A 59,850-nucleotide genomic window follows, 5' to 3' on the forward strand; every position below is an offset into this window, starting at 1 on the left:
TAGGGTGTGAATGTGTGGGGTCTCTGAGTGTGTGGTTTCTATAAATGTGTGTCTGTGAGTATGCGTAGTGTCTCTTTGTTTCTGTAAATGCATGCCTGTGAATATGTGTGTTGGTGTGTGTCTGTGAGTGTGTGGTGTCTGTCAGTGTGTAGTTGTTTATTTGTAAGTGTATGTGTGGGTATGTCTGTCAGTGTGTGTAGTGTCTATTTGAGTATTAATGATGATAGTGTTACTGATAGTTTTAGTATTAATGCTAGTATTCATGTTAATATTAGTGATAATTATACTGTTAGAGTCAGAGTACTCATCATGTTAGTTTTCATGACAGTATTACTGTTATTATAAGTATTATTAGTCTAGTAGTAGTTTGTGTCAGTGTTAGTAACCATGATAGTGTATGTTTTGGTGATAGTGTTACTGTTGCAATATTAGCAGTATCTGCATTAGTGTTAGTTGTAGTGTATCTATACCTAAGAGTGTATGCGGTGTCTATGTGTGTATATAGTGTCTACGTGTGTGTCTGTGAATGTTTGTGAGTGTATATCTTTGAGTGTGTGAGTGTCTGATTGTGTGTATAAATGTGTGTTGTGTCTGTGAGTGTGTGTAGTGTCTGTGAGTATAAATGTGTGTGAGTGTGTAGGTGTATATCTGTCAGTGTGTGTGAATGTGTGTGTAGGTGGGCTTGGGCTCCACTGGTGTGTCTGACAGAAGTGACCCATCAACAGGTGTTGAGGTCCAGAGCCGCTTGCGAATAGAAACACTTTCTAGAGTCCAGACCAACATCCAGAGAGCTGTGAGTGCTCTGTTTTTATCACAATTAGTAGTAATGACAGTAGTAATTCCCACACGAATCATTATTAACCGAAATAATCATCAGAAAATATTGCCTTTGCAATGATGTCATTCCTCTTGACATTGAATTCTTCATGAATTTTCTTTACTGACAGGACATATCTGTGTCTGAGTGCCTGCTGCGATAAGTACGACAAGCCATTGATCTCCAATATTTTCTGGTGTGGTTATTTATTGCATACGAAACATTATTCTCATTAAGAATATTTTACCTGCAAAGTCACAGTGAAACTGCTACGGCAAATGAACTTTTTATGGGTGGAAAACGTTCAAAAGACTTAATGGCTACAGGGGAGGCTTGAACACACAACCTCAGTATAACTCCACTGTGCACAACTGTATATGTACCACACACTGACCAATTGCACCACTTGACCTCTGTAAGCCAGGCTCCTACACAGATTGTAAAATTTCCACAAACGTAGGGTGAAACAGGGTTTTTTGGCTGTGGATACATCTCCACATGGGGGAAAGGGACAGTAAAATAGTAAGAAAAAAACAAGAGAAGAAACTGAAAGATATGTGCTCACTGTAATGTGGGAAGAGGTGGTCAGACAAGCAAAACAGCTTTGCGGATAATGTGAAGTGACATTGTTTTGTGTCAATCAGCTCACGGATTCAGCTTCATGTGTATGGTTGTTGAGCGAGATTGGTTTCTTCACAAGCCCAGTCAATTGCCAGTGGAGAGCTTTCCGACGCACACCTTCATGAATACTCTCGTTAAGATGATCACACCTTTCATTGTCAAGTCACCTCCTTTATATACAATAGTTGCACCAACACTAAGAGAAATGGCTTTTATCAAGCGATTGCAGTGTTTGTTGAGGATCCTTTTTTGCTGAACTGGCCTCTGGAGAAGTGTTGTAGAGGTGCAGTAAAAGAGAATGTTTGTGTCACTCAAGACTGTAATAGAACACTACAATTACAATACTTTTATAAGAGTAAATATTACTGGTGCATCACAGTTCTTATAATGGTGAAAACAGGAGCACCTTCTCAACATTTTTGACTGATGTTCTACTCTGATGAAACAGTGTATAGAATTAGGTGACAATATCGGAATTCATTCAAACGCACAAGATTAATTTTCAGCAACAAAATGCGCTCGAAAATATTTTACAAGAAAGAAACCTTACATTCACCTAAATAAACATTCACCCTCTATGTTAGCAGAGAACAGTAGGACAGATAGTTAGTGTCACTGGACACTGCATCACAGAGGCCAATCTCTTCTCCCTCATTATGCCGGCTTACTCTCTCATAATAAACTGTCCTCCAACGATAGTCAGCTGCCATCACCGACTCAGACATGACGTTCATGTACATATTATACCTTAATATGGCACTGCATTACAATAATTTGATCAAAACAACTGGTGAAAAAATAATAATCAAATATTTCTTTTCTTCTTTTAGTAGATAAAGACTTTGTCCAAAAAAGAAGCATTTATTCCTTTCGTCTCCTACCAGCCTTTACAAGTCACCTAGTTTTCTGTGAGCCAGTGTGAGGTATGAGGCAGTCGAGGCTAATGCAGCCGAGCGCTCTAAAGAGGTGGATTAAAGCTCCAGTCTCTTTGGGGGTGTGAGTTGGAATCCCACTGCTGCCAAATATCTCCAACTATCTCTGTGTTAAGAAGCACTTCTTTTTTTGTTGTTATTTCCCTGCAGTTTAAACCAATTTCAGACCAATTAATTTAAACAACCACGCTGTTCTTATGGCATGGCATTGTCTGGCAAAAAAATAACATGACACTTCCTTTAAAACACACATTTTCTGTGGAGGGAACAGGAGAACTTGTGCCATTCAACCGTATAGCATGATGTCATTTTCTCATGCTCATTTTTAGATGCTTGTCATCGAATCTATGATCCTTATGAGTACAGTCACCCTCCATTCAGGTAGCACAGATATAATGTGCCACGTTTTCAGAGAATCACATCAAATACAGGTCAGAAGAAGACGACAAAATGTCCACTAGGCAGTTTCCCAGTTGATTTTTTTTTCTTGTTTTGTAAGACAAGGAGACCGGCTGTTCAAAAAGTTACCTCACACTGGAGCCACTCTTTTCTTTCCAAAGGCTCAGAGAGAGATAATACCGCAGGTAACACCAAGTGAGAAACATCATGAGCATTTGTAAAAGCTCTCTACCTGCCCACTCCCCACACTGACATGTGTCAGAGCAGAGCATTTCTAAAACAGGAATTACACATTTCGGAATGTGCCCTCCTTTATACATTAAATAAAAGGTCTGAAGCCTGCTCCAAAGAAGAACTATATTCAGAGCTGCCAAAGAAGTAGAGATTTCACCAAGTGACAGGAAGCATCTCAGAAAACGATGGTACAGTCGTTTCCACACGTCGGACAAGAAGAGCTGAAGCCACCCGGCGTTCTCCGACCAAGTAATGTGAGGATGGAGGGTCTCATCAATGGTAGTGTGGCTGAGTGGTGCGTTTTAGGCTCCAGTCTCTTCAGAGGTGTGGGTTTGAATCCTACCACTACCAGGTCTTTCTGTGTTAAAGCCTTGCTCACTGAGCTAGGTTTTTCACGATTGTCTTTGTAAGCTTAATGTCAAGGCAGAAAAAAGCTTTAGTTTTCTTCTCAACAGAAATGCTCATTGGATTGCTCATTATGCAGGGAACAACTTTTGAGTCCGTGCGAATCGTAGTGTGCCGTCAATTCCATTTAATAGTGCTTTTGTGTGGCTTTTCTGTGGTAGCGTTTTTGTCAGTGAAACTTGAACGCTCTGCTTTTTCACGCTCAATTGTCGGTAGGAGTACAGTTTATTTAATCTTTGCGCACAGTGCTCCATCAGAAATACTTTGTCCAAATTTAGAAGAGATTGGGATTTAGTGCATGTGTTTACAACGCATACCTCAAACAACAACACCATTTAATGGGAAATTGATTCGCTTCTTGCTGTTGTTCCTGTGGTTGCGGTAGTTAGAAAGTTGAACGCTCTTTGATGTTCTGCTATACTACTCACTGGGTCGGCTTTATCAATTGGCTCAGAAAGGTCAACTGTGATTTGGCTCTGTAAAAATCATTAGCAGTGTCGTTATTTTTTTCTGTGTGTATGGGTGTACTTTTAAAGCATGTGAAAACACGAGGTTGTGGATTTCTCCAAATAGCAACGGCAAGTTTTAAACCTGTGATAAACATTCTTCCAGTTGAATAGTTTTACTCCAAGGAAAAGGCAGCGCAAAATAGAGAGTCGATATTCAAAGACTTCAGTGTCTGTACTGGACTGCTTGTATGCGGACATCACTCAAAATCCCTAATATGTTTCTTCCGAATTCAGTTTTGCAGTGCTTTAGTGCTTTACTGTTTTCAGAGGGTCTTTTACTGATGCTGCTGTAGTAGAGAAGTGACAATCTTCTGTCCATTGCAGTTGAGAACGGATTTAATACGGAGCTGCGGAGAAATGTCTGCGGCAAATATCGCTGCAGAACTTGCCTGTGCACAACACCGAAGAGAAAAAGAAATACCACAGGGTTGCCCATAAGAGTGAAAAATAGACATCCATTGTTCAAAGAATTACAACACTCTTCCTCTTACAGTGGTCTCATGTTATTTTTCTTGCAATAAGAACAGTGGGATTGTTCGACTGTGTTGTTCCCCAACTGGTTGAATAATAATAACAATAATAATAGTGGTGGTAGCTGATCATTCTTGTCCGTGGCCGAGTGACCTGTGCAAGTATGTAGGTTGAATTCTAACCATTCGGTGCTTATTTCAACTAATGCCACGTTCCTTTTTCTAGGTCTTCAAATAATTCACAATGTAGAGGTATCTTTAGTAATAAGAAAAAAGGTGCACCTCGGAGATCCATCTCACAAAAGCAAAGACTTCTTAAAGTGCACTTCTGAGCTTTAGAACCCGAAGGAGTTATCTCTCCTAGTTATTAAATGTGCAGATAATGAAATCTGTAATTTCGATTTCCAGCACAGTTCTCTCCAAGGTTCTGCAACCTTCCAGTAAGCGCGGTACTTATACAGCAGTACACGGCGGAGTAATGCCGAGCTTGTGAGTTCAAGACTCACATGGAGCAGTTTTGCCTGTGTTTTCAGCTGCAGAAACTTAACATCCATTGCCCTAAGATTGTCAAAAAGCAATTCCTTCTCTTTCATTTGAAGTCAGATGAAGAGGAGTCCCAACAAAAGCAGCTAGCAGCAGTGGGATTTGAACTCACACCCCAAAACAGACTTACGCCTCGACCCAGTGTCTTAGACCACTCAGCCATGCTACCTGTCATAGTAGGCCTCTTTGTCTCATTACTTGCTCGGAGAAAGCCGGGTGGCTTTTGCTCTTGTCACCCGACTTAGTGGCATTATGACCGTGGAAACGACTGCACCTGCTTTTTTCTGAGATGCTTCCCCTCTCATGGGGAGATCTTGACTTCTTTAACACTTCTGGATAAAGTTCTTCTGTGGAGCAGGCTTCAGACCTCTGCGTACAGCACCTTTGATGCCATTTTATTTTTACAGCAGCCACATCTGAAAAGTTATGTTTTTTAATTTTTATTTGAACAACAAAATTAAATTCAATACAAACAAGAACACATATAACATATTAAGAAAATCGTCAGGGGCACATGCTATAATACAATTACACTTTATGAAAAACGATTACACAAGGTAAATAAAGATAAGGTACGCACAGCTTGTTCTTACATTTCAAAAGAGTCCGTAAATACTCCTTTACGTCTATTTTGAACTGTTCAAACGTAGGACTCTTCCCAGACCATTTCACTTTATACCACATTCCTAAACGAGGATACATCTCCTGTTTTAGAACTATTTTGGGCGATATGGCTTATACAACACACCCACAGTATTCTAATGGTGGACTGCAGATCTGTGCTATAGTTCAGTCGAATTCGAAGGATCCAGCAATCGTACTGGATTTGACTGGGATTCTGAAATGTCTCTTGCAAAAGTATTCGGGTGTAGTGTGCTCTCTGAAGGCACCAGTTCTGTAGGGTTTGGGCATTTACTGGGACAATTATTAATTGTAGCAGTAAATCACAAAATGATTCTTTTAATGGCTTTAGAATCCAACCATGCGATATAACTCAAACAACGCACACACACAGGTACTAATACAGGAGGATACATTTATTAATACATAGAATATGCATGTAAACCCTAACAGATCTTATCGAGAGGGTTATCAGAATCCAAAAGGTATATATTCAATGAGTTACGAAGAGTTACATATATCAAGAGGACATACGTTCAGTATATCATTCATTTAGAACGTTTCGTAAATGAACTTGGTTATAACATCTACATTGGATACTCAAAACAAGTACATAACTCTTAGGAATTAAATCGATATCAATTGGTTGGGATAACAATTGAATTCTCGAGCTGTAATGCATTGAAGTTGAATACTCATCCAATCTCTGGAGATTCAGATCTCCTGAGGGCTCTCTGGCTCCGTGCCAGGCTGTGCTGTGCGGCTTGCGACGGTGCGCTGCTGACGCTCATTGACCGGCTAGTTAGTGTTGGCTTTAACTAGCAAAGTTTGTGCACAGGAGAAAAGATTACTGTGGGTCCCAGCAAGTCAGGAAGAGGACCGGTTCGTTCCTGATGAAGCGCTAGTTCTGAATAGTGATTCAGCTGTCCACAGTTCCGACCTGTTCACGAGGCTTGCTGCTGATGCTAACCTCGGGTGGATCCTCTGGTTACTCTCTGGCAACCTCCGCTCTAGACTCTTAGAGCAAAGGAAAGTTCTGGCACTCGGACACACTGGCCGTTCCGTGGTTGTCCGGGCTGAGTCTCAGGATGGTCAGGAGGCGCGCTGCGAGAATGCCTTTCCCTTGGGAGCCTTCTGCTCCTGGGCTGTCCTGCCCTGGAATTCTCCTTTGAATTGTCCGAAAAAGTTCACAGAATTCTCTCAGGCTCTCTGTGTTGCCTGTTGTTACCTGGAGGAACTTCAGCTCGTTCATTGGCTGAAAGTTCCATGGGCATCAGAGTCCCACGTGGGTTACTCGGCCCTACCAGTCCCTGATTGGTTGATCAAGGTGAGATATGAGTCACTTACTCCTGACACTTAGGAATGCAGTCCAGATGTCCATCTGGCACTCCCTAGACAGATAGGCGCCAATGGATGACCATTGATCATGATAGCCAGGCTTAGCTAAGTGCATCCCCCTTTGGGAGCTGTCCCTTATCAAAAGAAAACATCTTTAAATCAGCCTGCATGAATAGTTTCTCTGTGGCTGCACCACAGAGATGAACAGAGATTTGAGGCCTCATTTGGGAAAGCACCGCAATACTTAATTCTGTCTTCCTAACAAGCATTGCCGCTACACGGGTTTGCTTCAACCTTTGATAAAAAAAGTGATCTGATCTGAAACTACCCAGCTTACAATCTCTGAGGTAGTTGTCACTAAACTTGGACGTGGTGTGGCACACATGTGCCGTGTGCCTTTACTTTTGTAAAAAACTGGTATCGGGAAAAGTTTCTTAATATTTCTTTTGATTAGCATGGAAGAAAATGTGATCATTACCTATGGAATTTCCCGCCAGCGTGGAGCTTGAATTCACAACCTTGAGATTCAGTGTTCAAGAGTCACAGAAGAGGTCGGCCTGGTCTTCAGTTTGCCAACGATAAGCTCCGGCAGTGCTCCTCTGTAAAGCAGATTGTTCGGATCGGTTATGTGGGACGGCACTTCGATACTAAGATCGTTTTCAGCACACACATGGTTTCCCCCCTTCACGCAAAAAACATAGACGAAGGAAGCTCTCTTGTCTTGGGCTGCTGACTCCCGGATTTAAAGCGCTCTGGGTGCCAGCTAAGTCTCTAACAAGCACACTATAAAGACAGGAATTACACTTTGCTCACGTCACGCATGGAATGGCGAGGCTACTTGTTCCAATATTATCTAGTCTCACCTCATATGGTGCCGATTCCTGGTTTTCATTTAAGAAAGAGCACTGCAAACACCGTAAACAGTGCAAAACGTGTGATGAAAGAAGTCTTTTCCCCCCTTTGTCTAACGCAGAACACAGCGGAGTCATGCCGAGGGTTGTGAGATCAAGATTTCAGTGGAGCACTGTCGTCTACGTCTTTAGCTACATGAGTTGGACATCCTCTTGTACACGGAAAGCAGATTGAGATCCTCTCACATGAAAAGTGCCAGATAAAAGCCATTTCTCTTCCTTTCTCTTAGTGCTGGAGCTATCGCATGTAAATGAGGCAACTTGCAAGGCGAGCAGGCTCGGTGCACACCGAACGCAGATGTCTCAGAGCAGTTGAGACGTGTCCAAGTGGCTGTCAAAGGACAGCCCTTTGCCGGCACTGTGGCTTAGTTGGCTAAAGCGCCTGTCTAGTAAACAGGAGATCCTGGGTCCGTTTCCCAGCGGTGCCTTTCTTCCTGTCTTACTGTACAGAATTTATCCTTACGGGCAAATCCCATGCCTTTTAATTCAGGTGAATGCAAGTGTTCGTTTCCTTTCTGGAACAACTTGTTTTGAAAGAAATCTATACAGCTTGCGAAAGATGAAACACAAATCTTGCTTATCAGTGAAGAAGAGGTACTCCGAGCAGGCCAGCTAATACCAGCAAAGTTTTTTTTTTCACCCTAACCCAGAGAATGGAGAAAAGCGAGGCACCTGTGGCTCTGCAGTGTAATCAGTTCGCGAGTTCCGCAGTTAGCTGAAAGAGTGGTAAATGGAGCTCGCCCCAGCCCGTCCTTATTCTTTTAAAGAGGATAAACAATTAACTTTGCCGCCATTACTACCAGCTTTAAAAGACTGCCATGGGCACAGAAAAAAACACACTACAGATGACTTTTCTGGAACCGAAGCAGAGATTCCTTTACGAACCAACTGATAAAGCTCAGCCAGTGAATACTGTTAACAGAATGTGAAAGCACGATCAACTTTGTAACTGCAACCACAGGAAAAACAGCAAGAAGCAGGCTCCATTCCCCATTTAAATCTGTCGTGCGAGGCATGCTTTTTGAACGCATGAAGTAAATCCCACGATCGCTTTTGAACTTGGACAAAGTACTTCCAAAGGAGCGCTATGCGCAAAGATTTAACAAGCTCAACCCCCGCCAACGATTCGGTGTGAAGAAGCAGAACATTCAAGTTTCACAGACAGAAGCAGCACGCCAGCACAGCCAACATTAAAACGGAGGGCACACTACGATTTGCATTGACACAAAAGTGATCTGGGCAGACGTCGTTCCCTGCATAACGCAAAAAGTGGCAAAGCGCTTTTGGGTTGAGAGGACGCAAGAAGGTTTTTGTTTTGTGCCTTGATGTCAAGCTGAGAAAGTATCTTTAAACACTTTGCTTAGTTTCTCGAGAGACTGCCAAAAAGCAGTTCCCTCCCTTTCGTCTGAAGTCAGCTGAAAGGGGGTCTCGACAGAAGCACCTGGCAGCGGTGGGATTTGAACCCACGCCCCCGAAGAGACTGGAGCCTTAATCCAGCGCCTTAGACCGCTCGGCCACACTACCCGCTGTGCGCTGTCTCTTTGTCTCATTACTTGCCGGGAGGAAGCCGGGTGGGTTTTGCTCTTGTCGCCCGACTTAGTGGCGTTATGACCGTGGAACCGACTGCACCTGCTTTTTCTGAGATGCTTCCCCTCTCATGGCGAGATCTCGACTTCTTTAACACCTCTGGATAAAGATCTTCTGTGGAGCAGGTTTCAGACCTCTGCGTACAGCACCCTTGATGTCATTTTATTTTTACAGCAGCCGCATCTGGAAAGTTGTGTCTTTTACGTTTTATTTGAACAACAAAACTACATACAATACAAACAAAAGCACATATAACGTATCAAGAAAATCATCAGGGGCACATGCTATAATACAATTACACTTTATGAAAAACGATTACACAAGGTAAATAAAGATAAGGTACGCACAGCTTGTTCTTACATTTCGAAAGAGTCCGTAAATACCCCTTTACGTCTATTTTGAACTGTTCAAACGTAGGACTCTTCCCAGACCATTTCACTTTATACCACATTCCTAAACGAGAATGCATCTCCTGTTTTAGAACTATTTTGGGTGGTATGGCTTATACAACACACCCACAGTATTCTAATGGTGGACTGCAGATCTGTGCTATAGTTCAGTCGAATTCGAAGGATCCAGCAATCATACTGGATTTGACTGGGATTCTGAAATGTCTCTTGCAAAGGTATTCGGGTTTGCTTGAACCTTTAATAAAATAGTGATCTGAAACTACCCAGCTTACAATCTCTGAGGTTCTTGTGGCAAAGCACAGTCATACCTGACCTGTCTGGAATGACTACTGAGAGTCTTTATCCAGAAGCGACGGCACCACTCCCAGTAGAATGAGAGAGAAATACGGCATGACATGGGGAGTCATGGGGCTCCCACAGTTTGTTTTTCCTCATGTTACTGATTTTTTCACTAACATTTTGATCTTTTCACAATCAGACCTTTTTTCACATTTAATAAAATCTTTTAACCAGCAAACCGGTTTTATCGGTTTGTGAGGTTTGTGAATTCGTGCAGTAAGTCCTTATTGAACTAGGACAAAATATTCCTGATGGAGTGCTGTGCGCAAACATTGAATAAACTCGACCTTTGCAGATGATTCGGCATGAAGAAGCAGAAGATTAATTTTTCACAGACAAGCAGCACACCAGTACAACCAATATTAAAATTTAATTGACAGCTCACAAACATTTGCACTGACACAAAGGTGATCTCAACTAAATGGAGAGAGGATTCTGTGTTAATTGTGCTTCTCCTGGGAGAGGTCAAGTTGAGAAGTTCATGATAAAAGGGTGGTAAATATCCTGTCCAGGAATATCGGGGCTGTAGGGGGTCAGATCTATAGATGTAGTAAACACATTAGTGGAGACGGTGTGTCTGGTCTCTGTGAGAGAGCCGGGCGGGAAGAATAATCTGTGGTCTGGGAAGAAGAGACCCTCGGAGGCGCTCCACACAGGAGAGAATGAAAAAAATATATATTTTTCAGGGACGCTGATTTTTCTCTTTGAGGGAATTAAAAGCATGTATAGCGAGTGACTTCGTGGCGCAACGATAGTGCGTCTGACTCCAGCTCAGAAGATTGCGTGTTCAAATCACGTCAAGGTCAGCTGATGGGTTTGCAGGTGCTGCTGGTGCCCAACCCGGAAATTACACCACGCTGTTCAGTTTTATCTGTACACCACATAGGTAATCTGAACGAAATAACAGAACAGTACAGAACACGCAGTCAGGAGCTTATGCAGCGTTTCATCTTGAACACGACAAGAGAAAAGGCACACTGCACGTCTGCGAAACATCACGTCTGACTTTAGAGAAAGTGACATCAGAGAATGGAAGTTTCAGACCGCTTTTTTGTTACAGGTTCAAGCAAACCTGAAAGTTAGGGAGTGTTTGGTCACTTTTGTATGAAAAAGTGTCTGAAGCCTGTAATTATAATTTGCCCTTTTTTAATTGTGGTTGAAATCCACTCCCATGTACCAAGACCTTACAGTATATTCATGTTTACTTAAATGACTAACTATTGGACATTAGTTGGTGTTTTTTTTGTAACGATTTGCTATTTCATGCAGGAAAGAAAGGAACCCAGACCCAACGTTTGCTTTCAGGTGCGGTTCATTTACATAACGGACATATATTTCTGAGGAGCCTGATTTAAATCACACAACCCCGGTAGAAGTCGAATCGACAATCTTATAAACCGAAATCAGACGCGTTATCCATTAAACCACTAGCCCGTCACGTAACTCAATTGCACCATGGTGAGTTCAGCGCCGCTACTAGTAATACCCCACCCCCATCTTAAATTTCTACGTGAGAAACGTGTTTTCTACATTTTTATCAGTTTTAAAAAATCATCACTTTTAAGCAGACAAAGCCTTTATGTGTCGCTCTGAATTTCTAATTGATTTAGAATTCCAAGAAAAAAGAGTTTTGTTCCACAACGGCGTGAAATGATCACGTCTTTCACTCTACTTCTCTCTAGTAGTAAAGCAGATCTTGCTAGGTGAGCATTTGCTCCGGTAAATTAGGTCACTTTTCATGTTAACTCACTTCTTCTAAACACAACATTTCCTGGTGCATGTTTTCTCCATGAAAAAAGACATTTTCCCTTACATGATTTCTCGTTTTGTTTCATCAAAGAGTACAGAAAGAAGAAAGAAAGAAAGGAAAAGTGTCGTAAATGAACTCTGTCGCCCTTGGGAGATGTCAAGCGCATTGGACATGAAAAGTGCACAATAAAAGCCATTTCCCTTCGTGTCGGGACTCCTATTGAATGTAAAGGAGGGAACGTGCTCAGCCAGCCGACTCAGCGCTTACTGAACGCAGGTGTCTCAGAGCGGTGTGTCCAAGTGGCAGTAAAAGAGGAGAATTCTGCCGGCGCCGTGGCTTAGTTGGTTAAAGTACCTGTCTAGCTAACGGGAAATCCTGGCTCCAAATCCTAGCAGTCCATCGCCTGTGTTGCACTGGACACCCTGTAGATCATCAAAAGCATATTGAGCTCCTTGGTAATGAAATTGCCGGATAAAAGCCATTTCACATCCTTTCTCAACATGCTCAGCGAGAAGGCTCACCGCACACCGAACGAAGATGTGACAGAGCAGTGTGTGCAATTGGCTGTAAAAGGGTACTGCTTCGCCCTCGTTGTGGCTTAGTTGGTTAAAGCTCCTGTCTAATAAACAGGAAATCCTGGGTTCAAATCCCAGCGGTGCCTTTCTTCCTGTCTTCTCGCACCGTTTATTGATATAGACAACATGCTTCTGCATTATGTTTAAAAGAAGTGTTCATTTCCTTTTTGGCACAGCTTATTTTTCAAGAAATCCACACATTGCGAAAGATAAAGTGCTCATCTTTCTTATCAATGCAAAAGAATTACTGCCAGCTGGCAAGAAAATGACAACGATTTGTTTTTACTTTAGCCAAAAATCTGTGAATGTAGAAAAAATACGACATGTGTTAGTTTCTATGCCACACTCAGGGTGTCCTTCAGTTAAACACAACGTTGGTAGATCAAAGGCACGCAGAGACACACTTCGAATTAATCCGATCTAAACATTACCTTCTCTAAATGTGATTGAGTTTCTTTCCACGTCCTTAGCCATCTTGATGTTTGCAGAGATTTTCAACTTTTGACACGAGTCAAACTACGAGTAAATAGTTGAGTACCTAAGTCAATATCACCGGGAATGTGAAAATAAATGTAAACATCAATATTTCTGCTGTCTCCTGAGAAACACAAGTATAGAGTCAAAACACAATAAATAATGCTAAAAAATTATTCAGTTACATCCCCTTTAAATATGTATTTCCTTAATATCAGTTCTCTTCCCTCCCCAGGACACTTGCAAATTCACTATAGCATATTAAAAGCTGTGTGTAAGTCTTACATGTGTTCTGTCACATCTGGGTGTTAAATTAATAGATGTGTTGTGTTATTTAATATGATTTGACTCCACGCTTGTGTTTCTCGGGAGACAGCAGAAATATTGAGGATTTGCGGCTACAGAAAATAATGTGAACTTTACAGGCTAAAGTAAGGTTACGTTAAAGAAACAAAAACTTATTGTCACCCTTTTTAACGTGATTTTTTAAGACATTTCTTCGGAATAGTATATCTTCTCGTGTCTTTGGCTGTTATCCTACAATAACGGTGGTGAAATAGCAGGAATGTGCGGAAAGAATCGGAGATTGAACAGAAGACTCATCCAGTCGATAGTAAGGTTGTGTAGGACCGCACACACTACGATGTCAGTGTTGAGTAGCGTGGTTTAAAAGCTTCTTCACGAACCAGGAAGGAGTAGAAACCTAAAGTCTTCTGATCCGTAATCAGACACGTTATCCAGTGTGCCATTGGCGTTTGCATCGCGTTCCCATACAGCACCACATTCAGTTCAGAGCCGCTACTATTCATGTGTTTTGTACGTGTGTCTAGTTACTACGTCTTTCATTATGTCTGGTTTAAAATAATGTATCTTTAAAACAGACAAAGAGTTTATGAGTCTCCCTGAAATTCACACACGAAGAATAAAAGATATCGCGTTTAAAAAGAATACAGAGATGCCGGCGATAGAAAACGGAGCGTCTTAAGTGCGCGCTATCACTGAACTAAACTCCCGATCGGTAAGTTTGTCGGCGGCTTTTTAATTGTGTTAGGAAGAGCAAACAGTCCACAGTGTACATTTTAAAGGTCTAAGCAAAACAGTCAGACGTGAGGATTATTCAGAACAGGAGCCTCTACTTCTTTGTATACTGAGCTTTCGGGTGAACATCAAAGTGAAAGACAAATTCGCAATTTTCACTTTTTGATTAAGGAACAAGAAAACACCATCCTTCGAGCTGGATTCAAACCAGGGACATAAGAAGTGCCCACTGTTTTTGTTTACAGTCTTAAGATCTAGTAACTGAGCTATCGAGAGGTCGAACAGCAAATGCTTTGTCACACGTGTAGCCCAATGTAGTTTAGTGTTCCTCTTTATTTAAATCCCAGTTCGACATCAAAATACTCACTCCCATAGTCTCGTTCAGAAGAAGAAATGGACCAGGCTTCCACTGTATAAACGTCCAGAGTTCTTAACGTAAAACGTTTGAAGGGACATCAGTGCTGGCGGAAATTGACCCTTTTTCTAGTGGGATCAGGATCATATAAAACCATTCTTTTGGCTTGAGAAGAGGATCATGGAGACACTCAAAACATCCCTGTCTTTGCTTCTTTCAAGGACGAATGGAGTATTGAGCTGCAAGCATCGGTTCAAATCAAAACTCTCTGCTACTGCAGTTGCTTGTCTGAGAGTTTCTTCAAATCTTTCAACTGAACGTTGATATCAAGGGATATTGACGGTAATATCATACGGATTTTGGTTTTCTTTTGATCGAAAATTGTATTAAAATACAAGCCTCTTTCACATTTGTATAATACTTTCCCTTGCATCCTCAGATAAAAATTCTAAATACCACAAAGTTACAATATATGGAATAGCATTTATTTTAAAATGTATTTTAAAATTTGCATTTAATTAGAGCTATATTTAGAGCTTAGTAAAGATAACATTGCTAATATTGATGGAGTAGAAATGTAAGATGAATTGATAGCTTTTTCTGAGCTAAAAAGTCCTACAACGCCTCCTGTAACAGGTAAGGACTCATAGCAAGACATTGCTATTGCATTGCGCATTTTGCAGATACGACCAGTTTCTGCTTCTGGTGAGTGCATTTTTTCCAAACTGAAATTAACAAGAACATTTTCAAGATGCGCCATGTCCCTAAATCGTTCATCAGGACTACTATTAATATCAGGTGAAAGCAGTACAAAGCATAAATTTAACCTATTAAGAGACTATATCTGTCAGCTACTGCTGTAAGCCATGTTCAGCCAACGCTAGAAATATTACTGCTCTACTACAGTAGCTAAAGAAAGCAAGTCAGACTTAGAAACGGGTCACAAGTCGAAGACCTAAACCGACGAGAATGGGATTCGAACCCACGCGTGCAGAGCACAATGGATTAGCAGTCCATCGCCTTAACCACTCGGCCACCTCGTCACGAAAGCTATCTACCCTTGGGCATGATTTTGGTCGGCGACCAGGCTCAGCGCACATCGACCTCAGATGTCTCAGAGCGGTGTGTCCAAGCGGCTGTATAAGAATAGGTAATAGGTTTATTCCATGCTGGAAAAAAGAAGAAAGAGACAACAACGTTTCGGCCGTGGAGCCTTCTTCAGGTGTGAGAGAGACAGGGCAGTAGGCAAAGGTAAAGTAGCGGGAGAACAAAGGTTTGAGGGTGGGTACCCACCTGTATAAGAATAGTGTTCTGCCGGCGCTGTGGTAAAGCTGGTGAAAGCACTTATTTCATAAAGAGGAGATCCTGGATCCGAATTCCAGCGGTACCTTTTTTCCTGTCTTGTTTTACAGAACATGTAATTTGGGACACTCAAAGAGGTCTTGATTTGGTTTAATGCGTTTATTCATTTCCTTTGCAGAACAACTTGCTTTTTTTAAAATCATATAGCTTGCGAAAGATGAAATGCGAGCGAATTTTTTTGTTCACCAAAAGTATGTAAATGAAAAAAAGCAAGGTGTAAGCATTTCTGTGGTGCAACCTGTTAGCGTGTTTGGCTATTAACTCCAAGGTGGGTTTTTTGATCCCACCCAGGGACGCACTTCTTCCTATAGTAAACATCATCGCCGCAAAAATTTAATTGTTCCGCAAAACCTGAACTATTTTGATATTTGCAGTAGTAAACAATTGAGTACCAGAGTCAACATTACCGGGAATTTCCAATAATTACGGACATTGGCAATTTCCAAGCAGTTAGTATTCACCCATGGAATTATAGGTTCCAGTGGGTGGCGGGAGAATTCACTTATGCTCCCGTTGCATCTTCAGCTAAAGTAATTTAAAATACATAGCAAAATTGTTTGAGAACTTGACAAGCAAAAACGACAGATCGCCGAAGTTGTATTTTAATATTTTCGTATATTTACTTTAATTTGAATATAAATGTTAACATAAACGCTGTTCAATATAATGTAATTTTGTTGTACTTTTAAAATATTTTAGCTGAGGATGCGAGGGGGGCTATTACACCTTGCCAAATATCTAAATAACTGTAAAATAGGCTGGCATTTTAATAAAACAGGCGATCAAAAGAAAGCTACAAATAGTACGGTATTATGCTCAATATCCCTCGATATTGAAGGTCAGATGAAGAACTTGAAGAAACTCTCAAAGAATCAACGGCAATAGCAGAGGATGTTGATTTTGAACCAACGTTTGCACCTCAATTATCCAGCAGTCTTTGCTTGACAGACTTCCTCAAGATATTCGGTGTTCTATACAGAAAATCGAAAATTAAAAGTGCTAATGTGCCAAGAGGGGTGGCCCGAGGCAAAGACTGCGGTAGAGGAAGAATAAGCTCCGCACGATAACGCGTGTCTAATACTCGGCCTCTGAAAGGCATCATATTCGTTGAACTGCCTCCCAGCTGTGACTCTTACACGAATTTCGCGGTACGTGTGTACGAGCTTATAATTCAGGAATATCAATGGTCAGACGTTTATGGTGGGTTTGTGTTTTGTATTATTTAGTGAATGGAAAAAAACATTTTCAAAAAAAGCTCGAATGAAATAATAAAAAAAGTTTATTTGCCTGTTTGTTGTAACAGCTGTGCCAAAAATATTCATCTACATCAGAATAGTACCTGAACGTGACTGGACCTTGTTGGATTTTAGGAAATTTATTTTTGCACATCTTCGCCTACGATCAGGAATACCTTCCTGTTTTCAGCGTATTTATTGTTTCTACCTGTGATCTCGGAAAGGAAGACCCACTACCTGTGAAATAGGTAAAACCGAAATATTCTGGGAATTTGCTGTGGTTTGAGAGGAGTGTATGAAGGTATTAAAGGAGAGAAGAGACGCGCATTCCGCAGGGGGAGCACAAAACCATGAACCCCGCCTGTGTCTTTTCTTATATAACCGCTGAGCCCGGACACAGCGTCTCCAGCCAGTGAAATACAGGATAAACCGCAAGGAAAACAATGTTTCTTTTAATAAGTCTTCTTCTGGTTTTCTATTTCGGTCTTTCACATTTGAATGCATACTTTGCAGTTAATCTTTCCTCGATTACAGGCAGCCCAAACAGTTCTTAAGGCAGACATCGAAGCCTATTTGACTTTCTGCTAATCACATAAGTGTTCAAGAAGTACTTCCCTGACCATCATGTGCCCCCAAGCCGGTTTCTCCGTTTTCCTCTTCCTGTCGTTGTCAGCAAGCACAAGAAGACAGGAAAAACGCAAGGCAGGGAAAAGACGGTAGCTGTCAGAAGTGGGATTTGAACCCACGCCTCTATTCAGAGACCAAAACACCCAAGCAATGGAAAAACATGAGCCCTTAAAACTGGCGCATCAGACCACTCGGCCATCCAGACAAGCTACAGAAGTTGGTGTGCTGGAAGCACAAGTCATTCACAAAACTGAGAAATGGTTTGCTGGAGAAACGCCAAGTTGCCTGTTGTAGCCTAAACGGATCGAGGAAATCAAATTTTCGGATCGATTCAGAGTGTGCTTTACAGCCATTGTGTTATATTTTGATCTGCTAGGGTGCAGTCGTCTTCACAATCTGGATTATCTCATAAAGAGCGACGTCAGTGTAAAACAGCTATCATTTTTAAGAACAGACGTTGTATTGCATATTAATAATTGATTTATTTTCCTGATTACAATACAGTATACTTTCCTGATTGCAATGTATTGTGAAGCATAAAAGCCAGCTGCATCAATCTCTATTACGCGTCATTTATGAAGGCGTTTCAAATAGCAGCCAGTGCAGTACTTTTGGAGCATGTATTACATTGTAAATAGTCTTATTTAAAATCACACACTGTTATTTAGACAGCGCAAACCAGTCTGACCTCCTTCAACTTTCTGTGCTCGCTGAGTAGATCTTAAAGCAGCTGCAGCCAGAGTAGCCGTAATGGCAACACAGTGCTTGGAGTTCGGCTACTCTTATTTCTTCTGCAGAACCACCGGCATCGGAATATACTGATCCGCATAAGAAGCACTTTCGGTTTCTGATCGTTTTTATTGAGCGCTGCTCTAAACTTTACATTTGCTCGTACTTGTTTTTCCCATGAAAAAAGACATTTTTCTCATTACATGATTTCACTTTTTTTCTTTTCAACAAGTAGAAAGAAATAAAATATAATTCCGTATAAGAGACACAGGTTGGATGGTTGGTGGTCTAAGGCGTTGCGTTTAGGTTGCAGCTTTTCCTGGAGACTTTTGTTTAAACCCCACTTCTGACAACGTAGAAACGATAAAATCCCTAGGTAGAAAGCATCTCGCATTTCACGTGTTCAATGTTAATTGTCTCAGTGGTTGCCTCAGTGAATGATGGACCTTCTCTCTTGCAGGGTGACGGAAACTTCTTCAGAGAGGGAGTCTCTGGAGTTTACAGCCAGTGCAGTTTCTCCTGGAGACGTATGTTCAAATCACACTTCTGATGAAAAGCTTTTCTCGTTAGAGTAGAAACGATAGAAGCCTTAAGTGGGAAAAACAATCACGGCACGGCTTTTCTTCATCAAGAGCCGAGACAACAGAAACAGACTTCAAACTGACATGAATTTCTTCATGAGCGTTTATGACCGTCTTTAAAAAGCTGAGAGCAGGCGAAAACGTCATTGGAAATGAGGAAATGTCTGCTGACTGTAAACAGAGCTCACGCTCAGCTGCGAATAAGCGCTCCTCTTTAGTACAGTGCTGAGTGCCTACGTTTGCTGCGGGGGAGACCAGGGTACTTTTCTGTGACAGGGCGCTGGTTTAATTTTTTAACAACCTGACTCCACTTAAAAGTGTGTACTGTGTACTAACTTTCGAACTACTTAGTGCGGTAGAATATGGAGATCATCTCTAGCTCTGAGCTCAACTGCAACAAGAAGTCGTGCTGAACAAAGTCAGAGTCCAGCTGAACGTGTGCTCAGTGTGGTGCTCAGGACACGGGAGCATTGTTGTGGTTCTAATTAGCACGAACTGCAGGGGCTCTGAATCAGAACGTTTCAATTTATCTGTTCAGTAAATTAAAATGCAGGACACGTTAAAATCGGATTATGACTATATAACCGAATGTCCCTCACAGTTTAAAAGATACCAGTAAGGACACACAATTACTAATGCGATACTTATTGGAAATAGTCCCAAAACAAGCACGTATCGCAGCTGGTAGACCCCTGTAATAATTTTGCAGTGACAGAACACTTTGAAGATTTGCAATCTATTTAAATATGAATTTTCTAAATTTCAGTTCTCTTCACTCCCTGGCATAACTGAACTCTCACCTTCACATACTAAAGGCATTACATGCATTAGCTGTGATAATGCTTCTAAGAAGCACAGAATGACATTTAGTTTTGTTCCTCATTTCCCCCAAGAAAAAAAAAGGAGTCAATTTCCGCCTGGAATGATTGATGCCCCATCAAACATGTTTTAATATCCCCGGAAGTTTATACGGTAGAATCCTGGTTTGTGGCTTAAATTCAAGGTAAAAAAGACTAAGGAAACGAGTTGGAAACAATGTCGATCTGGGATTTTACTCATCTGGAACATTTCACTACATTGGGCAGTATGTGTCAGAGTGCAGCTCCTGGTATCCCTTCGATAGCTCAGTTGGTAGAGTAGGGAACTGTAATGGAAACACTTGGGAATCCTTAGGTCGTTGGTTTGACTCCAGCTTGAAGGAAGGTGCCTTTTGTGTATTGTAACCAAAGAGTTAAAATAGTGAATCTGTTTAATTCAGTCGTTGATCAAAAGCTCAATAAACGACGAAGCAGAGGCTCCTGTTCCAAATTCAGCTCCCATCTGATTGTCTTGTTTTGGCCAAGATCTGATCTATGAATTAAGGGACTTCTCTGTCTGCTTTGTAATTCAAAAATACATTTTGTAATGCAAATGTCAAGTTTTTTGTAGATATAAAGGTGTTCTCTGTTTTCAAAGGATAGCTACTTAATTGGCTTTATGATTTGGTATTGATTTTGTATCGTTGTATTATTAACTTTGTGCTTTCTGTGTTTTTATCATTCTCACTCCCTGTGCTGAAAACAGAATTATCTCTTCCCCGAACATCGTCTACAGATCACTTGTGTGCTTTTAACCTTCTCCCAGCTACAGGCGAGACTGAAGCTGGAGATGTGAAGGCACCCGCTGGTGCATCTTCTCCAAATTTCACAATTGCAACAGACTTCTCTTTTTTTTAAAAAAGTAGATATAGCCCTGAAAAAAGCATTAGCTTTATCAGTTTTTACATTAATCGATTTTGAAACAAATATTCTATTTTTATTGCAATTTACATAATAATAATTATTATTATTATTATCGCTTAAACTTATATAGCGCTTTTCTGGACACTCCACTCAAAGCGCTTTACAGGTAATGGGGAATCCCACTACCCCCACCAATGTGCAGCCCCACCTGGATGATGCAACAGCAGCCATACTGTGCCAAAATGCTCACCACACATCAACAATCAGTGGGGAGGAGAGCAGACTAATGAAGCCAGTTCATAGATGGGGATTATTAGGAGGTCATGACTGGTAAGGGCCAATGGAAAATTGGGCCAGGATGCCGGGGTTACACCCCTACTCTTTCAAGAGACGACCTGGGATTTTTAAAGGCCAGAGAGAGTCAGGACCTCAGTTTTACTTCTCAGCCAATGGACGGCACCTGTTTACAGTTTAGTGTCCCCGTCATTATACTGGGGCATGAGGACCCACATGGACCGCAGGGTGAGCGCCCAGCGACAGAAACCAGATGGTACCGTGTGTCGGGCTCGGCTGCGAGCAGGACAATGACGTCACGGGGACAAAGTAGAAAAAATCAAAACAGTTCTGTAAAAGACCTGTGTCAGCTGTCGGTTAGCAGTCTGGACTCTAAATCCATCGATCTGATTTCAAATCTCTCTAACACCTGAGCTGCGGCTTCTTTTGAGTAGTTATTCAGGAGAACACTATGTTGATTGTATAGATGAAACGTTTAATATATTCAGGTGGGTAGCTACTTCAGCATGCATATCTGCAAAGAAACAAGTAATGTTTGTATATAAATGAATGTCTCTGACAACTTAATGTTAGTTTTTAATTTAGTTTTAGTTTTACGATGTAGGTCAGGCGTTGACATATGCACAAACACACGAAATGTCTCACTCCTGATTCAGCTCATGCTTCATACGAGTGAAGTGATTCCTCCTGCTTCTCGTACAACCATATCAGAACAGAAGCCCGTGTCACCCAGCTCTGATTCAAGAGCGACTCACATCTTGACAGGGTGCCCCTTTGGTCAGAAAAAATAGTTGTCAGAAAATGTGAGAAAAGGAAAGTTATGTACAGTAAGCTTTCACACACAGCTCTCACACACAGCATTAGAGATTGGAATCTGATTGTAAAAAAAAAAACTGCCCGTCTCCCCGGCATTTAACGGTGCTGTTGCTTTTATTTTACATATTGTTAGCATTTTAATGAATTTTTAAAAGATTTATACACAAATCGCTAAATACGAAACGTAAAAAAACCAACTGTAAGCAATTGACCATTCATATTCCTGAATTTTAAATCCCTGTGTTTATCTGTGTCCAAGTGCCTGGTGCAGCTATTTTGAAAGCATACCTCAAGGAGGGCTTTACACGCAGTCTGGGGTATTTTCTCCTTTTACATTTTTGTGATTTTATATCGAACCTGGTATACTCCCAAAAGTGCACAGTAGCTTGTACTGTGTGCCCTGTTTGCCTTTGTAAGCGTTTGTTTAAAAAATAACTTCACAATACGATAAAAACAGAGAAAGCACAAACTTAATAATATAACGATTCAAAATCAAAACCAAATCATAAAGTCAATTAAGTACCTAACTTTTGAAAACAGACAACACATTATCTATAAAAAACTTGACATTTGTATCTATTTTTGAATTACAAAGCAGACAGAGCAGTCCCTGAACTTAAAGACCAGATTTGTTAAAATCCCTTGTACCAATTTAGATTGATCTTGATCAGAACACGACCATCAGACGTGAGGGGAATTCGGAACAGGAGCCTCTGCTTCGTCATTTATTGAGCTTCTGATCAACGTCTGAGTGAAAGTTATTTATTGTCTTTGATTAAAGTACGCAAAAGGCACCTGCGTACACCTTTTAGCTCATAAATTCATCGTACATTTATATCCCATCAATATAAACAATGTTATCTTTACCTAGCACTAAATGTAGCTCTAAATAAATGCAAATTTTAAAAAACATTAAAAAATAATTGCTATTCCATATATTGTAACTTTGTGGTATTTAGAATTTTTATCTGAGGATGCAGGGGAAAGTATTATACAACTGTGAAAGAGGCTCGAATTTTAATACAATTTCGATCAAAAGAAAACCAAAATCCGTAACATTTTTCCGTCAATATCCCTCGATATTGACGTTCAGTTGAAAGATTTGAAGAAACTCTCAAAGAAGCAACTGCAGTTGGAGAGATTGGATTTGAACCGATGTTCGCAGCTCAATAATCCATTCGTCCTCGAAAGAAGCAAAGGTTAGTATGTTTTGAGTGTCACCATGATCCTCTTCTCAATCCAAACGAAAGGTTTTATGTGATCCTGATCCCACTAGAAAAAGAGTTAATTTCCTGCTGCACTGATATCCCTTCAAATGTTTTATAAGAACTCTGGAAGTTTATACAGTAGAAGCCTGGTCCATTTCTTCTACTAAACGAGACTATGGGAGTGAGTATTTTGATGTCGAACTGGGATTTAAATAAAGAGGAACACTACACTACACTACACTTGGGCTACGCGTGTGACAAAACGTTTATTTTCTGACCCCTCGATAGCTCAGTTGCTAGCTCTTAAGACTGTAGAAAAAGCAGCGAGTATTTCTTATGTCCCAGGTCTGAATCCAGTTTGAAGGATGGTGTTTTCTTGTTCCTTATTCAAAAAGTGAAAATTGCTTATTTGTCTTTCACTTTGACATTCACCCGAAAACTCAGTATACAAAGAAGTAGAGGCTCCTGTTCTGAATAATCCTCACGTCTGATTGTTTTGCTTAGACCTTTAAAATGTACACTGTGGACTGTTTGCTCTTCCTAACACAATTAAAAAGCCGCCGACAAACTTACCGATCGGGAGTTTAGTTCAGTGATAGCGCGCACTTAAGACGCTCCGTTTTCTATCGCCGGCATCTCTGTATTCTTTTTAAACGCGATATCTTTTATTCTTCGTGTGTGAATTTCAGGGAGACTCATAAACCCTTTGTCTGTTTTAAAGATACATTATTTTAAACCAGACGTAATGAAAGACGTAGTAATAAGATACACGTACAAAACACATGAATAGTAGCGGCTCTGAACTGAATGTGGTGCTGTATGGGAACGCGATGCAAACGCCAATGGCACAATGGATAACGTGTCTGATTACAGATCAGAAGACTTTAGGTTTCTACTCCTTTCTGGTTCGTGAAGAAGATTTAAACCACACTACTCAACACTGACATCGACGTGTGTGAGGTCCTACACAACCTTACTATCGACTAGATGAGTCTTCTGTTCTATCTCCGATTCTTTCTGCACATTCCTGCTATTTCACCACCGTTATTGTAGGACAACAGCCACAGACACGAGAAGATATACTATTCCGAACAAATGTCTTAAATAATCAAGTTGAAAAGGGTGACAATAAGTTTTTGTTTCTTTAACGTAACCTTACTTTTGCCTGTAAAGTTCACATTATTTTCTGTAGCCGCAAATCCTCAATATTTCTGCTGTCTCCCGAGAAACACAAGCGTGGAGTCAAATCATATTACAGTACACAGCTGATAGTAATTTAAGTAGGGAGCTCCGTCACATAAAATTGCAGTAAAGCGCTTTAAATATGACTCTGAAGTACTGGGAAAGATGATTATTTTGAGCGTGCCTCCCAGGGTCTGCTACGAGGCTGAAGTTGGCTTCTTATTCGCCAGCTTCTTCGCGTTTTTCGTTCCACCTTAAATGCTGCTGCTGTGATGTTATGTCGCCTTTCGCCTGTAGATGGCTCTCTTCGATCAGTACTAATACGGCTGGAATACTGCAGACATCCTCAGTGAAAGGAAATATCCAAATAAATAGCGACTGTTCAAATCATATTTTTGTATGCAATATATTTCAGAAAATCGCAAACCAATTTTGAAAACTCACCATAACACGGACTTACACTGGGAAAAGGTGATTGTACTTTCTGCTTATTGCTACGGCCTTCCCCCCCAATTATGAAAATGTCTCACAGTTCTGACACCGACGTGTGAAAGACAATGTAACAGACTATCAAAATCCTGAAGTACAAAACATTTTAATGCACCAGTTTTTTTAAATATGACCCTCTGATCTTGGCATGTCAGAATACATTGGGAAAAAGTATGGCACGAATTGCACGAATTGCAATGGCACACATTGTTGAGAATATCACTGACCTTGCCAATATTTGCAGGGGATACGAATATTTTGTACATGTTGAACTACAACACGTAAAAATTGAGCTCCTTAGTCAATATCACCGGGAATGTCCAATAATGACGAACGTCAGTAGCTCCAAGGAAACTTAGAATCGCACATGGAGTTTTATCTTTGAATGGAGGGTGGGAGAATTCATTTATACTCTCGTTGCTCATTAGCTAAATTATTTTAAAAATATGACACAGATTTGTTCGAGAAACTTGTAATCGCCTTAAAGAGAGTCTTCTTGAAGATGTGCACCAGCTAGCTCTCCACTGTCAATTGACAGGACTTTAGAAGAAACTGTTCTCATACAACCAACATACAAATTACACATCTTAAGTCACATGAAGAGAAATCCTTGTACTAAATAACATAAAACTGTCGCTGTAAATTATCACCAAGCTGTTTTATGTGTCTGACCACCTCTTTCCTACTTTGCAGAGAGCACAATTCTTTCTGTTTCTTCATCGCTATTTTACTGTCTCTTTCCCCCACGTGGAGATGGATCCACAGCAGAAACTTTTGGTCCGTTCCTGTTACTCTGTCCGATTGAAAGAGCTGTATTAAAGGCACTCCCATCTCTGCAGGAAAGTTATTGCTGCTCTCAACACAATATACTGCAGCCAAATGTGATAGCGATACTGTCACTGCCTGTGGGCCACGTGTTCCTGTTGTCAGCCTATTATGTCATGTCCATCCACACCCAGAAACATTACTGCTGTAGCACAAGAGTTATACAGGCGCAGTCAATAGAGCATGAATCTCTTAATCTCAGAACTGTGGGTTCAGCCCCCACATTGGGTCCCTCTGTGTCAATTTGATCCCCCCAATCCTCCTAGCAGGACCTGATGGCGTAACAGTGATACCCAGTGCCTTATATGACCTTTACGTAATTCAGCTTTCTTTCCACTTGATTCAGATTTTGATCTGAAATCATCGGCCAAACAAGAGTTTGTCTAAATCGAGGGAGATCTGCTCACAAGCAAGTATTAAACACTTCAGCATTTACTGTTCGAATACCACATTTTGTCAAAACACTGCCGCTTCTTTAGCTAATAAGTAATGGTTTTTGAGCACGCATTGTATTGTTAATGCTTATATTAAAAAAGCATAAATTCACATAATGGAATTTGGACTGAACAAAGTAGTCCAGCCCCTTTACAACATTACATACCCACTGATTAAAGCTTAAAACTACAGCAGCAGGAGTAACAATAATGGCAACAACATGTTTGGAGTTCGGCATTTCATTTATTCTGCGGAAACATCGTATCGGAATGAACTGCCCGAGATAAAAGAGTAATTGCGGCTTCAGATCGTTTTTACAGAACATTGCGTTGTTCTGTTCATGCTGACTACACGCTTTAAATTTGTCGTTTACTGCAAGAGTTGTTTTTTCTGAAATTCCTCGCATTTGAGCCAGCACTAAAATATTTCATTCCCGTCGCTGAATACATCGTGGAAACGGTATTTGCAACAGAATGCTGTCACACATGAAACCTTTTTGTTATTCGGTTCTGAAGTTTGAAAATGAAAATAAAACGGGGATCACTTCATAGACTTGAAAGAAGTCCAAGCAGCATAAAAACCCGCGAATTCTCACAAAGGCTGCACCTTTCTTCTGCTGCTTTTATAAATCAGCCTTAAACATTTGAATGCATACCTTACTGCTGCTAATCACATTCACGTGTTTACGAAGCTTTTTTCTGTCCGTTATGTTTTTTCTAAGTAGTTTCTCCGTTTTCCTCGTACTGTGATTGTCAGCGAGCACAACAAGACTGAAACAGTGTAAAGGCAGGTAAAAAAGACAGGGTAAAACGCCTGACTGTCGGGAGTGGGATTTGAACCCGTGCCTCTATTTGGAGAGCGAAACACAAAGCTTAAAAGACACGAATCTGTGAATTTGCTGTTTTAAAACGCTCGACTATCCTGAAGAAATGGGTGCTGATTGCACCAGTTGCATCCGATTTTCCGTAACTTTAGGACGATTGATACGACTGGACGAACAAAATTTGTGGCGTTTAGCATGACATGGAAAACGGTACCGGAGCATTCGGGTCCGGACTACCAGACTCAGAAACAGTTTTTACCCCCGCACTATCAAACTATTAAACTCCTAGCCTCTCTCACTCTCACCTATGATCTGAACCTCACAGTGCCTTCTTTCTTACCAAAAACCCAAACACACATTGAAAATCTACCTCTACCATACATGTCAAAAGCTCACTCCCCATAATTTCTATCCCTTTATTTCATTCTTTTGATGCATGTTTTTGCACATAACCTGTTACCTTTTTGTTGTTTTGCACACTGCCTGTTGTTGTTTTTTGCACATCGGCTGTTGTCTCTGTCTTTCTTTTGTAATACAATTGTATTGTTGTTGTGTTGTTGTGTTTTTTTCTTTGTACTACTTATGTCCGAGAGCTAGCTAAATAGCATTTCGTTATACCATATACCTGTGTATAAGTATAATGACAATAAACTTGAACTTGAACTTGACATAGTCTTGCAGGCAGTATATACGCATGCTGACGCAGCTACCCACCTGAACTATTATTTTATCGTTTACTCGTTTAAAAAAACACGGTCTTCTCGTTCCTAAGTCAGATTTTTAGTGCTTTCGAACGTTACTTCCAACCTGGACTGACAGCTCACCCGATCTGTTTGTGATCAGACCGTGGAGTGGGGGGCTGTACCAAGCGCACGTTCCTTCCCAATGCTGAGGTGATCATTCGGAAGATGGGTGTGAAGAGAAACAAGCTTTGTCGACTAAAAAACAAGGCAGGATATGCAAGAATACTAATCACTGGCGACAGTTACGCTCTCTTACTATTCAGACTCCTACATTCCGAGTTTTTTGAAGACTTTGAAACTAAAGGAAAGCAGTGACAAATGAAACAGGCACAGGTGGGGTTTGAACCCACGATTTTCGGTTTACGAGACCGACGCCTTACCACTTGGCCACCGCGCCTTCAAACAACATAGGAATAATGTTGTTCAAATTATTTTTTTTCTGAATCTGGTTTACATCGCCTGGAGGCAGCAACAACAATAAAAGGGATACTTAACAAGGAGATACGCTGTAGCAGTGCGACTCCAACAGATGCTCCTGAAGAGACTGGAGGTTTAAGCCAGCTCCTTAGAGCGCTTGGCCGCGTTACTCTCAACAGCGGCTCTTCAGCTCTTGTTGTTTGACCTAGTGGTTTTATAACGCGTGGAAACGACCGCAACTTCTTTTTCTGAGATGCTTTCTCTCACGTGGTGAAATCTCGACCTCTTTGGCATCTCTGGCTATAGTTCTTCAGTAGAGCAGGCTTTCACACCTCTGCTTATAGTACCCTTGAAGTCATTTTATTTTTACAGGAAGACGCATTCCCTAACGATCTCTCCTGTTTTAGAAATGCTTCATAAGGCGTGTTTGATTCAACGGACAAACAGTATACTAATTGTACAATGCAGATCTATGGGGCATTCGTACTGGATTTGACTGGGATTCTGAAATACTTCTTGCAAAGGTATTCAGACTTTCTTGAACCTAGAATAAAAACACAGACCTGAAACTCCTTAGCTTCCAATCTCTGATGTTGCTCTCCTTAAACTCGGACGTGATGTTCTGCAGACGTGTGCATAATGTCCTGTTTTCTTACAGTGTAGACATTTTGCTGTTCACGCTCCGCATTCATCTGCTTTGTGCGTTGTCAACATGTAATGTCAGCCGTCCCCTGTTCTTCTATATCTCTAGCATGACTGCGTCCTGCTGCTCGGCTTTTGTTTGTAAAGTTTGAGCGAGCACCCCGTTCAGTGTCACTTTGTCACTGTGGTCAGAAAGCATTCTTGATTCTGCTTGAGCTGCTTCATGAATTCTAGCGACTTTAAGAGCTCTTTCTAAAGTCAGCCCTTCCTCCTGCAGCTCCGAGGTTCAGTAGAAGCGGTGGAAAAAGATGGGCATAAGCAAAGCTTCTCGGCGCGGCTGCCATACCCAGTGGGCATTGATTCGTCGAATATACGTATATTTACGGCGAAAATACGGCTATACGTATATATACGTCGCCTCGACGTATAATCAACGTCGAATTGCAACCGTAAAATCGACGACATGAATAAACGCATATATAACGTCGAAAACACATCTAACACAGTGCCTGAGGCTTTTTACTGTATGTATCGTGTGTGCCGCAACTAAGAGTATACGGCACTCTGCACAGTGTACGAAGTAAATTATTTTCGCAGTAATTAATTTATTATATTTACTATATTTATTATACACGTGTAAATTAATTACTGCGACACGATACATACAGTAAAAAGCCTCAGGCACTGTGTTAGATGTGTTTTCGACGTTATATATGCGTTTATTCATGTCGTCGATTTTACGGTTGCAATTCGACGTTGATTATACGTCGAGGCGACGTATATATACGTATAGCCGTATTTTCGCCGTAAATATACGTATATTCGACGAATCAATGCCCACAGCTTGGCATACAAGGGTTTTGCTGAGGGGGTCTTGCCACCTGCCCGAAAAAAAACAGTAAAATGTTTGAGTGCCTATAGAGTTTCTATTTTTATTTTCTTGAGAAAAGTTGATACCATTTCCTGGACACCCCGTCCCCCATCAGTGCGCGGTGCCCGGGGAAAAATCTGTAGGGGGGCGTCTGAAATTCTGAGGGGGGGTGATATTTCGGTTGAAACGGAGCTGTACGGTGCAGCTACCCAAATGAAATCTCGCAGCTATGCCATTGATTAGTGCTTCATGATAGAAGATAACGACTAGCAATCTGGTATTTGCGATGAAGTTCAGTTTCACATTTTTCGTCACTCTCACGGTTTGTATTGCCTGGAGCGAAAAGTACCATAAGCGTTCATTTTTGCAGCTACATGGACGTTCTGAATCGTTAAGAAAAAAATGTTGTAAAACCAACAGAAAGCACAGACTGCTATAACTAGTCCTAGTTATATAACGATTTTAAGTATAATGATAAACTACTGCAAGGAATCGGTCCACATGAGCAAACAGGATCGTAATGTTGACACTCAATAACAACACTGATATGTGCAGTTCCTGGACGGATAGCCCTCCTGCCCATCAAACAGACTGAGTGACTGTTCGTGTCATTTAGTGTTGTCTGACCATTGACAAAGTACAACTATTTTTTTAGGACGCAAATTAAGTTAGGTAAATCTTTTTGCCCAAAACTGAAGGGGCGACATTCCTCCCTCCCCCCGTGATGCCAGGCCTGTCCCCATCCTATTCCATAATGTCATTATATATAATACCATACAACAGTGACCGATCCTTACTAACTGCATGCGTTAAAATTGCACATCAGCTCATAGCAGGGGGCACATAGCCGCGATGTATTATCAATGTTAAATTTCAACCATAATATCGACAACATTAATAAACGCATACGTTGAGAAAATATCGAACCCAGCATATTTTCCGGTTATATACCACAATGCATTGCTAATATTCGTTGGTCACCATTTTGGACACGTTTTTCAAACGTAGAAGTATATCCGCAAATATCTCAGCAATCCTCTTTTGACGAGTAAGTATGAACAATAATAATAGTATCTGAATACATACAGATCTTTCTTAATATTATTTTGATTAAAATAGTACGTGAATAAGCAAAAAATGGCACATAAAAATAGTGTGAATGGGGAAGATGACACAAAATCGTTTTGCCGTTTCTCTATTCTTATTCTATGTTGTACTTTCAAACTTTGGGTACTCTTTAATTAGGACAGACTTTATTGCTCAACTGCTATGATGCAAGCCAAATTTTATACATTTATTTCAGCTTTGAGCTTAGTAAACCGTTCATTTTTTAGATTATACTAAAGAAGATATTAATCATCATTTATTTGGGAAGTAATATTATATAATTTTCTCCTAGCTGCGGTGCTGAAGTCCCACCCTACATCGACAGAAAAAGAAATAAAGGAGCACGCAATGTGTTACTTGAAAAATGCATATGCAAGGCAGGGGGCCAGGAGATCTGGACACTGAAAATAATAGGTTTTTGGTTCTAACTGTTAGGACAATTAGACAGGGTTTGCAAATACATTGCAAATATTTGTAATATTTGCATTGCATTGTAATATTTTTTTTCTTGGAAATATAGAAGTTGTACATTTTAAAATGTATATTTGAATCAAAATGTGGTTTTGAGTTAGTGTGTTAATGTAATTAGTTTGTGTTTGTCATTACTATACTGTATATTGCCATGTTACCAGAATTTGTAGCTGAAGTTTAAGACTAGTTGTGTTTTTTATGATTATTGCCCATATGTTGATTGTTGATTGATTGTATACAATGTATAATTTGAAATACATATGTTTCAGGTGTGAATGTGTATTTTCAGAATACATTTCTAAACCTAATCATTGGCTTGGTTTACTAGTTTCTACACCTATAAAACCTATCTTTGATGTATAATAGACCTCTACCTATATACGTATAATAGACCTCTAATGTTATCCGTATAATAGACCTCTTACCATATACGTATAATAGACGTCTAAAGTTATCCGTATAATAGACCTCTAACCATATACGTATAATAGACGTCTAAAGTTATCCGTATAATAGACCTCTAACCATATACGTATAATAGTCCTCTAAAGTTATCCGGAACTCCAACCATATATGTATAATAGTCCTCTAAATTTATCCGTATAATAGAACTCCAACCATTTATGTATAATGAACGTCTAAACATAGACGTATAATTGACGTATATTAGAATTTCATTCTAGACGAATTGCAGACCACATTTAGACGTCTAAGGTATGCGTTTAATAGACGTATATTATACGTCTTTTGCCCACTGGGAAGGTTGTGTAGGACCGCACACACTACGATGTCAGTGTTGAATAGCGTGGTTTAAAAGCTTTTTCACTAACCAGTAAGGAGTAGAAACCTAAAGTCTTCTGATCCGTAATCAGACACGTTATCCATTGTGCCATTGGCGTTTGTATTGCATTCCCATCCAGCACCACATTGAGTTCAGAGCCGCTACTATTCATGTGTTTTGTACATGTGTCTAGTTACTACGTCTTTCATTATGTCTGGTTTAAAATAATGTATCTTTAAAACAGACAAAGGGTTTATGAGTCTCCCTGAAATTCACACACGAAGAATAAAAGATATCGCGATGAAAGAGAATACAAAAATGCCGGCGATAGAAAACGGAGCGTCTTAAGTGCGCGCTATCACTGAACTAAGCTCCCGATCGGTAAGTTTGTCGGCGGGTTTTTAATTGTGTTAGGAAGCGCAAACAGTCAACAGTGTACATTTTAAAGGTCTAAGCAAAACAATCAGACTTGAGGATTATTCAGAACAGGAGCCTCTACTTCTTTGTATACTGAGCTTTCGGGTGAACATCAAAGTGAAAGACAAATTCGCAATTTTCCCTTTTTGATTAAGGAACAAGAAAACACCATCCTTTGAATTGGATTCAAACCAGGGACATAAGAAATACTCGCTGCTTTTTCAACAATCTTAAGAGCTAGCAACTGAGCTATCGAGAGGTCAGAAAATAAACGTTTTGTCACACGCGTTGCCCAATGTAGTGTAGTGTTCCTCTTTATTTAAATCCCAGTTCGACATCAAAATACCCACTCCCATAGTCTCGTTTAGTAGAAGAAATGGACCAGGCTTCTACTCTATAAACGTCCAGAGTTCTTATAAAACATTTAAAGGGATATCAGTGCTGGCGGAAATTGACTCTTTTTCTAGTGGGATCAGGATCACATAAAACCTTTCGTTTGGATTGAGAAGAGGATCATGTTGACACTCAAAACATACTAACCTTTGCTTCTTTCGAGGACGAATGGATTATTGAGCTGCGAACATCAGTTCAAATCAAATCTCTCCAACTGCAGTTGCTTCTTTGAGAGTTTCTTCAAATCTTTCAACTGAACGTCAATATCGAGGGATATTGATGGTAATATCATACGGATTTTGGTTTTCTTTTGATCGAAAATTGTATTAAAATACAAGCCTCTTTCACATTTGTATAATACTTTCCGTTGCATCCTCAGATAAAAATTCTAAATACCACAAAGTTACAATATATGGAATAGCATTTATTTTAAAATGTATTTTAAAATTTGCATTTATTTAGAGCTATATTTAGAGCTTAGTAAAGATAACATTGCTAATATTGATGGAGTAGAAATGTAAGATGAATTGATAGCTTTTTCTGAGCTAAAAAAGTCCTACAACGCCTCCTGTAACAGGTAAGGACTCATAGCAAGACAGTGCTATTGCATTGCGCATTTTGCAGATACGACCAGTTTCTGCTTCTGGTGAGTGCATTTTTTCCAAACTGAAATTAACAAGAACATTTTCAAGATGCGCCATGTCCCTAAATCGTTCATCAGGACTACTATTAATGTCAGGTGAAAGCAGTACAAAGCATAAATTTAACCTATTAAGAGACTATATCTGTCAGCTACTGCTGTAAGCCATATTCAGCCAACGCTAGAAATATTACTACTCTACTACAGTAGATAAAGATAGCAAGTCCAACTTAGAAACGGATCACAAGTCGAAGACATAAACCGACAAGGGTGGGATTTGAACCCACGCGTGCAAAGCACAATGGATTAGCAGTCCATCGCCTTAACCACTCGGCCACCTCGTCTCGCATACCACTTCCCCTTGGGCATGATTTTGCTCGGCGACCAGGCTCAGCGCACATCGACCTCAGATGTCTCAGAGCGGTGTGTCCAAGCGGCTGTATAAGAATAGATAATAGGTTTATTCCATGCTGAAAAAAAGAAGAAAGAGAACACAATGTTTCGGCCGTGGAGTCTTCTTCATGTGTGAGAGAGACAGGACAGTAGGCAAAGGTAAAGTAGCGGGAGAACAAAGGTTTGAGGGTGGGTACCCACCTGTATAAGAATAGTGTTCTGCCGGTGCTGTGGTAAAGCTGGTTAAAACACCTGTTTCATAAAGAGGAGATCCTGGATCTGAATGCCAGCGGTACCTTTTTTCCTGTCTTGTTTTACAGAACATGTAATTTGGGACACTCAAAGAGGTCTTGATTTGGTTTTATGCGTTTATTAATTTCCTTTGCAGAACAACTTGTTTTTTTTAAATCATATAGCTTGCGAAAGATGAAATGCAAGCAAATTTTTTTGTTCACCAAAAGTATGTACAAGTATGTTGATTGTTGATTGATTGTATACAATGTATAATTTGAAATACATATTTTTCAGGTGTGAATGTGTATTTTCAGAATAAATTTCTAAACCAAATCATTGGGTTGATTTACTAGTTTCTACACCTGTAAAACCTATCTTTGATGTATAATAGACCTCTAAAGTTATCCGTATAATAGACCTCTAAAGTTATCCGGAACTCCTACCATATATGTATAATTGTCTTCTAAATTTATCCGTATAATAGAACTCTAACCATTTACGTATAATGAACATCTAATCATAGACGTATAATTGACGTATAACAATAGACGTATATTAGAATTTCATTCTAGACGAATTGCGGACCACATTTAGACGTTTAAGGTATGCGTTTAATAGACGTATATTATACGTCTTTTGCCCACTGGGTACAACGAAAAAAACACAACAACAATACAATTGTATAACAAAAGAAAGACAGAGACAACAGCCGATGTGCAAAAAACAACAATAGGCAGTGTGCAAAATAACAAAAAGGTAACAGGTTATGTGCAAAAACATGCATCAAAAGAATGAAATAAAGGGATAGAAATGATGGGGAGTGAGCTTTTGACATGTATGGTAGAGGCAGATTTTCAATGTGTGTTTGGGTTTTTGGTAAGAAAGAAGGCACTGTGAGGTTCAGATCATAGGTGAGAGGTGAGGAGAGAGTGAGAGAGGCTGGGAGTTTGATAGTGCGGGGGTAAAAACTGTTTCTGAGTCTGGTAGTCCGGACCCGAATGCTCCGGTACCATTTTCCATGTCATGCTAAACGCCACAAATTGTGTTAGTCCAGTAGTATCAATCGTCCTAAAGTTACGGAAAATCGAATGCGACTGGTGTAATCAGCACACATTTTTTCAGAATAGTCGAGCTGTTTAAAACAGCAAATTCACAGCTTCGTGTCTTTTAAGCTTTGTGTTTCACTCTCCAAATAGAGGCACGGGTTCAAATCCCACTCCCGACAATCAGGCGTTTTACCCTCTTTGTGAGTTCGAGCCTCACCTGGAGCAGTATAGCCTGTCTTTAGCTACTGAAAGCAACTGTCGAGTTTAGATACTCTTAGGTATTTGACGGAGATAAATTAACATCAAACGAACAAGGAAAGGTAAAGGTTTACTTCGAGTCACAATCAAAGAAGGCTCCACAGCTGAAACATTGTGTTTCCTTCTCTTTTCAGCATGGAATAAACCTACAGTACCTTATCAGGATGGCCGAGTGGTCTAAGGCGCCAGACTCAAGGACTCCTGTCTTTTCATCGCTTGGGTGTTCTGGGGTGAGTTTCCCGAAAACGATGAATCTTAGAGACGAACGAGCAACTTTACGATGTACGTAGGTAACATACAAGCTACTTTTTCGTGGGTTTCCCAAAACCCCTCTTAATCGATCATTTAACGAGCGAGTATAAAGTACTTCTTTGTTAACCCCGCCCCTGAAGTCGCTTAGCAAAAAGCATCACAAGTCGATTGACAAACAATTGATTGACAATACTTTCATTATATGGTGTAATAAAATAAATGACTGACATGCTGTAAAAGAAAACCAAGTTTAACTGTGTGAACAGTGTATGCGTCCTGCACGACGTCTTTGATTTAAAGCAATATTTTTTGTCACGCTGCCATCGTTAGGAATCACAGTGTTTCAAGAGAAAATACTGTTGTTATTTAAAGTTGTTGGGTGTGTTGGAACTCCTTTTTAATTGGTCTTATTAACATGACATCTGGAAAAATTAACTACTAAGCTTGGCACGTGTCACTCAACAAATACAGGACCTATAATCAAATTTAAAAACAAGTAGGTCTAAGCTTTACCGTCAACAATCAAGACAGAACATAAAACGGCATTCGAACTTAAAATATTGTATGGACCGCGGGTTTCGGTACGGAATGGAACAGGCGTAGGACTCAGGGAATGGGGTTGAACAACACATTTAATAACTCGAATCGGGAAAGGTACACACACAGGGACAGGGGTTACAGCGCTGCACCTACACTAACATACACACACACGAAGGGAAGAGACTGTATCTCAGCCTCCGTCCCACTATATACAGTCCGGTAGTCCCCAGGTGCTGTTCTCAGCCCGCCCTGCGTGGCGCTACATTGTAATACATGTTACATGTTTCACGTTCTTTATGGAATTTAAATACAATTTAAACCCCACCCCAAAAGTACTAAAAGAGGGAGTATTATTAAAACATTTGATTTATGAATATGAAATTTACCCAAGATGACTAATAAATTCATAACTGTATAAATAAATGTTCTTTTTTCGAATTTCCTCTTACATAGTACAACAAAATATCAAAATCCTTAATATAAAATCTTAGTATTCTATATTTCCAGAGAATTCCCATGATGTGAATTGAATGTGCTCTGTCTGGCGATCTCTGTCGCTAAGGTTGGCGCAAGAGGTAGCCAGTTTAAGAAGCACTTAGTGATTAACGAGTGGGTCGGGGAGCACGTAGATTACGAAGGATTATAACGTTCTACTTTAGTTACGATAGGTTTTAGGAAACACTCGTAAATCAACGATCGATCTTAAGAGCGAGTTTACGATGTTCTTAGCGCTACGATGCTTTCGGGAAACTCACCCCCTGGTCTCTGAATAGAAGCGTGGGTTCAAATCTCACTCTTGACAGCCGCTCCCTTTTCCCTCTCTTGCATTTGTCCCGTCTTCTTGTGCTCGCTAACAACGACAGGAAGAGGAAAACGGAGAAACCGATTTGTGGGCACCCGATGTGCAGGGAAATGCTTCGTGAACACTTACACGTTATTAGCAGAAAATCAAATGGGGTTCGATTTCTGCCTTAAAAACTGTTTGGGGTGCCTGTAATCGAGTAAAGATTTACGGCAAGGTATGCATTTAAAGGAGAAAGACCGAAATATAAATCCAGAAGAAGATTTCTTAAAACATATTGCTGTCCGTGCGGTTTCTCCTGTATTTAATTAATTGTGGCATTGTGAAATCAACCTGTAGCCCTACGGAATGCAGAGTGACAACGACAGGAGCAGAGAGGATTATATCAGAGCTCGAACAGAGAGTTCGAAAATATAGGCAGATCGAGTTATAGAACATTTGATTTAAACTTTCCTATCTGCTCGGCCTTACTGAAGTATTTGTAGCTGTATTTCATCTTCTGTCTATTTCTATACTTTACAGTAGATAGTGTTTAGCCAGAGAAGAGAGATACAAGCGCTATACCCCCACAGCAGCCGCCGATTCCGATAACCTTAACTAAAGCAGGAAGATCAGTTTCTGCTCGAGACAGTCGTTTTCTGAACTGTAAATCTCCAACACGGGCTGGAAACGCTGTGTGTCCGGACTCAGTGGTTATATAAGAAAAGACTCAGCGAGCTGCAGGCGCGGCTCATTGCTCTGCGCTCCCCGTGCTGAATGCGCGTGTCCTCCCTCATTCATTACCTTCATACACTCCTCTCAAACCACAGCAAACTCCCGGAATATTTCGGTGAACACATACTTTATTTCCGAGATCACAGGCAGAAACAACAAACACGATGAAAACAGGAAGGTATTATGATCGTAGGGGGAAATGCACACAAATAAATTTCCTAATATCCAATAAAATCTAGTCACGTTCTGATGCTATTCTGATTTATCTGAATAGTTTTGGCAGAGTTGTTACAGCAAAGAGACACATAAACTTTTTTTTATTTCATTCGAGCTGTAGTTTTGATTCAATTTGGAAAAACTGCACTCACCAGAAGCTGAAATGGGTCGTGTTTACATAATGCATAATGTAATAGCAACGTTTGGAGTTTAATCTTGCTACGAGTCCTTTCCTGTTATAGGAGGCGTTTTAGGACTTTTTTAGCTCAGATAAAGCTATCAATTCATCTTACATTTCTACTACATCAGTATTAGCAACGTTATCTTTACCTAGCACTAAATGTAGCTTTAAATAAGAGTACATTTTAAAACATATGTAAAAATAAATGCTATTCCATATATTGTAACTTTGTGGTATTTAGAATGTTTATCTGAGGATGCAAGGGAAAGTATTATACCTTGCGAAACATCCAAGACAAAGGTAAAAGAGGCTCATATTTTAATAAAATTTTCGATCAAAAGAAAACCACAATCTGTATTATATCATCGTCAATATCCCAAGACGTTCAGTTGAAAGATTTGAAGAAACCCTCCAAGAAGCAACTGCAGTAGCAGAGTTTTGTTTTGAACCGATGTTTGCAGCTCAAAAGTCCTCGTAAGAAGCAAAGACAGGGATGTTTTGAGTGTCACCATGATCCTCTTCTCAATCCAAAAGAAAGGTTTTATATGGTACTGATCCCACTAGAAAAAGAGTCAATTTCCACCTGCACTGATGTCCCTCCAAACGTTTTGTAAGACCTCTGGAAGATTATACAGTAGAATCCTGGTCCATTTCTTCTACTAAACGAGACTGTTAGTGAGTATTTTGATGTCGAACTGCGATTTATATAAACAGGAACTCTACACTACATTGGGCTACGCGTATGACAAAACGTGTGCGGTTGGAGTCGACCTTTCGATAGCTCAGTTGCTAGAGCGTAAAACTGTTTAAAAAAGCAGCGGACGATTGTTATGTAGCTGTTTTGAATCCGGCTCGAAGGATGGTGTTTTCTTGTTCCTTAATTAAAAAGTGAAAATAGCGAATTTGTCTTTCACTTTGACGTTCACCGAAAGCTCAGTAAACAGAGAAGCAGAATTCTCTTCACATCTAATTGTCTTGCTTTGGCCTTTAAAATGCGCTCTGTTGACTGTTCACATTTCCTAACACAATTAACCTGCGGAAAAAGTTCACTATCAGGAGTTTAGTTCAGTGGTAGTGCGCTCGTACTATATGAAGCTTCGTTTTCATTCGCCGGCGTCTCCACTCTGGATTCTCTTTAAACGCGATATCTTTCCTTCCTCGTGTGACTTCCTTCGTGTGTGAATTTCAGGGAGACACATAAACCCTTTGTCTGTTTTCAAGAGACATTTTTATAAAACCAGACAAAATGAAAGACGTAGTAATTAGACACACGTAAAAAACACGTGAATCTAATTGAGAAAATGCGGATCTGGACAATGTATTACTAGTAGCGGCTCTGAGCTCACTGTAGTGCAGTTGAGTAAGATGATAGTGGGGCCAGTGGCGCAATGGATAACGCGTCTGACTTCGGATCAGAAGATTGCAGGTTTGATTCCTGTCTGGCTCGTGAAGGTTTTACACCCGCTACTCAACACTCTTCCTAGTGTGTGCGGTCCTACACAACCTTACTATAGACTGGGTGAGTCTCCTGTTCCATCTCCAGTTCTTTCTGCACATAACGTCTGTTTCATCACCGTTATTGTAGGACCACAGCCACAGATATGAGAAGACATACTGTTCCGAACAACTGTCTTAAATAATCACGTTGAAAAAGTTGAAAATAAGTTTTTTTTTTCTTAAACATAACCTTACATTTGCCTGTAAAGTTCAAACTATTTTCTGTAGCCACAAATCCCCAATATTTCTGCCGTCTCCTGAGAAACACAAGTATAGAGTTAAAACACAATAAATAATGCCACAAATCTATTCAGTTAACACCCAGATGTGACAGAGGTGACTTGCACCCCCTTTAAATATGTATTTCCTAAATTTCAGTTCTCTTCCCTCCCCAAGATACCTGCAAATTCACTATCGCATATTAAAGGCTGTACATGCATTACCTGTAATACAGCTACTAATAAAAATATACATTAAAGTTAATTATTAATAAATAATACTATTATTCATAAAGACGTATTCATAAGATTCATCGTGAATAGTTGCGGTGTCTGGAAAGCAACTGTAGTTAAATATAGAAAAAAGAGTTGTAGTTATTGAGGCAATTTCAGGTAGAATGTAAGAACTAAAGTTAACTAGTCCCACAGTAATGCGGGGGGTCCTATCAATAGAAAAAAAAAAATTGTAACACGAAAACACAACAACCACAAAACGAGAAGTCTTCAGGGAACCTAGGTAAATCCCTGTAGAGGACTAACAACTATAAAAACAAACAAACAAATGAAACAACTTCAAAAAATAAAGAAAAAGAACATTAAAAACATATCTGGGAAACAACAACAACACAGAATCTAACTGCGAGAGCTTTTTCAAGTTTTCGGTACTCCATCGTGCTCCTCTCATCTAAGTAGATATCACTCAGGTCAGTTGGAGGTCCACAGCTGATGGTAACTTAAGTAAGTAGCTGTGTCAGCATGCATGGGCTGCAAAGGAATGAGGAAAGGTTTATTCCATGCTGAAATGAGAAGAAAACATAATGTTTTGGCTGTGGAGCCTTCTTTGGAATAAACCTTTACTTGTTTATTTAGACCAAATCTCCAGCAAATACCTAAAAGCACCTAAGCTCGTCAGTTGCTTTCGGTAGCTTAAGACACAGGCTACACTGCTTCAGGTGAGGTTCGAACTCAAACCCTCGGCATGACTCTGCTGTAGAAGTACCGCACGCTGACCGATTGCACAACTGGAGCTGTGTAACTCCTTCTCCTCATACAGACTTGAGCTGCAGAAACACAGGGCGAAAACTGGGTTTCGGTTGCAGATCCATCTCCACTTGGGGGAAAGGGACAGTAAAATAGCAAGGAAAATACAAGAGAAGAAACTGAAAGAATTGTGCTCACTGCAAACTAGGAAGGAAAGAGGTGGCTGGATACATAAAACAGCTCGGCGGATAATTTGTAACAACATTCTTTGGTGAATGGATTTCTCTTCAAGTTCCGCCGTGCAGTTTGAACGTTTGTTCTCCCAGATCAGTTGGTTATATGAGATCAGCTGATATAAATTAGGACTAATCAGAATCAATACAATTGATGTCTGGCAAAGGCAAATAACCTTTGTACATGATCTGGAATGTGACTGGTTAAATTTCAGCATAGTTACAACTTCCTTTATAAAGGGTGTGCACACTTATACAACCAAGGCATGGAAAGATTTTTTTTTAATTATTGTTCAAAAAAATGTTCCATTTTTTTTTCTTAAATGTTGTTGTTTAAAAGATCTTATTAAATGTGAAAAAATCGGACTGTGAAAAGGTCAAAATGTTAGTGAAAAAATCAGTCATGTGAGGAAAGATGGATTGTGGGAGACCCTTGACTCTCCATGTCATGCTGTATTTCTCTCTCATTCTACTGGGAATGATGGTGCTGTCGCTTCTGGATAAAGTCTGTCAGTGGTCATTCCAGATGGGTCAGGTATGACTGCACTTTGGCACAAGAAGAGACATGTGACTTGTGAGGACCCTGAGAGTGTCTTTTCTTCTAGAGCTCGGATAGCTCAGTCGGTAGAGCATCAGACTTTTAATCTGAGGGTCCAGGATTCAAGTCGTGCTTTTCTTAAATCTATTGTGAATGTCATTATAAATCGTCTTTTATCTTTCACTTTTCTAGCTGTACTGTGGTTATTTTAAATGTTCATCACTTGTATTTTCTCTAGTGTTTCCTTTCACAAACCGAAATTGTTCAAGGTGATCTTGTCACTCTACTCCAAGTAGATAATCTAAATCAGTGGTTCTCAAACTGTGGTACACGTACCGGCAGTGGTACGTGGCGTGCCGCCTGGTGGTACGCCAAATGACCCTGGAACTGTGTTGTGTGCGCTGAAAAATCGGGACGGGTTTTCATATTTTGTATTTTAATACGTGTCGAATACGCAGCCTATGTACTACGATACATTGCGTGCTAATACTTCAGTGGACACAAGAGATACTCTGTAATTCTATACCACTCTATAGGAATGCGTGCTACGGATGCAAGTGACCAATTGTATTTAAAAAAAGCTACTGTATCTCCAGCAAATAGGGAGAAAGGAGAATGTGTGTGATTTTGGAACAATGCCAACGTTGTAAACACAGGAATGCATAGAAATACGTGCTACGAACGCAGGTAATCTTGTGAGCACACGAAAGCGTGATACCAGAAAAATATTTAATAACTGTTCTAATTTGAGAAAAATACACCGAGCGTCTCTGTGTTTTGCTCCCATGCGCATGAAATAAAAACTTTAAATAAATACGGAAATAAAAACGGAAACGCGGAAAAATGCAAGCTTGCAGATTGCTAAAGCAGGTAAGCTACACTATTTTGAAGAACCTTATTTACCGTTGGCAAAAGAGCTGACACGTATTAAGTGTGGAGAAAAAGCTGCTAAACAGCTCGACCTGCTGCCCCCCTCCCCGTGAAAGACACAGTCATTCATAGAATTATTGAAATGAAGGATTATATCAAACGTACACTGATAGAGCGCGTTAAGATGAGCAGATTTTTTTCACTGCAATTAGATGAGTCTGTAGTCGATTTGGTCAATTTGCTCGTTTACGTTAGATACGAGTTTGAGGGTACGTCCCATGAAGACTTTCTGTTCTGTAAATCGCTACCAACAGGAACTACAGGAGAGCACATATTTCAGCTTCTGAATAAATTTATCGAACAGAATGGCCTCGACTGGATAAAATGCGTCTGAGTTTGTACAGACGGTGCTAGAGCAATGACAAGCCGACATAACGGTGTAGTTGCACGAATTAGAGAGGTTGCTCCAGAAAATAATGTACGCATTACAACATCCACCGCGAGACCTTTGCCGTCAAGAAAATGCCTGACGATTTAATATCTGTTAGACTCGAAAAATTGTATCAAGGCTCGAAAAATTAATTCACCTCTGCTTTGCTCAACTAAACAGGCTCACCCCTCTCACTGAAATGGTGCTTTTTTATTAGTTGTTGTTAATGGTTTTTTTTCCTGTAAAACACTTTGAGAAGCCACCTTTAAAGGCGCTATATCAAATAAAGTTTATTATTATAATATTTATTATATGTGTGTGTGTGTGATTGTGTGCGCACACACACGCTCATGTTGGTCATTGAGAATTTCTGGGGTTCCTATGAGATGATGACTTGTAGGTGGTACTTGGATGCTTTGGTTGGATTAGGGGTGGTATTTGGTCCAAAAAGTTTGAGAACCACTGATCTAAATGAAATCACTGTAGAGTACAGGGCACGCAGTGAGGAGGTCATGCAGTGAGTACTCTTGAATGCAACAAGAGGAAAGGCACACTGCACATCTGCGGAGTATCACGTCCGAGTTTACAGTGACATCAGAGATTGGAAACGATGTAGCTTTTTTATTAAAGGTTCAAGGAAACCTGAATATGTTTGCTAAGGTATTTCAGAATTACAGTCAAATCGAGTAAGATTGCTGCACAGATCTGCAGTCTGCAATTAGAATACTATTTGTGCGTTGTATAAAATACGCCGTTGTAGAATACTATTCGTGCGTTGTATAAAAAACTTTTTTAAAACAGGAGAGATACATTTAGGAATGCGTCTTCCTGTAAAAATAAAATCACTTCAAGGGCACTATAAGCACCGTCTGAAGCCTGCTTCACAAAGGAACTATTTTCAAAGGACCAAAGAAGAAAATATTTCACCAAGTAAGAGGAAGCATCTCAGAAAAAGGAGGTGGGGTTGCTTCTACATACTGTAACACCATAAGGTCAGACTACAAATGCCACTGTACAGAGTAATTTGCCAAGTGGTCTAAGGAGCTGGATGAAAGCTCCAGCCCCTTTGAGGGCATGAGTTGGAATCCCACTGCTGCCAAATATCTCCTTGTTAAGAATCACAGTTTTGTTGTTGTTGCCCCCATGTAATTGAATCAGTTTCAATAGAATTAATTTGAAAAGTAATAATCATATTTGTTCTGTTCCTCTTCTCATTGCAATTTGTACCGAAATATTTATTTCATTTTATTTTAAAAACGTGTTAGCCTTGATTGGAAGGAGGTGGCATTGCAGGCAAGGTAGCCAAATGTTAAGGCTTTTGTCTCGTAAACAGAAAGTCGGAGTTTCAAACCCTGTCCGTGCTTGTTTCACTTATCATGACGTTCCTTTATCTAAGTCTTTAAATGTCTTGCACTGTACGAATCTCTATAATAAGAAGAAAATAACTTCATAATCCTTCTGTTGTCCTACCATAATCTGCACTGCTTTTGAATTGACAATGTTTGTCTCTCTTCACACCCAATTTATAAATGATCGTCTCAGTGTAAAAAGGAACGTGTGTTTGGTACAGCCCCCACTCCATGGTGTGATCACAAACAGATCAGGTGAGCTGTTAGTATAGGTTAGAAGTATCATTCGATGCCCTGAAAAACTGACTTAGGGACGCACAGACTGTGTTTTTTGAACAAGTACACAATAAAATATTTATTGGAACAAATCATTGCCTGCCTTCAAGACTGTCATGCTAAACGCCACGTGTTCATCCGGGTGTCAGTTGTCCTAAAGCTTCAGAAAATTGGACACAATGGGTGCATTCAGCACAGTGCTTTCTAGTACTCATCAGGATGGCTGAGTCTTGTCTTTCCATGTTGCTTATGTGCCCTGGTCTCTAAGTGGAGGTGGGGGTTCAAATATCACTCCCAATAGCTAGGGTTTTTTTCCCTGTCTTGCACTGTTCCAGTCTACTTGTACTCACTGACAATCACAATAGGAGGAAAATGTAGAAACTGCTTAGCAAGAACATAAAGGACAGGAAAATGCTTCCCAAACACATAAATGTCTTTAGCAGAAAGGAAAATTAGATAGGCTTCGATTTCTGCATTTATATAATCCAATATATAAGCAAACAGCACAAGGGGACTCTTCAGTCTACTCCTGTCCTACAGTAACACAGATTGAAACCAAGGTTGTTGCAGCTTCAAAGCAAAGCTCTTACCATTCTTACCAGCAAGATTTGTTTTTTCAAGGAAGGAAACACTAATGTAAAATATACTGTAAATAGACAGGAAGTATTATTAAGTTAAAATTATAATAATAATTGTTAAAATAATCAGTTTGTTCTCTCTTGCAGTAACTGATTATAATATTTGTTTGTGGTTTGGTGATTATTGAAAGCAGAACAATTGTCAGTAACGTTTGAAACATACAGGCATGTGTCTCCTGCAGTTACTGAAGATTTTTCAATGTATTTCTCTGTGTCCGCGTGCCTGGTGCATCTTTATTGGACAAAGTCTTTCTCCACTAAAAGAAGGAAAGAAAAATTTGATTATTGTTAGTTCATCAGTTGTTTTGATCAAATTATTATAATGCAGTGCCAGGTACAATTAAGGTATATTATGTACATGAACATCATGTCTGAGACAGTGATGCCAGCTGACTATCGCTGGAGGACAGTTCATCATGAGTGTGTAAGTAAGCATAATGAAGGAGAAGAGATCGGCCTCTGTGATGGAGTGTCCAGTGACACTAACTATCTGTCCTACTGTTCTCTCCTAATGTAGTGGGTGAATGTAAGGTTTCTTTCTTGTAAAATATAATCGAGTGCATTTTTGCTGCTGAAAATGAATCTTGTGCATTTCAATTCTGTGTTCATCTTCCGATATTGTCACCTAATTCTGTATGTCATTTCATCAGACTGCTACATTTGTAGGAGCTCAATTGCATTAGATTGCATAGTGATAGTATTTCTTGCTTTTTAAATACTTCAGTCAAAAATGTTGAGAAAGTGCTCCTGTTTTCACCATTCTAAGAACTGTGATGCAACAGAAATATTTACTCTCATAAAAGAAGTTGAGTTCTGTTACAGTCTTGAGTGACACAAACCTTCTCTTTTACTGCACTACACTTCTCCAGAGGCCAGTTCAGCACACAAGGATCCTCAGGCAAACAAATGCTATGATCGCTTGATAAAAGCCATTTCTCATCCTTTCTTTTAGTGTCAGTGCTACAATTGTATGCAAAGGAGGCGACTTCAAACTGAAAGATGTAATCGTCTTACAGAGAGTCTTCATGAAGTCATGCGTCGGGTAGCGTTCCACTGTCAATTGACTGGGCTTGTGAATAAACCAATCTCATTCAACGACCATACAAATTGCACACCTTAAGACACATGAAGATAAATGTGTGTGCTGATTGACACAAAAAATGTCACTTCACATTATCCGCAAAGCTGTTTTACTTGTCCAACCTGCTCTTCCTACTTTGCAGTAAGCACAATTCTTTCAGTTTCTTCTCTTGTATTTTCCTTGCTATTTTACTGTCCCTTTCCCCCATGTGGAGATGGATTCACATCCGAAACCTAGTTTCACTCTGCATTTGTGCCACTTTTACAATCTGTGTAGGAGCTTGTTCAGGGAGGTCCAGTGGTGCAATCAGTCAGTGTGTGGTACTTGCACAGCTGTGCACAGTGGAGTCATGCTGAGGTGGTGAGTTCAAGCCTTCTCTGGAGCCATTAAACCTTTTGAATGTTTTCCATCCATAAAAAGTTCATTTGCCCTAGCAGTTTCACTGTGACTTTGCAGGTAAAATATTAATAAGGAGAATAATGTTTCGTATGCAATAAAAATAACCACACCAGAAAATATTGAAGAGAAATGGCTTGTCGCACTATTCGCAGCAGGCACTCAGACACAAAAACTTTCCTGTCACTAAAGTAAATTCATGAAGAAGAGGAGTGACATCATTGCAAAGGCGATATTTTCTGATGGCTGTTTCGGTTAACAATTATTCGCGTTAGAATTACTACTGTCATTACTACTAATAGTGATAAAAACAGAGGACTCACAGCTCTCTGGGTGTTGGTCTGGACTCTAGAAAGTGTTTCTATTTGCAAGCGGCTCTGGACCTCAACACCTGTTGATGGGCCACTTCTGTCAGACACACCAGTGGAGCCCAAGCCCACCTACACACACATTCACACACACTGACAGATATACACCTACACACTCACACACATTTATACTCACAGACACTACACACACTCACAGACACAACACAAATTTATACACACAATCAGACACTCATACACTCACACACATTCACAGACACACACATAGACACCGTATACATACATAGACACGGCATACACTCTTAGGTACAGATACACTATAACTAACACTAGTGCAGATACTGCTAATATTGCAACAGTAACACTATCACCAAAATATACACTATTCTATCATTGTTACTAACACTGACACAAACTACTTATAATTACACTAATGCTATCATTAAAACTAACACTACTACTACTATAACACTATAATTATAATTAATATTAACATGAATATGAACACTAAAACTAAAACTATCAGTAGCTCTATCATCATGATTACTCACATGAACACTAGCATGAAAACTATCAGTCGTACTGTCTAATATTAACACGAGTACACTAGTATTAGTATTAGTTGCTACCCATGACGTCACATCGCTCTTTGTGACGAAGGCGAGACACCTAGACGCGCACAGTGACGTGACGCCTGTCGCCGTGTTTACCATACTTATGATTTATAAACACTGGAAAAAAAGCATTTAAACTGTTACTTACATACATGTGTCAGCTTGGAATATAATTTTCTAGCTCTAGGATAGAGTTACCTAAATAATAATATGAATAATCATTGTTTAATTTCGGATTGAACATTATTAACACTAAACACAGTATGGTAATTGATCGATACAGTCTTTATTGACTGTTTACTAGATATTTAAAACAGGGTCAAGAATGGGAAATGAATCAGTACTCACCAATCGGTGAAGTTAATCGGTTATTCTACGGTTCTTCAGAGATCAATAACTCTCCTCCGTGCACTCAGCGCGCCTCCCGCGGTCTCCCTCTCTGATCCCGGCGCTTTTGCTGGTGTCTGTGACGTCACAGCGCTCTTTCTAACAGAGCAGAGCGCGTCTCCGCAGGAGGAGACTCCTGTCTGGAGCCTGGGGGGCTTTTCTTACAGATATAACATCTCCCAAAAAAAAAAATTCATACCGGGCTGTGAAGAGAAGCGAATCATAACAGTTGGAGAAGGAGAGCGGCAAACCAAGAAATGCAATTAATTAAACAGGGAAAAAAAATTTGTTTACTTCGCAGATTAAAGTGTTACAAAGCGTACCTGTGTGGAGGAGTAGAGAACGAGCACGAGTCCCTGAAATAAGCGCTTTTAACGGTTTTACACGAATCTTCAGAGTATTGAAGCCAGGAGGATCAGATTCCTGATCCAAGAGGTTAAAATGTGTATCCTGGTTTTATTTCCACCCAGTTCTCAGTTCCATAGGTAGTCTGATTATTTAAATTAACTGTATAACTGTTACAAGACTTCATCTAATTGTAAATTCATAAGACTGTGAGACACTTGTGAGAGCAGCTGAATCCCAGGGCTGGTGTGGATCACACACAGACAGGTCTTCTGTGTGATCTGAGTCCCACTGCTCAGAGCTACAGACTGGTCAACTGGTCACTATAGTAGTCACAACCATTGGACCATCAGCTACTAATAATCAATATGATGATCAGAGTGTCAATACTGGTGTTTATAAAATAAATACTAAGATCATTCCACACTCACTTGCATTATAAAACACTTAGAAACATGTTTGGAGGCTGACATACAGTAAAGAAAGTAATACAGAAGGGCTGGAGGTCCTGGAAAGGGTTAATAGAAGCTTCTTGCTTCTGACCTGGAACAGAGCCAACAGCTGCCAGATCAGTGACCCCTGAGCCCAGTTCACAGAATGGAGAATTGGGAGCTCTACTGTGTTTCTAAGAGGCTGGGAGGAAGGAGAAAAGGGGGAGATGTGACCTGAGTTCAGGCTGTTCTGTCTGATATTATTCATGTAGCAGCACTGATTGTCTGAATGTCCTCTGGATCTGGACTGTCAGGACAAAGAACAGTATGGAGTTGAGCTTAGATAGATAGACAATACTTTATTAAACCCCGTAGGGAAATTGATGTGTTACAGCAGTCCAGCCCAAGACAAGCAAAACAGACATCAGAATAGTTATAAAACAAAAGACAACAAAATAAATAAAAATAAATAAATAAGTACATACAGTAGGTGTGTGCAAAATGTGCTGATCATAGTCACTGTAAAAACAATAAAATATGTGCAAAATGTGCATAGGTTTATACAGACTGATTGTCCAAAAAGTACAATGGAGTAAACATGCTGTCCATAGAGGAGCAAATGAAGGGCTAACAGTCCTAGCCTAGGGCAGCGTTATACACCCTGACCGCCGCCGGGAGGAAAGACCTGCGGAAACGTTCCCTTGAACACCGTAGCTGGAGCAGCCTGTTGCTAAAAGTGCTCCACTGCCCAGTAACAGTCCCATGAAGCGGATGAGAGGTGTTGTTCATGATGGCTGTGAGCTTGGTCAGCATTCTCCTCTCAGCCACCACCTCCAGGGGGTCAAGGCTCATTCCCAACACAGTGCCAGCCTTCTTTATGAGTTTATTGAGCCTATTTGCATCTTTTGTCATGATGCTGCTGCCCCAGCACACAACAGCGTAGAAGATGGCCGCCGCCACCACTGATTCATAAAAAATGTGTAGCAGTGTTCCACACACACCAAAGGACCTGAGTCTCCTAAGAAAATAGAGTTGGCTCTGACCTTTCTTGTACAGGGCGTCAGTGTTACCAGACCACTCCAGCTTATCATCCAGGTGTACCCCTAAGTACTTGTAGGAATGTACGCCCTCTATGTCCTCACCTTGGATGGAAACAGGGTTCAGCGGAGACTTATTCCTTTGAAAGTTGAAGATCATTTCTTTGGTCTTGCTGGTGTTAAGCTGGAGATGGTTAAGATGACACCACTCCAGAAAATTGGTAATCAAATTTTGCTTCTGTCTGAGTGTGAGTCTGAGCTGTGAATCTGACTGAGAAGAGAATAATGATTTGTTATTCTGCCTCTGAGGATTTTTCTTCTTTGCCAAGTGGTGTTACATCCCCTTCAGATACTCTGCACAGACTGCCAGAGAGAGATGGACAGATACGAGCACACGCAGCGAGAGAGATATACTTCTTCATTAACTTTGAAGCAAGTGTTCATTTCTTTTCTGGAACAAGTTGTTTCTGAATTTCAAGAAAGTCATACAACTTCTGAAAGATAAAATACAAATCTTGCTTATCCGGACAGAAGAAATATTGCAAAAAAAAACCAACAAATGCCAGTGATTTTTTCTCCTTTTAAAGAAAAGTGGAGAAAAACAACAGCAGTTCATCTCCGTCGGCTTGATTTAGCTTAATACAAGTATTCACTTCTTTTTTTCTGAAAATTACAGCCTGCGAAAGATTAAATACAGTTCTTGGTTATTCTTCGTCAGTGCAGAAGAAATACTGCGGGCTGGCAGGAAAATGCCAGTATTTTATTTCCTTTAACTACAAACGTGAATGGTGAAAAGCAACGGGGGTGTCTCTCTGTGCAGCTGTTAAACAAAGAGCTGGCGATTCAAGCCCACTCAGGGATGCGCTTCAGATTGTTCTGATGTAAACATAATCTCCGTTAACAATTAATGGGATTTCTTCGCAACACGTTAACCCTCTTGAACTTTGCAGGAAATGTGTGTGTTTTACTCGTGTGGAACTACAAGTAAAAAATTAAGTACCTAAGTCAATGTCCAAGAAAACCATTTTCACGTGAGGAATTGTAGCTTTAACTGGCTGTCGGGAGAATTCATTTATACTACGCAAAAATATTTTAAAACTAGATCACAGATTTGTTGGAGAATTTGACAATCCTTGACAATCTGGGTTATGTACTCAGTATGCTTCCGCTGCGCCACTCTGCTGATTCAACACGACTGCTCTTTCTTTGCTTTCTAAAAGTGCGCCCGAGATGAAATGTCTCAACGGTAAACGCGGACGTCACTTTGAACACTTGGTCTTTTGTAGTACAAATCATCACACGCTGCTCTACATGGGCGTGTCTTCAAGATCGTTGTGAACCAAAGCTTCCGCTTTCCGAGGCTACTGATTCTTTCGTCGTTAATTCCCAAATCTTCAATGAGAATCAGTGAAACGAAAACCAAACACATGCACAAACTCGCGTCCTAGCGTGAAAGAAAAATGATGGAAGCATTTGAGAAATAGCAAGTGATTGCTACCTCTACACAGTTTATAAGGCTGAAAATGATGCAGGAAGGACAGCAAAGTTCTAAAAGCATCGGTTGAAAAGCATCTACATAAGATGACAATTTCTCATAAGTAAAATCTTCAGCTTTAAAAGACTGTCATCCATATTTTTTTGTTTTACTCTTTTTCACATAACACGTTTTCGATAAATAAACTGTCTTGTAATGAAGGCTGCATTAGAATATGCGTATCTAGCTTTGTTCAATTAAATCGGGACATGTGCCAGTCTCAAATTGATCACTCTTTGCAGGAACACTACGGAAACCTGCAGATGTTCGTTGGGAGAAGTGACTCCTGCAAAAAGTGTAAATCGTTGAGAAAAGGACTCCTCTCGCGAATATATTTCCAATTTCTAAAGAGCCGATTTTCTCGATTTTCGCCATTTTTTATTTTTTTCCGGTTCAGATATTGATCACGTTCGAAAGATGATTTTCAAAATGGACGTGTTACCTGCAAAGTCACCGTGAAACTGTTAATGGCAAAAAGATTCATAATATTTATTTTCTTAGAATACCAATGTAATTTTTTAGCATTCTTTCAAACAATTTCTTTATAGCTAAAATAACAAATTCATTCCATTCCATCTTATATGTGTTTAATATAGTCTAAAATATTTTCATTTGTATGAAATCAAACTGAAACGTTGCCACTCTGTGGTCAACATAAGATACATATTTCCCCAGATCCTCCTCATTTGTATCTTCCTAGACACAATTCCACAGACACACACAATTATACAGCCACACATACAATTGATGACGACTTGCCTTCATATGTGTCAAGACTGTAGTAAATGTGTTACACTTTTTTGCATATAAGTAATGATATTAAAATATTTTTAGTCTGAATAATGGACAGTTTATTTACAAACCTTTTTTTCTTGGTTTCCTACAACCTATTGAGATATAGTGTGAGACAGATAGCTGTATCTACGGAAGAGTAAACTTTTCATTTTAGAGGATGAAATAGTTTGACGTAGTTAGGAGTAATTAAAGGAATTAAAATATAGAATCTAACCACATTCACAAGAAGTAAGAAGTAGAAGAAGAAAATGGCAGTTTATTGAAATTAATTTACTAGGTGAAACACATACTGTAAGTAATTACTAAAATACTGTTTTCTTGTTCCCAGGAAAACTCCTCTGTGATGAGCTGCAGTCTGAATATGATGATGTGGAGAACAATGAGAATGATCCCATCTCAGGTGAGGGCTGTGGAAGCCATGGGGAGCTCACAGTGGGCGTGGGAGGTTCAGCAGGTCTTCAGATAGTTCACAGGGAACCATTCCAAAGTCAACTAGACCCAGGACCAGATCTTAACTGTGGTTCAGCTGCCAGGGGGTCTTCAGGGTTTAATCCCAGCACATTGAGAAAGAGGGTTTCTTACAGTGGGTCTGACTCAGTCTCTGGAGTCCCATCTGGAATCCCTGCTAAGAAACAATACATTTCTGAATAAACATCTATTATTCTATTAGTGTTTCCTATTCATATATTCTGTTTTCTATAGAGTTTATAACAGAAGTTTGGAAGAAAGATTTTATCCTAATCTCACTTGCTGTTCTTCTAAATTTAAATGTACCTATTGGGATGTTTTCACAATTAAACAATTACACAAATACAGCAGGGAATACCTGAGCATTTGAAAACCCTGGTAGGCATGTGTAACAATACTTATACTCATCCGAAATAGGGGATTAAACACAACAAATGTGTCATCATGGATAAAGTCAGAGAGCTCTCTGAAGAGTGCATATGAGGTTATTCACCAATCTCCCCTCAGAAGTGCCAGATGCTAACAGTCTATTATAGGAGGTGTTCCGTAAGTGTAATCCCTGACAAGGGAGGATTTACAAAATATTACATGGATGTAAATAAATATGATTTCTACTGGACTTTATGTACAGTACTATAGAAATTACATTATAACATTTTTAGATGTTTTTAAGCGAGACACATGATCTAAGACATACATCTGTTTTTGATGATTCTGTTTCTGTTTCATGGGGGATATGAAAAAATCTGGAGGGCACATATTCTGTATTTTTTAATTTTCTATTCTTGCCATGACATACTTCTGGGACTTTTTACATTAAGGGCTACTAGGTCTGAAGCAATGTACCCAGATATCAGAAGCTAGTTACTAGTGATATTTTGGAATAAACTTTTGTATTCCAAAATGTGTACACTCTAAACAAAAGGCGAACATAGCTATAATTTCCTATATATCCTTTCAGTAAATAATTAATAATTATTAAATTCTAGTATTGACTTCTTTCACTAACATTTTCACATAATGGCAAGAATGCCCATTGCAAGTTTCTCAGTGTTGATTGTGCCACATGTATTTTGTCTCTTGACAGATGCTTCACACAATTTATATCTTTTCCACAACCTTGTTTCTTTGAGTAATGAGATCTTGAGGGTCTGTTTCTGTATGAAATACTCTGTTTTCTGTACCCTGTTCACCTCTTCTGCTGACTGTGTGTCTCTGGCAGGTGTCTCTGCCATTTCTCCTGAAGTGCAGAGTCTCCTGGCCACACAGCCCATTGAAGATGGATGTGACTATGATGATGTCGGAGTCTCCTGACCACACTACCCTCTGAAAAAGGATCTTAGTATGATTATGTCAGAGCACTGTGCAGCTTTGTAGAGGATTCATCCTGAAGTCAGATTAGAGTTTTTAACTGAGTAATACCATTATGATATGCCTTGTGTTTCTGAGTCATCCCTGTTAAAATACTGTTATATTTCCCTTAATGTATGTAGTTCTGTAGGTTATGAGGCGTTTGATTTCAGATTATCCAGTAACTGTACAGCTGAAAACCTGTACAGTACCCACACAGTCACTGTCCTAGTGAGACCTTGTTACTGTGTCTCCTGCTGTGTCTCTCAGGCTGTAAGACTGACCTGCACTTTTATACCTTTACATTGAGAGACACTGCACTACAACAGAAGGTCTATATGTCCTGCAATTCTGAGATAAGAACTGAATTGTGATTGTTGTTTCCCATTGTCTACTGATTACAGATGTGTGTCATTATCAGAACAAGTAGATACAACATTAATTAATGATCAGTTAATCTGGCCTGATTTCATGTCACTGCCACTTACAGCGTGCTACATATGGAAAATAATCTGCATACAATATAATTGCATCTGTATATTTAGATGCATAAAAGCATCTCACACACAGAAAAATGAAGAAAATAACTCTTACCACCATTCAACCCAGGACACAGCAGCGAGGCTCAAATTCTAGACTTTTTAATCTGAACTGATGACCCTTCTTTTCTAATGAGCTTTTCAAAGACTGAATGTAACCTACTGTATATGTTGCAAAGGAACAAGTAATAGGTTTATTCCATGCTGAAAAAAAGAAGAAAGAGAACACAACGTTTCGGCCGTGGAGCCTTCTTCAGGTGTGAGAGAGACAGGGCAGTAGGCAAAGGTAAAGTAGCGGGAGAACAAAGGTTGGGAGGGAGGAGGAGTGAGAGGCGGGAGCAGGGGACAGAAAGAGAGGCCAATCAAGAGGTGTGAAGTCAGAATGGGTGCAGAGAGGTGTGAAATGAAACTTCCAATGAATGGAGAAAATTTAAAAGAACAGTATTCTGTCGTTAAGGGAAGGGAGAAGGTGTGATCCTAGCTGCAGAATAATTTTAGTTTCGGTGGTCTTTCTGATGTACAGTGCCTTGCGAAAGTATTCGGCCCCCTTGAACTTTTCAACCTTTTGCCACATTTCAGGCTTCAAACATAAAGATATAATTTTTTTTTTTATGTGAAGAATCACCAACAAGTGGGACACAATTGTGAAGTGGAACGAAATCTATTGGATTTTTGAAACTTTTTTAACTAATAAAAAAATGAAAAGTGGGGCGTGCAAAAGTATTCGGCCCCCTTGCGTTAATACTTTGTAGAGCCACCTTTTGCTGCGATTACAGCTGCAAGTCGCTTGGGGTATGTCTCTATCAGTTTTGCACATCGAGAGACTGAAATTCTTGCCCATTCTTCCTTGCAAAACAGCTCGAGCTTTTTAGTCGATGTCGTCGCTGCATATTTGTTGTAGCCGAAGGAACTGTGAAACTGTGAATCGTCATCGTCGATTATGCAGCGACGACATCGACTTCGAGAACCAAGCCCTCAAAATGTGTGATTGACAGGGCCCTTGCCCGAGCCAAAAACACCCCCCGGACCATCAACCCGATCAGGAGCTCCCGCCGTAACAATCGCATTCCTTTGGTGCTTCCTTACCACCCTAACACACTTCCTATCCCCAGGACCATTAACCACAACTTTTCCATCCTACAGGATGATCCCTCCATTGGGGCCCTCTTTTCTGATCGCCCTATCATCTCATATCGCCGACCACCTAATCTGCGTAACCTCCTTGTTCACAGCTCCCTTGACCGCCCTCAACAACCATCCACACCAGGCACTTTCCCTTGCAACAGAGCTCGCTGTATCACCTGCAAATACACAGCCACCACCACACTCATTCAAGGCCCCTCAGGACAATTCCGGATCACCCAGACAGCATCTTGTACCTCCAACAACCTTATTTACTGTATCTCTTGCAGTAAATGCCCAGCCATCTACATTGGAGAAACAGGAAGGAGACTCGGAGACCGTTTCAGAGAACACGTCAGGGCTGTAAAGATTAAAGATCTCTCCAAGCCCATTGTTTCTCATTTCACCTCTGACGGCCACGACCACTCTAATCTCTCCGTCTGTGTTCTCAAAGACGGTTTTCCGAACTCATACATCAGAAAGACCACCGAAACTAAAATTATTCTGCAGCTAGGATCACACCTTCTCCCTTCCCTTAACGACAGACTACTGTTCTTTTAAATTTTCTCCATTCATTGGAAGTTTCATTTCACACCTCTCTGCACCCATTCTGACTTCACACCTCTTGATTGGCCTCTCTTTCTGTCCCCTGCTCCCGCCTCTCACTCCTCCTCCCTCCCAACCTTTGTTCTCCCGCTACTTTACCTTTGCCTACTGCCCTGTCTCTCTCACACCTGAAGAAGGCTCCACGGCCGAAACGTTGTGTTCTCTTTCTTCTTTTTTTCAGCATGGAATAAACCTATTACTTGTTCCTTTGCAGCCTACGCATGCTGAAGCAGCTACCCACCTGAACTACTACTGTATATGTTGTTGTTTTTTGTGCTGAATGATTTTTTTTTAAAATCTTAATTACTCGGATAAGACAATAAGACTAGTGTTGATAAGATGATTGTTGAGCAGGCATCTGAATACACAGAATGAAAGTTTCATTCCTCCTCAGTGGCTTTTCTGGTTCTCCTTTTAGTTTAATTTAGCTTTTTATATTTGCAGAGGAAATGTTTAATATGTTGTTAATCTGATTTATTTACTACCCATTGAATGTACTGTATCACTTTGAATTAACCTTTTAAATAAAGCTTTACTTTTCATTGATCTGGTAAAAGTCATTTTCCTGTTCAGTAATAAAATAGTGAAAATGACAGTAGAATCTTGCACAACAATGTATCAATCTAAGATTGTTTTCCTCTCTAGCAATTTAGAATGATGTTTTAGAGTAGTACAGCTGTGAGCTTTTGAAAGGACGTACATTGTGTTTCCACATCATACTTCCTGATACAAATAATGTTTCCATGATGATAGAACTTCACAGATCCAGCAGCTTGGTAAAGAAGTATATTAATACTGTAGCCAGATGATGAATATCAAGGTATTGAGTGCTCAGTGCTTTGGGTTTAACTTCCCTGGCTGAAGAAAGCATAGTGCTGGTAAGAGATCAGTGTCTTCACATCCCCTCTCCAGGGAGAAAATCCTGCAGCAGTGGTGTTGCGGTGGAGGGAGGGGATAGAAAAGAGGTGCGCAGCACCCTCTGTAGCCAGAGAGCTGTTATTAGCAGGGAAGCAGAAGTATGAGGTTAGAATTTGACCTCCACCTAAACTTATCTGAATAACATTATATACAGATGCAGCCACTCAGAACACACAGTTTTTCTTCCAGTAAAAGTTGTGTGGTGCCTTATGCAATTCACTGGCCAAAGGCGATCAATAGGTTGCACTTAAATGTTAGTGAAACATTTAATTAATTAATTCTGTTTCTCTACTGTGCATGTTTGAATCTACTTAATATTGAATATTAATATGGAATTTTACAACTAAGGCTAAATTTTGGTAGCTGAAAATAAAAACAGAAGTACTATATAGCACAATTTTGTTTTGATTTGAACCAATGTTTGCATCTCAATAATCCATTCATCCTTGAAAGAAGCAAAGGCAGATGTGTTTTGAATCTCACAATGATCCTGTTCTCAATCCAAAAGAAAGGTTTAATGTGATCCCACTAGAAAAAAAGTCAATTTCCATCTGAAATGATGTCCCTTCAAACAATTTGTAATATCTCTAGAAGTTTATACAGTAGAAGCCTGGTTAATTGCTTAAATTTAAACTAATCAGGACTATGGGAATGAGATTTGATTTTGAACTGGGATTTAAATAAATAGGAACACTGCACTCCATTGTGCTTTTTGTATGACAAAAGGTGGGATTCCTGTGTTTTTGATAACTCAGTTGTTAGAGCGGAGGAATATAGTGGGAACAGTGAGGAATCCTTCGGTCTCTGGTTTGAATCTGGCTGGAAGAAAGGTGTTTTTTATTTTCTTTAATCAAAAAGTGAAAATTTGTCATTCACTTAGACGTCCAACGAAAGCTGAGTGAAAGGTGAAGAGCCTCCTGTTCTGAATTCTCCTCACGTTTTCTGGGCTTGTAGACTCCTCACTCTTCCTAAAAGTGCTGCAGATAAAGGTAGTTGTCGGGAGTTCAGTTCAGTGGTAGAGCACATGCCACTCATGTATGAGGCTGTTTCCATTCAGCGGGGTCATCACCCTGGATTTCTTCCTAAACGCGATATCTTTCCTTACTCGTGTGTGAATTTCAGCGCGACACATACACATTTATCTGTTTTATAGAGATTCTATTTTAAATCAGTTAAAACGAAAGAAGCACTAATTAAATACATGTAGAAAACACATCTATCTAATTGACAAAAAGGGGCGATGTATTAGTAGTAGTGGAGCTGAGCTCTCAGTAGTGCAGTTGATGTTGTTAAATCACTTATTATGTTTTTAAACCACTATACTAAGCACTGGCATGGTGGTGTGTGCAATCCTACCCAACCTTTCTATCGACTGTATGAGTCTCCTGTTCCATCTCCAAATCTTTCCACACATTTTGCCTGTTTCACCACTGTTATCATTAGACTATAGCCACTAATACGAGAATACTGTTCTGAAAGACTGTCTTAAATAATAATGTTGAAAAGGGTAATGATAACAGTTTCTTCATTAAGGTAACCATACATTTGCCTGTATAGTACAACTTATTATCTGTATCTCCAAATCCCCAATATTTTCTCATGAGAAACAGAAGTGTAGAGTCAAATCAAATTAAATAATACAACAAATCTATTCAATTAACACCCAGATGTAACAGAACTCATTTAAGACTTACACCCCTTTAAATATGTATTTCCTTAATTTCAGTTCTCTCCACCGGGATACCTGGAAATTCACAAAAGCATAATACAGCTACTAAAGTACTAATGTTAAAGATAACATTAAACTTTATTATTTAGATATCACGCTTTTATTAATAAAATATGTATTGATAAAATTCCTTGTGAATAATTGTAGTGTCTGGAAAGCAATTTTAGTTAAATATAAAAATAATTTTCAAACAAGTGGTGCATCAGTTCATTACTTAAGGACGATATTATTTCCACTACATTCAGGACAGTTCCAATGTAATCTATTGTTCCGCTTAGTCTGCTACTTCAGTAACATCTAATGGGCAGCAGCTGTTATTTTAGGTTTGTTGCAATTGAGAACAGGTTCAGTACAGAGCTGCTGACAAATTTCAGAGGCCAAGTTTGTTGCAACTGACCCGTTGTAGCTACCAATCAGCAACAAGGAGAAACAAACATCAGTTTTGCCTTTTTTTAAAAAAAAAGAGAAACAGACTAGTAGTTATTGAGGTCATTTCAGGTACAATGTAAGAACTAAAGTTAACTAGTCCCACAGTAATGCGTGGGGTCCTATTAACAGAAAAAAAATAGTTGTAACCCAAAAACACAACAAACACAAAATGAGAAGTCTTCCGGGAACCTAGGTAAATCCCTGTAGTTGTCTAACAACTATAAAAAAACAACCAAACGCAACAACTTCAAAAGAAAAAGAACATTTAAAAACAAATCTGGGGAACAACAAAAACAGAATCTAATGCAAGAGCTTTATTAAGTCTTCAGTGCTCCACTCACCTCAGTAGACCTCTCTCATATATTTGTGTGCAGGTCAACTGGAGGTACACATTCCATGCTGAAAAGAGAAGGAAACACAATGTTTCAGCTGTGGAGCCTTCTTTGATTGTGACTCGAAATAAACCTTTACCTTTACTTGTTCGTTTGATGTTAATTTATCTCCATCAAATACCTAAGAGTATCTAAACTCGACAGTTGCTTTCAGTAGCTAAAGACACTGCGCCAGGTGAGGCTTGAACTCACAACCTCGACATGACTCCGCTGTGCACTGCTGTATAAGTACCGCGCGCTGACCGATTGCGCCACTGGAGCTGTGCGAGTTGTGCTCCTCATACAGACTGACGCTGCAGAAACAAAGGGTGAAAACGGTTTCGGTTGTGGATCCATCTCCTCATGGGGAAAAGCAACAGTAAAATAGCAAGGAAAATACAAGAAAAGAAACTGAAAGAATTGTGCTAACAGCAAAGAGGGACGGAGGGAGGTGGTCGGACAAGTAAATCAACCCGGCGGATTATTTGTAGGGACATTTTTGAGTCAATCAGCACACGGATCTCTTCATGTGCCTTAAGCTGTGCAGTTTGTATTTTCGATGTCGATAG

General features: G+C 40.0%; 6 non-coding genes across 6 annotated transcripts; 1 reads left to right on the top strand and 5 right to left on the bottom strand.

The window, feature by feature from the left end:
- Positions 1-9,242: 9,242 nt before the first annotated feature.
- trnal-aag (transfer RNA leucine (anticodon AAG)) lies at positions 9,243-9,324 on the bottom strand. The gene has a single exon. It is a non-coding gene; the product is annotated as a tRNA-Leu (tRNA).
- Positions 9,325-15,289: 5,965 nt separating this feature from the next.
- trnas-gcu (transfer RNA serine (anticodon GCU)) lies at positions 15,290-15,371 on the bottom strand. The gene has a single exon. It is a non-coding gene; the product is annotated as a tRNA-Ser (tRNA).
- A 12,352-nt stretch (positions 15,372-27,723) lies between these two features.
- trnat-cgu (transfer RNA threonine (anticodon CGU)) lies at positions 27,724-27,795 on the bottom strand. The gene has a single exon. It is a non-coding gene; the product is annotated as a tRNA-Thr (tRNA).
- Positions 27,796-33,399: 5,604 nt separating this feature from the next.
- trnas-gcu (transfer RNA serine (anticodon GCU)) lies at positions 33,400-33,481 on the bottom strand. Its single transcript has one exon. It is a non-coding gene; the product is annotated as a tRNA-Ser (tRNA).
- A 5,666-nt stretch (positions 33,482-39,147) lies between these two features.
- trnar-ucg (transfer RNA arginine (anticodon UCG)) lies at positions 39,148-39,220 on the top strand. The gene has a single exon. It is a non-coding gene; the product is annotated as a tRNA-Arg (tRNA).
- Positions 39,221-59,469: 20,249 nt separating this feature from the next.
- On the bottom strand, positions 59,470-59,563 carry trnai-uau (transfer RNA isoleucine (anticodon UAU)). The gene is made up of 2 exons: positions 59,526-59,563; positions 59,470-59,505 (listed from the first exon to the last, which is right to left on the bottom strand). It is a non-coding gene; the product is annotated as a tRNA-Ile (tRNA).
- Between the last annotated feature and the right edge of the window lie 287 nt (positions 59,564-59,850).

The sequence above is a fragment of the Atractosteus spatula genome, chromosome 10 (genome assembly GCF_055471065.1).
Source record: "Atractosteus spatula isolate fAtrSpa1 chromosome 10, fAtrSpa1.hap1, whole genome shotgun sequence".
In the NCBI taxonomy this organism is placed as follows: domain Eukaryota; kingdom Metazoa; phylum Chordata; class Actinopteri; order Semionotiformes; family Lepisosteidae; genus Atractosteus; species Atractosteus spatula.